The following is a 70,247-nucleotide window of genomic DNA, read 5'->3' on the forward strand; positions in this document are numbered from 1 at the left end:
CCAGTGAGTCTAAAAAATAAGGATGTTCCAAATTTGATAGGACTGCATGTTCCAAATTTGATAGGACTAACTTATTGAATTGCAGAATAGGAAGGGGAAAAAAACAGAATGATTTTGGCGGCTGTGATGTGACACCAAAAAACAAAAAAAAAGAGACCAGAGCTTCAAAAAAATCAGAACAACATTTGTCTCCAGAGATAACCGAACTCCAATGTTGAAAATTGTTCAGGAATCAGAGAGTAAAATATGAAGTGATGCCTTGGCGTAATAAGGTACAATATTTTCCATTAGAACCCTCCAGGCAAGAAAGAGCCCGTTTGGATTGGCTTGTTTTAGGGTGCGCTTTTAAGCACTTTTGTAGTGTTTGGATAAGATTAAAAAAAAAGTGCTTTTCAGCACTTGTTATTAAGCCAAAGTAACAAAAATAAGCCAAAAGCCATAAGTTATAAGCTCATCCAAGCAGGCTCAAATTCATTAAAAAATCTTCTGGCAAGAAAGGCCTTTTTGTGTTTGGATATTTGTGTATGTGTAGTAAGGAAATTCAAAAAGCTTCAGAAAAGCAGCCCAACCAGCAAGCAATTAAAAGTAAATCATAGTTGAACCATCACAAGCCCTTGCATAACTTAGGTTTCTCTCAAAAAAGTGTCAAGCCAAAGGAAAACATTATTGTAGGTTATCATATAATTGTTGAGTCAGGCAAAGTATAAGCACATACTTTACCACCAGAGGTTCCAAGTGGTTGATGGATCATCACTCTGGCGTTTGGCATGCAGTATCTCTTTCCCTTGCTGCCAGAGGCTAGGAGAAATGCACCCATGGATGCAGCCAATCCCATGCAGATAGTAGAAACATCAGCCTTGCACATTTTCATAGCATCATAGATTCCCATCCCTAACAAAAATAATAAATCAGTTTGTGTTTCAGTTTCTATTAGCCCAGTGGGCAAGAAGTGTTAGAGAGTAGAAATCTCCTGCTAATCGCTATCTAAAATTCAGAAGCCAAAAAAGTATCTAACAAGCAATTACTTAGCCCTTTCTGCATAACTAAGAAACAAAAAGGAGCAGAAATTCACTGTTCAAGTTAACAATACATTATATCAGTTTTATGTCACCTTAACAAATACCAAAGTTTTAAGTGAGCAAAGAAAAGGATAACATCATGTGCAACCAAGGTAAACGAACCATTTAGACATACCAGCAGTTACTGAACCACCAGGTGAATTAATGATCAATCTGATGTCCTTTTTATCATCTTCTGCATCAAGAAATAATAGCTGGCTTATAATAAAATCTGCAGTAACATCGTCTACCTGTTCATCAACAAATAATTTCCCAAGTGTTAGAAACAACTCCATAGTTCTATGATTGAAATATAAGATTGTTTTATCTTTGCCAAGTTCTAAACACAAAGCAATCAATCATATATAACATATCATCCACTGGCCATTCAATAAGAAATCAAGTGAAAGTATGTTCGTGCAGAACCAAAAGCTATCTGTTTGGCCAATAGAATAGCGTGGACTGGTAACAAACATGAAAAACCTACCTAAGAAAATATCCTTGCAGTGACATACTCTCCAAGCAATACTAATTAAAACAAGGAAGCTGCAGTGAAATTAACAAATTAAACAGGACAGGGAAAGAAAACGAATCCCCATATGACCAATTAAAGAAACCACTTGCAAAGTTAAAATCTTGATTACACAGAAAGAATTAGAAAACCCAAAAAGAACAGAAAATCAAATCTTTACTAGAATAGTGGCAATCTAATGGTAAATTAACAGATTACAACGGAACCAATGAGAAAAATAATCACCATATGGTCAATTAAGACACCACATACAAAGTCTAAATGTTTACTACAAAGGGTGAATTAGCAAAACCGAAAAATAAACTCTTTATTAAATTAGTGACTACCCGGGAAAAATAAAAAACTAATTCATACATGACTAATCAAAGAAACCACGTACAAAGTTCAAATCTTGATTACACATAATGAATTAGAAAACCCCAAAAGAAAAAAGAAAAAACCTTTACTAGAATATTGACAACCTGAAACTAATTAAGCTAAGCAGAATGGAGTCACATTAACAGATTAATACGGAACCAATGAGAAAAATAATCATCATACAGTCAATTAATACAAAGTTCAAATTTTGAACACCAAATCTTTATTAAATCAGTGACTAACCTGAGAACCCAAGAAGATAATCCTTTGACGAAGAAGCATATTGGTGGTATCAAGTTCTTCAAATCTGGGCAACCAAGAAGGCGTTTTTGTGTAACTGGAAACATCCCAATTCCCGGATAGTGTAGAAAAGTTGTGGCTGGATGCTTTTATTGATAATCCTCTTCTTCTTCTTCTTGTGATAGTATTTGGTAGGGAATTAGCTTGAAATTGTTTGGGAAAAGTAGAATTGTAATGAAGACATGTTGAAGGTCTTGTTGGTGCTGAGGCTGTGGTGAATGTAAGACAACCTCCTTCCATCTATCTCCTACACTTTGTGCTTTTGTTCTGCTTTGCTTGTGTCTATGTCTCTGCTTTTAGGGGTTTTTGGCTGGGAGACTTGAATACTGATTTTTCACTTCTTTTAACAGATAAATTACACCAGGGAAAAAAATGTTTACTTCGACAATATATTTTCTGCTTTTTAAACTTATGTGTTTTTTTTTTTGGGGGGAGGGGGGTCGGTCTAGAAAGAATAACACCTCTTTGTTTTTATTTTAAAGGGCCTAAATGCCCCTTGAATTATTATTTTTGGTAGAATAATACCATGCATCCACTTTTCGAGCTAAAAATGTCCCCGCCGTCAACCTTTTGGCTCTAAAATACCCTTATTTTTAATGATCCTATCTAAAATTAAAATAATTAAAATTATTTATTGCGTGGCGTGATTCTGTTAGCTAATTTTGAAATGACTCAAATTAATTAAAATTTCAACTCAAAATCCAGATCCATCTAAGAGCCATACTCGTCCTGCCTAAAAGCCCTATTTAACTAAGAAAAAAAAAATCTCGATTCCGATTTTGTTAATTATTCTAAATTGGATTTGGTCTTTAGAATGTTGATATCTTCTTCCTTGAACTCAGCTTCAAAATCAATCCAAGCCACCTTAATTAATCCAGCTTTAGAGCACTCCAAAATTAATGTAACTTCACAATAATGCTAAGAACAATAATATGAATCACCCACTTCAAAATAAGAAATAAATTATGGATCAAAAATTTGAAATCTCCATAAGAAGTTCATCTGAGCTTCAATGGTGTTCAACGGATTTTAAAATAGGTTTTTTTCTTCTTATCAATATTCAGTTGATTTATAATGAGTTCTAAGTTTCAAATACAACACCAATCAGATTTAAGCTCAAAATTGCTCATTTACTAAAATTAAATTTATCTACTGATCTGGGAGTTCAAGGATTTCGAATCTGTTTAGGGTTCTGTTTAAAGTTGTAATTTGCTGAATCTTTGAGTATAGCAATCTTTGAGGTCGTTTTGGTTTGACCGAATTTGATTTAGTTGTTGATTTGATGAATAAGATGGAAGAAAAGTTGAAGGAAGCCACTGAAACTCCATTTTTGAAGCTGAAGGATTTCAGATCTCAATTCAAAATCTGAGAACTAAAGTTTGTAGGTTACCTACTGTTAAAACCATTTGGAAAATCATTTGTTGTACTTAGGTTTAGATTTACTTACTAATTTAGGGGATGTGTTTAAAGGAAAATTATAATCATCATTAGAGGGTTTGAAAAATCTTGAAGAACACCCAAATGGGTTTGTTGTGAATCCACGAGAAATGGGGCTTTTAGGCGGGGCGGGTATGGCTCTTAGATGGATTGGGATTAGTGTTGGAATTTTAGTTAATTAGGATCATTATAATATTAGCCAATAGAATAGTTTCGCGTATTAAATGAATCCATTAATTTCAATTTTAGAGAGAGGCGTTAAAAATAAGGGTATTTTAGAGCCAAGAGGTTGACGGCGAGGACATTTTTGGCCCGAAAGGTGAATGGAGGGTATTGTTGTACCAAAAACGATAGTTTAGGGGCATTTTCGGCCCTTTTCCATTTTTTATGAGATGTTGTAAGCACACGAATATTGTACATTAATTTATCACAAGTTTCAAAAGAATTACTTTTATTTTTTTAAACTTCATAATTTTTTTGAAACTTCGTGCTCAATCAAATACTATACATAGATGGGTAAAAGTGCAAATATACCTCTTAACTTTGCGATTTAGAGCAGATGTACCCCTCGTTATATATACCCCTGCCGTTACAAAATGATGCAAATATACCCTTTTTGCTAACAGAATTTTAAAAAAAATTATTTAGGTTATTTTTTAATTAAAAAAATGTCACATGACTTTAAAAAAAAGTCTAACATTTTTCTTAGTAGACATACTTTCTAAAGCCACGTGGTAATTTCTTTTTTCTTGGTTGGTCGGGTCTGGTTCGTTTAAAAAAATGCATAGACTTATTTTTTTAAAGTCACAGAGATATTTTTTTAAATGAATCAGACCCGACCCACCAGAAAAAAATTATTATCTGGCTTTAGAAAAGTATGTCAAATAAAAAAAATGGATAGACTTTTTTTTAAAGTCACGTGACATTTTTTTTACATAAAAAATTAAGCTAAATGATTTTTTTTTTAAATCTCGTAAGCAAAAAAAAGTATATTTGCACCATTTTGTAACGACAGGAGTATATTTGCACTATTTTGTAATGGTAGGGGTATATATATACCATTTTTTAACGAAGGGTGTATCTGCTCTAAATTGCAAAGTCGAGAGGGGTATATTTGCACCTTTTTCCCTACATAGCTTGAAATAAAAATAGTGTTATATACTATATTTAAAAAAATATATGTTTTTAATTTTTTTTTTATTAGCCACGGGTGTCCGAGTCTCTTTGAGCCCCGACTAATCCCGTGGGTGCACAGGCCCTTGGCAAGGAGTTTCCCGCAAGTGCACCACGGTTAATTCAGGGTTTCCCCAGTCCAATCATGGGCGGAGCCACCTTAGGCGAAGGGTGGTCCAGTGCACACCCTTCGCTGGAAAATTATGCGGTGTATATAGGTTAAATGTTAGCTATTATGAGTGAATATTTAATTTTGCACACCCTTAACACAAGTAAGAAGAAAATTTGCACACTCTTTACTAAATTCCTAACTCCGCCACTTAGTACGATGGCCCTCATGTTTGAGTTCTTCACATTTTACACTTTTTATATACAATATATAATATATTTCAAATCATAATGCTTTTTAAAATTTTCATTTCTTTTCATTTTACATCATAATGTATCAAGTTTTTTTTATGTCCATTCTATTTTTCTAGATTATTTATGATATATCCCGTAATTTATCAATTAATTTTGCAAAATTACGACATTGTCTAAATTGTAAGGGCAAAATAGGAATAATAAATAAAGGAAAATCAAAGGTCGAAAGAAAGAGGGAACGACTGAGGCAAACACCTACATTGGGAAAAAGAGGAGAAACCATAGTATTTTTTTTTTTTGCCAATTATTAGGGCTTAAGAGAAATCAGCATGATATTAGAGTGGTGTACACTATTTTCATTCAAGAATTTACACTACTCTCAAACAACTCCATCATCTTGAATTGAAATACTTCATATTTATTCTTTAATACAGATAGTAATATGATTGCATAGGCAACAAATATTTGGAAAACATAAAGTACACCTATAAGTCCAAACAGTCCTCAAACATAAAACATCCTCATCCTTATTCCTCAGTAGTCTTTCAGAGGGATTTAGGATGTTGTCGTCTTCAATGATGATTCGACGCTTTAGCTGTTTCAGTGTCACTGCTTCTTCTACCACTATCACTTCCAAGAAGAAGCGTCTTGTCTTTCTTGGTTCTCCTCAGGTTCGGTTCGTTTCGTCACCACATTGCTCCCATTCTTGATTTAAGCAAAAGCATAAACTTTTATTACAATGTTTGTTGTTAATTGCAGGTATCTGCTTCAGTACTTGATGCTTTATTCAATGCTTCTGCTGCCCCTGATTCCCTTTTTGAGGTATGGTTACACACATTGCTTGCTCCAGTAGTGCGTTTATTAAGATCAATTATTGAGCATTGGAATGAAATGTAGTGGAAATGGAGATAGAGGATTTGTATAGTTGACCTCAACTAGTTTAGGATTGAGGCAAAGTGGTGGTTGTGTTATAATTCCAACTGAGGTGTTTTCTTTTTCGTCTAGGCATATATATACCTAATGTTGTTAGATGTTTGTGTACGAGACATTTGCGGTTCCTGTGAGCAAGAATTTCTGGAAAGACTTGATTTTTAACTTTATTGTCTACTTGAGTTGAAAGCAGGATTTAACCACTCCCCCAAATTAATTTTGTTACATTTTATTCTATGTGAACATAGGCAATTTTCACTCAGTCCTCTTTTTTCTTCCCCTTTTTCCTCTAAATAATTTTCTCTGTACTAATGCAACACCAAATGGAATCCTAACCACCACAGTCATCACAAAGCATTCAATCACAATTACATAAAGTTGTTCTTTTAAGTTTATTGATCGTTCTGTTTCTTTTTGGCTTATTTAAAGTTTTTCAAGGTTATTTTTCTTCTCTGAGTGAACCGAGTAATCTTATTTCCTTGGGAAGTGTTACAAGTTAAAATTTTTGGCCTGCATCTAAATTTTGCATTTTGCAATCAGAAGTTTTTCTTGTCCGATTTGGGTTGTTGATCTGCATTGGATATTTATGGCCAGCAGTTTATATGTCTAAACAAAGATAATATAGGTATCTTTTCAGATTGATATTGTACTTAAACATTGTGGATGGGGCGGGAAACTAAGATACTTTAACTTTGGTTAGGTCGCAGCCATTGTTACACAACCACCTTCTGGAAGGGATAGGGGAAGAAAAGTAATGCCTTCACCAGTTGCACAACATGCTCTTGACAGAGGTTTCCCTTCTGATTTAATTTTCACACCGGTGAAGGCTGGTGAGGTAACTATAGTTATTTACTCTTTATGTACTTACATTTATTCTCTGATATGCCACTGCTGCTCGGATGTCTTTCCTATGACAAATTGCTATGGTGCCTTTTTACTGAAATCATTTTGTTTGTAGAAACTTAAGTTTCGGTTATAATTCTTTAGGACATGAAATCAGATACATTCTCTGGGGTAGCTAGAGAAAGGTAAAACTTAGAAGGCTGTGTTTCTTTAATGATCACTGATTTTTCCCAATAAGTTAAGAAATGATGCTTTAGTTATGATATTGTGAAAAACCAAATAGCTTAACTGATGCATTTTTATGCTGCTCTAGTTTCTTTTTGGTGTACTTACGAGGTCCCTATTTTTATAGAGGATTGGATCTCTTTTGTTGAGAACCATATTTGTTGTAGGTTCTCTTTTTTTGGTATATGGCTTGTATACGGGGATTCTCCAATTGCTAATAAAATTATTTACCTTATAAAAAAATGATTTTTATGCCGCTGTGCCCGCTAGAAAAAGTCCAATACCTGAACATCTTCTGCTGATCAATCTTTATAAGTTAAGATTGTACATCTGATTAACTGTGTTGTCGTAATGCAGGAAGCATTTCTTTTTAACTTCAAATCTTTGGAGCCAGAGCTTTGTGTTACTGCTGCATATGGGAATATTTTACCCACAAAGTTTCTGAATATTCCGTCAAAAGGTTAGGCAATAGACTGCTAATTATTATGCAATTGTCAACTCTTTGTTAGTGTTGCATTTTCATATTCTTCAAGAGTTGGAGTTTGGAAGTTGTCAGAGTTAGAACCATTAGCTCTTAGTTTCTTACTTTAGTTTCATGGTATAATTTAGGCCACATTAGTCTCGTATTTTTACTCTCATCATGCTACTGTTTACAAAGATTTTTTTTTTCCTGCTTATGCCCAGTTATCTGAATGAGCTTTAGTCTTTTTGATCCAATCAAGCAGGAACGGTTAACATACACCCAAGTTTACTCCCTCTATACCGTGGTGCAGCCCCTGTTCAAAGAGCATTGCAGGTTTCATTCTCCTGAAAACTCATGGAAATTATATGAGTTACTTGTTCGACGGATTTATGATTTCTGGAACTGTATATATAATTTCAGGATGGTGTTAAAGAAACAGGGGTATCATTAGCTTACACAGTTCGTAAATTGGATGCTGGACCAGTTATTGCACGTGAAAGAGTAACAATTGATGATCAAATAAAGGTCTTTATGATTTTCTTTCCAGAAATGTTGTTTCTTATTTGTTTTTTTTATCATGGGTAGATGCTTGGTTAAGTTCTGCAAGTCCATTGTGTTGGATGCAGCAAATAACTGGTTCGGACTGCTCGCTATTGTTAGAAAAAGATTCTTGTGATCAATCCCTTTTTCCATTTTTTAAATTTTCCTTGCTAGGTAAGGTCAACGGGTTACGGTGGTGTATAATGATGCAGATACATGAAAAATGTATCAGTATATTCATTAGTTTTTGCAACATAGTTGCTCCTCGACTTATTTGTATCCTGGGAGCTATGTGTGTGTGGACGGCCCACTTCTGGGCAACACCTTTGTCTTTTAATGAAATTTCTGACTGATATTATAATATCTTCTTGCAGGCTCCAGATTTACTTGACTTACTATTTGATCTAGGTTTGTTACTCTTATCTTCTACTCCCTGCTCTTCACTAACTGAATCTTCTACTCTCTGCTCTTCACTAACTGAAAATTTCAGTGTTATAATGCTTGTCTTCCTGGATGAAATGTGTATTTTTAGTTTAAAAGGCAACCTTTTTTTTTTTTTCCCTGTCTGTGATATTGAATGCATTATTTGGCCTGTAGAATTGAACAGAATGTATTTAGCTTTTATTTTTGGCCACTGCAAAGATATTTGTATAATAGTTAGAATTTTGGTTCAGATTCCATTTCTCAATAGCTCATGGGCTTTATTCTTCAGGTTCCAAACTTCTAATTCGTGAACTTCCGCTCATATTTGATGGATCTGCAAGTGCTAGAGCTGAAGAGCAGGATGACTCTAAAGCTACCCTGGCTCCCAAGGTAAAATTGTCCCCCTACACTATTATGACCGTTTGGTGGATTTCTTCCCAGTTTCAATTGTAATGTTCATCCAAAAGGAGAGGTGGGTGCATAGAACACCAATGCATAAATAACACAAATTTCCTGTATCAGCAACATCATGAGGTCCTGAAAAGGTTAAGATATCAGCCATCTTGTCTGGATATATGCCCCAGTATTATATCCTGAGTTTAAGGGAAGGCTTAAGCTCAGGCCTGCATAACAAACATTTCAAGCTTTGTAGTCAGGCATTTTAATAGCCAGGACGGATATGTCTGTTATCTATCTTGAAACCTCTCATAATTACTATATAAAGTGTATCACTTGTAGGTGTTGGCTTCCATGGGCCCGTCCTAGGTGATACGGAGAGAAAGAAACTCAAGATGTTTTGAAGAGAAACACAAATCAGTCCAGTCGATTAAGTTAGAGAGTATTATGTTATTTCAGTTGTGGTGTAAAAAGGAATATGTAACCCGCAAGGGTGGCTCAGTTGGTTGAGCATGGGGCTTTCATAATGGAGGTCTCAGATTCGAAACCCCCTGCCAACGACAGCAGGGGATTTGCCTTCTGGGTCGAGCTCGTAGCACGGGGCTTGCCTAGTGCGGGTTACCTCTCCTGTGTGGTTTGCGAGCTATTGCATAGGAGCTGGGTTTACCCTGTGCGCACCCAAAGGGTAGCGGCTGCGGGTTCCCATGTCATCTCAAAAAAAAAAAAAAAGGAATATGTAAATAAGGCAGAAGTTTTGCTAGGCGCCCAAGAGTGTGGCCTAGATAATTTCTTCCCATTTGTCCAAGCCTTGGTGGACAGAGTTACCCAGTATTTGTGCTAGTGGGAGGTAGCAGGTGCCCCGTGGAATTAATCGAGGTGAACACAAGCTGGCCCAGACACTACAGTTATTTGAAAAAAAAAAAAAAAGGCAGAAGTTTTGCTAGAAGTCTAGAACTCATAAAGGCTCTCTAGGATTAGAAGAGGGCCATACTTATGGTGTTTTTTGTCACTGTACATAAACTCAGTCCTAACTTTGAGCTGTTTATAAATACAATATATTACCTTTTCACAAAAAACGAGAGTAAGATAAGGCCCTGCTTATGGATGGAATTTGACTCTGGAACAGTCTTGTGGTATATTGTGCAAATACACCTGATATTGATTGAAGTTACCTTGAAGGATCAGCGCTTGGGGTTCAGGGTGGAGTCTAGTTGAAGGATTCCAAAGTATCTGGGAGATAATCAGAGATGATGTGCCCTAACAGAATACTATGATGGTCAAGTTAGTTCTCCAACTTTGAAGTAATGAATTCCATGTTTCAATTCGGAACCTAGATGTCGAAATATAAATGAAGGGAAGCATTTATATACCCGTGGATCCTTTAGCAAATACAGAGGTCAAGATCAGCATCCAATTATTAGTGCCCTAAGGTAAACTCCTGGAGCACCAATTGGTGGCCACTTATCCTCTATAATTTATTCATATTTCATTTACCATAAGCCGGATACTGCTGAAATAGCCGCTACGTCCATTTTCGCTGGAGGAGTGAGCTCGAAATTGAAAAGTCTTGCATATCCTGGCGATATAGGATTCACTTCCACTCCATATGGCTAGCTGTATTTGTGTCAGCATATTTTCACATGACAAATCCTTGCTGTTTTTGTTTTTATTGGAGAATAGTCGAAAGAAGGTTATGCATATATTATCACATGCAGACAGTGGATCCTTTTTCACAAAACATGTTTCCTCCATTGCTTGAATTCTTAGTGCTCCTGACAGTAAGCCCATCCCAGTTTGAAGCTTTGTGCCATGCTTCACTATCAATGGGTAGGTAGACTTACATGAGAACTAAAACCATCTTAAAAATGAGATACTGTATCGTTGGATGGTTGGAGTGACACCGATAGTGGGTCTCAAACTGTTGCACAAGATAATTCTTTTTGCATAATCTCTAAATATTAATTTGTTTCAAACACCATTCAATGCAATTATGCAGATTTTGGATTTCGTCTTGGCTAATCAAAATTCAGATAAATGTTTCCCATCAAATTCTAGCAATAAGACTCTGATTTTTGCTTCCTGCAGATAAATCCTGAGGAGTCATGGCTATCCTTTGATGAAGATGCCCAAGTGCTTCATAACAAGGTATTCTTCTCTATTTTCTTTCAATCTGGGCTGAGTGATCATGACACAGTAGCTTTTAGGTTCGGGCATTTGCAGGATGGCCAGGAACTCGAGCTAAACTTAAGGTTATTGACCCTAGCAGTGGCGACAGCAGTATTATAGAACTCAAAGTTATCACTACTCAGATTTATGGTGGTATCAGAAGTCAAGATACTGCGGCCAATGATGTGCTTTACAGCAAAGGTTCCCTGATAATTCCTTGTGGTGGGAGCACAGCATTGGAGGTGAGAAGATTGTGCACCTTAAAATTCAAGAGTATTTTGATTCTAGCTGCAAGGTCTATCAGCAATTATAGTCCTAGATGTTATGGGTTTCTCTATTTTCGTATCGTCCTAAATTTGGAAGATCACACGAGATCCACAATTGATGTCGGCTTTCTATTTATGTACATGACCTTTAATATTCTATGCCGACTCAAAATTGTACATGTTCTATACGTAGAACCTCTATACACTTTAATTTGCTGTTTCTTGGGCATCCGGAAAATGGAGGGTTGGGTATGATTTTGTTAATCTAAGTTAACAGCTCTACTTATGAATGCATTGGTTGTGTGCATTCACATTTATCTGTCCATTTCAAGTTTCCTTCATGTATTTGTCTTGAATCTTTTGTGGAGAGAGATAGATATAGATAGGGGAGAGGGGAATTAGTTGTCTGCATAGTATGGACACTTCATTTTCTGTAGATAGATCATAGATCCGCTAATATGGGCAGTTCTATTATTAGAGGTTGATCATGATGTTGTCTGCATCTTCTTTTTCTTGTTTGTTACAGTGATTTTGAAATATTTTAATGCTAGTTTTCGGTATTTCAGGTTTTGGAAGTTCAACTTCCGGGTAAGAGAGCTGTTAATGCAGCTGCATTTTGGAATGGTTTAAGAGGCCAAATGCTGAAAAAGTTGTGATCACTAGGCCAGTCAACCGCACCAAAATGTAAGACTGAATATTCTGGAAGTCCTTAATTACTTTCTTATAATACAAGGTCTAGAGCTATTCAGGAGTTCCTCATCATTGACTTCTGCAAAGACCTATATGCGAAGAAAAACAAGCCAGCTTCCTTTATGCGACAACTAGGAATTTTGTTTAGAGTAATGTTCTAAGGTAGCAGATTAGCATGCGGTAAAGGGGAAACATATTAGGAAAATGGAATTGTTTATATTATTTTTGTGGTATCATGCGCTAGTTAAATTCAGTTGATGTATCTTGGCATATGTGTAAAACCACACACAATGTGAGGATGAATTGATTTGAAGTACTGACAAATGCTGCTTGAGATACCTAACTGGTCATATATGGAATATATGCTCCTCATACTTTTCACATGGTCTAAATCAAAGGACTTGGCAATCAAAAAGCATGTTAAAGCATTATCCATGGAGCATAACAGAAAAGTTGATGCTTTTGTTTTGAGTGCAGAAGCCAGTCGACAGGTTGTAACAATATCATTGTTCTGGAGAGTTCATTACATTATCTGATCATAAGATGCAGAGCTAAATGAAATACATGACTGGATGCTTCTGATTCCTATCCGGATCTTTTCTGCTTTCCAAGTAGTTCTGTAACTCTCTAGGAAGTCCTAAAGAAGGCATTTGTTTCACAAGATACTCCAGCTTCCGGAAAATAACTGAATTTGCTTACATGAATTTGAACTGATCTGTAATGCTTGATTTAGGTAAAAGTAAACTTTCCTTTTTTTTTTTTTTTTTTTTTGTATGGCTAAAATGCCCTTTTCTATTCATGTTTCAGCTTTTTAGCTTAGCTACTCAGGAGCTAAAATAGACAGTGTTTATTTGAAGTTTGTGTTGAGATTTAAGTGAAAATTGTGAAACAATGGAGCTGTTTCTTCCAATGGCTTGAATTATCGTGGAAATAGCGTCCACTAGTCACTTTTCAGTGTTATTTTTGAAAAATAACTATTGTCATGGAGCAAAAAAGTTCCAAAGTTGGATTCGCAAGGCGGACGTCTTATTCTTGCAGATAAGTTGGAACTTGGAAGATATTTCGAATATGTATTCTCTCCACTTGTTTTCCACTTTGGACTGGCTAATAAGGTTTCTGTGTCCTACAGTTGACCCCCAAACTAAAAAGAGGACTACATAAATATCCAATTATTGGACCACTTTGGGCCTGATCATTTTATACATTTTTTTTTGCACGGATTGCCCTTCTTTTGGGGTAGTCTTTAAATTTTGCCCCTCATATTTATGGTCTTTAAATTATGCTCATCATATTGGTGGTCTTTAATTTTTGCCCTTCGCATTGCAGCTTTGAGCGTTCACGCAGAAATCATGAGGTTCTGAGTTCAAACCTCCGCTCAAGCACAAATTAAAAAAAAAAAATTGCAAGGCAAGGTTTGGGTCGCGTGTATGCCGGACCCGGCATACTCATGCCTTATGGGTAGACTTGACATAAGTATGCCGGGTCCGGCATAACTTTGGTAATTCCTTACCAAGTTTATGCCGGTGGGGGCATACTTATGGGCAAACTTTTATGCCGGACCCGGCATAAACCTGTGAAGGAATTATCAAAGTTATGCCGGACCTGGCATACTTATGCCAAGTCTGCCCATAAGGCATAAGTATGCCGAGTCTGGTATAACTTTGGTAATTCCTTCACAAGTGTATGTCGGTGGGGGCATAGCGAAATTTAAACTCTGCCTTGTGATTTTTTTTAAAAAAATTTTGACTGTGTGGGGGTTCGAACCTGTAACTCATGAATTTTAGCTGAAGGGCAAAATTTAAAGATTTCAAATATGAGGGGCAAAATTTAAAAACCACCCCAAAAGAAGGGCAATTCTGCGAATATACTAAAAAACAGAATGACAGTGTCATTATTCCGACAGATAATCCTTTTAGTACACGATTTTTTCAAACACCTACGGACATCTTTTTAACTATCATAACTGTAATTTATACAACGTTTTATATCTAGCCTCAATTATTTTTAAAATACTAGAAAGTTGGTATCTGAACTGGCCTTCCACCCTCAAACTTTGCCTTTTTCTGGAGTGAATGAGGGTATTTCATCTTTTTCAATTGTTCTTCTTTCTGTTTTGAGACGTTTTTAAATATTTGAAATCGTTTTATTTTTACAAGTTTGACAACTTTTAAAGAATTCACATGCATTAAGCTATTCATACTTTAACTTCGAAATGATGAATGCTCTTTTTTCAACCGCTAATTTGTATTTTCTTCCATTATCTCTAATCTATATAACCAAGTCAAATTATTATCTTAAACTCTGTCAAATCATACTTATAGTCACATAAAATGAGAAGAGTGAGTAAAGAGAAAAAGGACGCAAAAACGTACGGCAAAAAAAGAGGTGTTTTGGTCCTAATATTAAGTGAATAATAATAGGGTGTGAATGCTGGAGATTTCCACACCCTAATGATTTATGTTATGCCTTGAGACCTGGGATTCTTCTTTCTTCTTTTTGATAAATAAATTTAGTCCTATTATAACAAGTTTCATCTCTTTACTTGTGGGGATAAAAAATATTATATTAACCTACTTTTCTTTCTTCTTTTCTTTTACAACCTTTTCCAACTCTAAGGTTTGATCGCCCTACATAGAAGAAAGGTCTCAAAGGACGTTTGTCGACCAAGGAGCAAAATTCAAGAAACTATTCGAACTCTCTATCCCAACAATTGAAATTATGTGGTAACTCTGTCTCGGCGCTTTTAAGGTATTCTAGTATTTCGCTAATAATGTTATTCTTTATAACTTTTACAATTTTTAATAATTCAAACTGGATTAACTAATCTGTGAAAAAAAAATGGATTAACTAATCAGATTAAACATTAATATGTTATTTTCTTTGTACTCTTATGTTTTCTTCTACGACAATTTCTACAATACTAAGTTATAAGATATGTGCCTAATTAGTTAGTACTGACTTACGAAATAAGACGGAAGTAATTAATATACTCCTAAGTCCAACTATATATTGCGGTTTAGAACACAATATAATTTGGAATTGGAGGAATGATTTTTTATTATTGTATCGAAACTGAAATACTCCAACATGAAATCCAGATCTTTTGTGCACGAATTTAGGATCAGGCGACATTGGAAGGCAATAATTAGGGGCATTATCTAACATTAATTGCATGATAAATAAATGAAAAGGCAAAGCCACACCCACTGAACGAAAGTGAAAACAAACATAAAAGTACGTTACAACAATTTTCCAATTAACACATCGCAATAAATAAATATGGAGTTACATAGGTCATCATTTCGGGGCACACTTGCATCTTTTGTGGACAATATCTTTAGCAAAAGGAAAATGCAAGAATGTACCACCTTTAATTCTTTCTATAGGAGTTTAAGTTCTCTCATTGATAGCGTGTAGATTTTTTACACCATCATGTTAACTAGACCTATAATAATAGGTAACTATACATGACGAATTTGATATGGTAACTTATAAATATTGTAGTAGTCCATTGTAATTAATTAAATTACATTAATAATACAGTATAAAGAATTTTACATTATCAATATATTTAATTTAAGCGCTCGCCTTCCTTTATTAAGTCCCACAAACACTTCATGATGTACATCACTCTTTAGCCTCGGTTGTCATTGTCCCATCCCCCTAATCAACTTAACTTTGTATATTCCCCCTCCCCTCTCTATAAAACCCACAGCACAAGCCTCTCTTTATATATTTGTTCACTACTTGCATTGCTTTCCCCCAAAGATAAGTGAAATTCGATACGAAATATGGGTGTTCTTGATTATTTGTCAAACTTTTGCACCGTTACCAGCATAAGACGACGTACCAGAAGGAAACCATTGCAGGTACTTTCTACTTTTTAATTTATCTTACATCTCCTACAAAGCTGTCCAATTTCATGTTAAATGTATATGTTCTTTGTCTACCCTGTAATTTTTAACCTTTTTGGTTTAAGTTTGTGGCGTTGACGTTTTTTTTTCTTTTTTTTGTCAATTTGTTAGACAGTGGAGATAAAAGTGAAGATGGACTGTGATGGATGCGAAAGAAGAGTCAAGAATGTAGTTAAACGCATGAAAGGTTACTATTTTCATGAATTTTCGGTTAAGGACCGTTGAAAGTTGATATGATATATATAAACTCCATGCATACATTTATCAAAAAAATCAAAATTCTTTTTACTTTGAAGTGAAGCTGCTGATAATTCTTTGGGGAACATGTTTTAGAGTAAAATAATAGTAGTCGAAAATTGGAATAAGAGGTCTAGAAGGAAGATGAAAGGTGACTAAGTTTTCGTAATTAAAAGCAAGCTAAGCATAGCAATGGAAATGCTACTATTTTTTATTATTAAGTGAATAGCATTACATATTTATCGCTTTATATTTTTTTAACTTTTACTCATTCTCTCTCTCCGGATATACCTTTCTTAGGCTAAGCTCCTCTAAAGTTTGCTACTTTAATTTTAAAGTGTAGAAATTACTTTCACCTATGCCAAAAAACTTTCACCATGTTCGTTGAAAATCGCTCCCTAAATATTACTGACTTTGAGGCTTAAACTCACGGTTTTAATGAAAGGAGGGCATAAGTAAGTTGAATGGTTGTAATTAAACCCATACATGTACACAGGGCGGAAATACATAACCTGAAGGGGGTTCAATTTTAATTCCCTTCTTCCAAAAATAATAATTGTGCAAATAGATTCAAAACAAATTTTTTGTATAGTACATATATAAATTTATTAAATTCACTTGATTTAAGCAAAGCTTCTAGTGTAGCAGCAAAGTTAAACGGCTCAAAAGTTGCTTCTTTCATAGTTTGAGTTTGTGATATTCTCGGATTTTTATTTTTATTTTCAAATCCTCGTGTTAGTATTTCTAGCTTGATCATTAGTCGTAGGATTATTTCTAACCGTGAACTAATTATTGGCATTTGATTATTATTTTCAGGTGTGAAAACAGTGGAAGTGATTAGAAAACAACACAGGGTAATAGTGAGTGGCTATGTAGATCCACAGAGAGTGCTGAATAGAATAAAGAGCACTGGAAAAAGAGCAGAGATGTGGCCATATGTTCCATATAATTTGGTGTCCTATCCATACGTAGCTCAGGCATATGACAAAAAGGCACCTGCTGGTTTTGTCAAAAATGTGCCACAGGCACTTATTACCCCTAATGCTACTGAAGAAAGGATTACTTACCTTTTTAGTGATGATAATCCGAATGCTTGTTCTATCATGTGAATTAGTTTTAACTTTTTATTCCTAATTCCAGGATCATCTTTTTTTACCCTTGCTTGGTCTTTAGGAATTTAGCGGAAGAATATTATATTATATGTACTTGTCTCATTGTAATTAAATCGGGTTAATAGAACCAAAAGCTTGAACAATGGTAGATTACTTTTATGAAACGAGCAGAACGTTTTGTTGTGTGCCTTAATTGAATTTGAAGAAGCAAATATCTACCAGAAAAAGTCCTTGGTGCTAGCTACTTGTATTATTACTCCAATACCTTATAAAAAAAAATTAAATGCTTTTTAATTATAGCCTTTTACTGCGGCATTTTACTTAATTAATATTGTACGTAGTAGGGTGTACATGGACTGAATTGGTTTGGATTTTTTAACACTAAACCAAATTAATTGCGACGGTTTTTTTAATTTATACACCAAACCAAAACAATAAAATTCAGGTTTTTAACCTCGGGTTATTCGGGTTTTTTTTCGGAATAGCCTTGATACAAAACATATAACTTTTACTTCAAATATTTCTTTAGTCCTAGTAAGATACAACTATGTACTTAAGGTGTTTCATAAGAAAATAACGCAAAATGTGAGAAGAGTGATGACATTGTATTAAAATATTCAATAAAAGATAATAAAATCGGTTAAAATAAATATTGCTAATTAATAAGCCATAAAGAAAATGACCATAATCTAAAAATACTAAGTCATGCTAAAATAAGTACGGCTAATAAGTATTAATTACATGACAAGAAAAAAAACTTAAGTTATGTATTTTCACTCTCTAAACCAATTATGCAAAATTAAAGAACAAATATCCAACATTATTATCATCCTAGGGTTGAGTTGGTTTTGGTTTGGACTTTATATGAGTTACTAATCCATAGGATATAAAACTTATTCACTTTCAAATTCTAAGTTCAAGCTTGAATAATATGATAATAGATAAAAAAAACTACGAAAAAATTTAATAAATATTTATAAATTACATTACAAATAAATATTTTTATGTATAAAATATTTTAAAAATTGAATACATGTAATATTGGGTTGGTTTGGTTCGATTTGACTTTTTTTAGCTAAAACCAAACCAATTATGATCGGATTTTTTTTTTCAACATCAAACCAAGTCAAACCAAACCACTAGTTAAATTTTTTTCTCGATTTGACTCGGTTTATCTGTTTGGTGTGATTTTTCGATTTATTTTGTACACCCTGTTACGTAGTATTTGTGTGATTTCTTCATGTTTAGTAAGGCGGAGAGAGAGGAAGAGTGTACTGATATATCCCTAAAATTAAGGAACTTCCAATTTGGTCTCCTGGAATTTAGCCAGCCAAAAGTTCTGACCTACGCATGTGTTGAACACAAGGCTCTCAGACAAATAATTTTACATAATAAAAGGAGCATCATATTTTGAGCACAAGGGTCTTTTTTTTGAACTTTTAAGACTAAAGTTACCCCAATAAATAGTTAGAAGGAAAGATATAAAGAAATGGTCAGAACATCATGTACGACATGCAAAAGAAGAAAGATGATAGTCAAAATTGTATTGAGGTTGTCATATCAAGAAAACAACAAGAGCACATTTTCAAAGAAAGCAAATCTAAGCAGAGCGAACATTATAATGCTTCAACTCTGAAAACAAGAAGGACCTGAGCGACTAGTAATAAATATATAAACAAAGAAATTCTATGAGAATTGTAAAGTTATGCACTTAGTTGTTTATTTGTAAATACAAAATTTGCAACATCCTTAGAAGTTTAAATTTTGAAGCAGAATTTTAACTTGCATCGAGAACATTTGGTGAAGGTTCTTGTAAGTTATACTCTCAATGCCAACGCTAACTAATTATATTCCCGCAATGACAATTATTAGTGGTTCGAATCTTGCTTAAGGATCCTGAAAATTTTAAAAACACTTTTTCTTTGTTTGAAAGAAGAGGCCAGAGAATGGAGGCATGTTAAATCAGCAAAATAAATTTAGGCCAAGGAATTAGGTAGGTGTTTGGACATGCGGTTTGAAATCATGAGATGAAATCAGTGTTTGGACATGCATTTCATCTCATATTTGAAACCATGGTTTGAAATCCCAAATCATCCAAAAAGACATAATTTGGGGTTTGAAACCATGATTTCAAGAATTTTAAATATAAAACTTGACCTATAAGTTTATATTTTATAAAAAAAAAAGAGTCATAAGTTGGTAAATATTTTTAACAATTACTCCCACCAACCATTTACCGACCTCATTAACTTCCCATCAAGGCATCAACCTTTATTTATGTCTACCATGTGGGAGGATTATATTAAAGAGTAGTTACATTATTATTCATGTTAAATTTTCATTTTTATTGAACTAAAGTTTAATCAATTGATGTTGTATTTTTTAGAAAGACCTTCTAGTAGCGTATTAATTTTCTTATGAACTATGACTTGCTCATTTGGTAAGATTATATAAGAATTGAGAATGTTTTGATAGTTTTCACAACTTGTGAGTTTTTATATCTATAAGAGAAAATACAACTTAAGATATCCAAATTACATGTCCAAACATGATTTCAAACCATGATTCCAAACCATGTGCAAACGGCTCTTAGGAATAGGAGAGATTCAAAATTGAAGACATGAACACATCACTTTACAAAATTGTACCATTTTTGTGACATATAGAATCTTATTCTTTCCACGAATGATGGAATTTAAGTTGTTTTGAAGTGCTTAAAGATTACAAAAAGGAGTCTTTGATAAATGGGCAACTTGCACAAATGACTACATTTTGGGATTTTTTTTAGGCATAGCTACACTTTTGCTAATTACATTCCGTAACTACAGTAACGTGTATTCAGGTTCGGCTGTATTCCAATTCGGTTGTACTTCGCTGTATTCAATTCGGATGTATTCATTCGTAACTACTTTTACACTGCATTTAAATTTGATTGTATTCAAACAACATAAATGAAAAAAATACGGCGATTCAACTGTATTCAAAATTCACTGTATTCATTTGTATACAAAAAAAAATTCCTTCGAAATACATGCGAAAAATAGATAAAGAAACACTTTATTTTACACTCTTACACAAATGACTACACTTTGGATTTTCTTTTTTGGGCATAGCTACACTTTTTCTAATTACATTTCGTAACTACAGTAACGTGTATTCAGGTTCGGCTGTATTCCAATTCGGTTGTACTTTGTTGTATTCAATTCGGCTGTATTCATTCGTAATTATTTTTACATTGTATTCAACTTATTATATTCAAATTTGGTTGTATTCAAACAGCATAAATGCAAAAAATACGAGGATTCAGCTGTATTCAAAATTCATTGTATTCATTTGTATACAAAAAAAATTCCTTCGAAATACATAAAGAAACACTTTATTTTACACTAAAAAAAAATAACGAATACACTCAAATCTTAGATACAAGAAATAAAATATAGTCAGATCTGAAATACAAGAAATAAAATACGCTTAGATCTGAGAAAATACACTCAGATCTGAGAATACACTGAGATAGTAGCCATCTAGAAAATTTCCACTAGTATCAGCTTAACTGGTTTAATCCACATTAATTAAGTACCTTATTCTTCTCTGCACGACTTCTCTTTTTTTGGGGGAGGGAGGGGGGGTGTGGCGGTCGATTGGAGATGGCTTGGTGGTTTGAGAAGCAGTGGAGGGACAGTGGGGTTGGTGGTTTCGTGGTGGCTGGAGATAGAGAGAGACGGGAGGGAGAAAGAGGGAGAAGATAGTGGTGGAGATGGTAAAAGAGGAGAGAAGAAAGATGGATTTTGAATTAGTTACCTTATGTAATTGAAATACAACATTTAGCTACTAGATGTAATTAAAATAAAGTGTAGTTACTAAATACAAATATCTCTTATATGTTCTCTACACTACGTAAAATTCACTTGATAAAGGGCAACTTACACAAATGACTACACTTTGGGGTTTTTTGTTTATGCGTAGCTACACTTTTTCTAATTACATTTCGTAGCTACAGTAACGTGTATTCAGGTTCGGCTGTATTCCAATTCGGTTGTACTTTGCAGTAATCATTCGTAACTATTTTTACACTGTATTCAACTTTTTGTATTTAAATTTGGTTGTATTCGAACAACATAAATGCAAAAAAATATAGGGATAAAGCTATATTCAAAATTCACTGTATTCATTTGTATACCAAAAAAAATCCTTCGAAATACATGCAAAAAATACATAAAGAAGCACTCTATTTTACACTTAAAAAATAATGAATACACTCAAATATGAGATACAAGAAATAAAATACAGTTAGATCTGAGATACAATAAATAAAATACGCTTAGATCTCAGAAAATACACTCAGATATGAGAATACACTCAAATCTGAGGATACACCGAGATAGTAGCAATCTGGGAAATTTTCCCTTATTATCTGCTTAACTGGTTTGATCCACATTAATTAGGTACCTTATTCTTCTCTGCACGACTTCTCTTTTTTTGGCGGGGTGGGATCGGAGATGGGTTGGTGGTTTGAGGAGCAGTGGAGGGACGGTGAGGTTAGTGGTTTCGTAGTGGCTGGAGATGGAGGGCGTGATGGAGATGGGGAGAGACGAGAGGGAGATGGAGGAAGAAGGACAGTGGTGGAGATGGTAAAAGATGAGAGAAGAAAGATGGGTTTTGAATTATTCACCTTGTGTGTTAAAATACAACATGTAGCTACTAGATATAATTAAAATAAATTGTAGTTACTGAATATAAATATCTCTTATATGTTTTCTACACTACGTAAAATTCTCAGGGCAACTTACACTAATAACTACACTTTAGTTTTTTTTTTTTTTTTTTTGTAGGCATAGCTACACTTTTGCTAATTACATTTCGTAACTACAGTAACGTGTATTCAGGTTCGGCTGTATTCCAATTCGGTTGTACTTCACTGTATTCGATTCTGATGTATTTAATTCAGTTGTATTCATTCGTAACTACTTTTACACTGTATTCAACTTATTGTATTTAAATTTGGTTGTATTCAAACAACACAAATGCAAAAAAATACGGGGATTCAGCTGTATTCAAAATTCATTGTATCCATTTATATACAAAAAAAATTCCTTCGAAATACATGCAAAAAATACATAAAGAAACACTTCATTTTACTCTGAAAAAAATGACAAATACACTCTGATCTGAGATACAAGAAATAAAATATAGTCGGATATACAGTCAGATCTAACATACAAGAAATAAAATATGCTTAGATCTGAGAAAATACACTCAGATTTGAGGATACGTCGAGATAGTAGCCACCTGGGAAATTTTCCACTGGTATCAGCTTAACTGGTTTGATCCACATTAATTAGGTACCTTATTCTTCTCTGTACGACTTCTTTTTTTTGGCAGTATGTGGGGGTGGCATTTTGGGGTGGGTGGGTGGGGGGGGGGGGGGGAATCGGAGATGGGTTGGTAGTTTTAGGAGCAGTGGAGGGACGGTGGGGTTGGTGGGTTCGTGGTGGCTGGAGACTAGATGCGCCCTTAAATTCGACATTGGCTTTTCACTCTGCTTATTATTAGTAAATTATTGCTTAAATTCACTTATTGTCCAACCCTTTTTTCCTACTTATCAACATAAAAAGTAAGGGTGTGATCTAAGATATGCTCCCTTAAATTTATCATTTTATTTTTTTACTGTATTATATGACAATTATAATAAGAGTTTAAGTTTTTATACACCCGTGTAAAAAATATATATTTAAACAATCATGTCATTTAAAAGGAAATTGCAGGTAACTTTATTTAATGGTGTTGATTGGTAACTTGGAACAAATGGTAAATAACATGTTATAAGAGGTCATATTTTTATTATAATAGAATTCAAATGTTATGCGTTAACGTTGTATAGTGTTAATTTATACCAGTTGGTTTAGTGTAAATTAATATGATTAATATATCCTATCTAATGCCAAAAGAAAAAAAGATTAAGTAAAACTGTTAAATTCCTAAGAGCCTCTTGTAATAACCTTATCAAGATGGTAACACTCCTTTTGAACTGTCCCCAATATCTGGCTTTTAACATGAACAAAGTGATGCAATCCCACTTATTAAGAATTTTGCTGTGGATGTAAAGAGTGAAGTACTGATTAAGATATGATATATCTTATCCTAATAAATCTTGGTTTGTAGATTGTACCTGTTGCCACTATGTTGGAATATAATAAACTAATACCAATATAATTATCTCATATACTTTTCCTCTTTCATCTTGTACTAATAATTTTCAAATTGTAGTAGGAAAGTACACAGTTAAACTTTAAAGTCCTTAAAAAGTCCCCTCACCAATTTTTCTTTTTAAAAAGTTGAGCAGTGACAACAAAGATGGGGCAATAATCTTAACGAAAAGAAAGAAAAGAAAATTTTAAAATTAGGTACGCCATCATTACATGGTCAAGTTTTCAAAAAAGCAAGTCTATAACACCGACCAATTTTATTTAAAAAAGATAGAATTTTTATCCACTATTATTTATTTATTTAAATCCGGACAACAAAGAGAAAATGACAATGGTGACTGGGTAAAACAAAATTCGTGAACATCTTTATGTTAACTCCGCCGCATATCAGTTAATGACAATTATCTTAACCATGATTTCTGTGTCTTGGGGGAAAGTTTGCCCCACGTTAGCCGCACAAATATTGAAAAATAAAGGCATTATTGAAACAAAAATATAGAGAAGACCTTTATTAATCATTGATCCACAAAACTCAATCCTACTTTCTTCTTTCTCACAAAAGTGAATGGTTTCCGATCATTTCATTGACAAGATTTTCAATGAAAGTTGAGATGGAGCTAGTATAAAATGACTTAATCGTTATAATCAATTGCAATTTTATTGACTAAATAAATTGATGCATATACCTTTCTAATCTCTTAATGCTAGTTGTAGGTTGTACCTGTGGAAGGTGGGACCTCTATACGTATTAACAAAAGAATACGATTTACTTCAAGTGTCTAATAATTAAGAGATTACAATTCAAACTGTAATTTTGGTCTTCTAACTATTGCATGTTCAGTTAATTCCTTTTTCTTACTTCCAGATTAATTATGTAAAGGAAAAGTACTTAAATTTGAAAATAGCTGTTATGCTTGTTTGACAGACAAAGTGAGTGGACGCTTCTTCGGGAGAAATGATGATATTTGAAAGACTATTCTAATAATCAACCACTCTATGCTCTAATCAACTAACTGTAAAGTTTTTTCTTTTCTTTTCTTTTTTCCAATATCAATCATCACGAAACCTATGAGCAGTGATACACAATTATTTCCTATTACATACTTTCGAAACATTTCTTTTATGAAGTATCAAATTAAAGTGTTAGGGGTCTACAATTGAGAGGGGCCTAAAAGATTTTTATTTTACGACTCTTGAAGGGAACATGTCCCTGCTTTGGCTATACATTAGTACTGTCATTGTGGTTGCCTTTGCTAACATTTTTCTTAAGATGCAGCTCTTAAAAATCAAGAAAGGCCACAAGAAAATCGACATAGACCATCTTCTTTGCATACACAGCTTTTCAGAAAAGAAATCATTCACATCCGTTAATTATATCAATCCGAACATAACATGTCATTTCCATAATTTCTAACAGAAATTATGGAAGAAGACGATGAGGGGAGGGTCTGGTAGGAGATTTTTTTTTTTTCCGGCCAAAAGATTCTTTTATGTTTTGACTAAACGCCACGTGGTTTTATCCCAATTGCTAATGTTTCGAGCGAGAAACTCACGCGTTACATTTGTTTTGCTAGATAGCACTGAAGGGTGCAATGGGTGCATTTTAGACGTACACTAGGTGTTCAATAGGAAACAATGTTAATTAAGGTGTCTAAATGGAAAATTATGACAACTTTAAGGGGCTGTATATGTGTTTAGCCTAACATATAATTCTCATATCAGATTATCAGTAATCTATTACTACTATAATTTGATGTAAGTGAAAAATGCTTGGCCTCCCAAATATGGTCCATCATGTTGGCCATTTCCAACTGGAGCTTGAGGCCCAAACTTAATAATCTTAAATGGAACTATACCTGCATTTTTTTTTATTTTCCTGTAGATGGCTCATGGTTATCTGAACCAAAATTGTAACAGTCAGCAAACCAACTGTGGGCCTGATGAAAAATTGTTGGGCCTGAATGAATGATTGAGCTATTCACAATCTGGTTGGTTCAGAAGATAGAACAAAGCTAAGGATGTCAGGCCCTTGATGGGCCTGAATGAGTGATTGAGCTATTACAATATCTTTCCACGAATGCACAAGATGGCAAAAGAAAACTGAAACTCCAAAATGATAGAAAATTTAACTTGATTCGCAGCTCTCAAAATATTGTCCTGATTTCTTTGGGTCATTGGCACTTATGTCCTATTCTGTGCTTGTCTTTACTTTTTGGCAATCATAACAAATGTTATTTTTACGGGCATAAGTTTATATTTTCGCATCATAATATCCAAAAGTTGTGTCCCGCATAACTTTTTCCCTTAAAGAACTAATGTGCCGCCCGGAATAAGTTCAATTGCTAAAAGGAAAATATTACAGACCAGCATATTTGAAGAACGGAGCCAATTTCTTAGATTTCTTTAGCTTGTATTAAAAACAATTGTTGTGCAAATTATCATGAGTTTTAAGTATATAACGTAAAAGAAATTATATTTCCAGTGCAATTTATTACTATTACTTCTATATTTGAGGTTATAATATGATATATTTGAATAAAGTTTCTGCTTGCGATCAAATCATGTAAACGTACTACTCCCACACACATTGTCATGCTACTAACAAAAGAATCTGACAGTAATAGTGCCTCTATATGGAAAAAAGAAAATCTCTGCCTGGCTGCCTTATCTGAACTGTCAATCCTCATTTCCCTGAACTACTCAACTGGTCAATTCACACTTTTCTTACACCCCCCCCCCCCCCCCCCCCCCAGAGAACACAAAAACACTACACACACTGACACTTGTGGGGGTCTGTTGTGTTTTGTACTGAGATGAAAGGACTAGCTGGCTAGTGCACCATGTTCTTGTTTCTGAGTCATGCATTTGGTGCCGGCATTTTACTGCCGCTCTACTAGTTCTAGTGTGGCCAAGTTTTAGCCATTTGTAGGGTGATCCTTTTAAGGCAAAGTTAGGAACACTTAAAATAGCAACAACTAGTTCCATCTTCATTTGACAAAAGAGAACAAACTAAACACTGAAAAATGTCTGCTACTGCCCACGACTTTGAGCTTGTAAGAATTCAGGTCATTCACTTAGCTCTCATCAGTTCCTCTCATTTTTCCCAAGTATTTTCTCTTTAGCATTGTCTTCTGCCTTCTTTAACTACTTGTTTGGATTCATTTTCTTTTGATTTTACAGATTTACGTTCTTAAAGTTCAGATCAACTGTCATGGATGCATGAGGAAGGTGAAGAAACTGCTTAAAAGAATTGAAGGTACTCACTTTTCACTTAGGCCCGTTTGGACATGGTTTCAAACCATGTTTGAACATACAATTTAGATATTTTAAGTTCTATTTTCTCTTATAGACATAAAAACCTCACAAATTGTGAAAACTATCAAAACATTCTCAATTTTTATACAATCTTACCAAATGGGCAAGTCATAATTCATAACAAAATTAGTATACTACTAGAAGACCTTTTTAAAAATACAACATCAATTAATCAAACTTTAGTTCAATACAAACGAAAATTTAACATGAATAGTAATATAACTACTCTTTAATATAATCCTCCCACATAAATTAAAGGTTGTTAGACATAAATAAAGATTGCTGAAAGTTAATGAGATTGATAAATGATTGATGGGGTAATTGTTAAAAATATCTATCAATTTATGGGTCTTTTTTTTACAAAATATAAACTTATGGGTTAAATTTTATATTTAAAAAAGTTGAAACCATGATTTGAAAACACATGTCCAAACGCTGGTTTGGGGTCATGGTTTGAAAACGCATGGCCAAACGCCTACTTAGGCCCTGTTTGGACATGCAATTTAAATATTTTAAGTTGTATTTTCTCTAATAGACATAAAAATCCCACAAATTGTGAAAACTATCAAAACATTCTCAATTCTTATACAATCTTACCAAATGAGCAAGTCATAGTTCATAACAAAATTAGTACACTACTAGAAGACCTTTCTAATACATACAACATCAATTAATCAAACTTTAGTTCAATAAAAATGAAAATTTAACATGAATAGTAATATAACCACTCTTTAATATAATCCTCCCACATAAATTAAAGGTTGGTAGAAATAAATAAAGGTTGGTGGAAGTTAATGAGATTGATAAATGATTGATGGGGGTAATTATTAAAAATATCTACCAACTTATGAGTTTTTTTTTTTTTTTTTTACAAAATATAAACTTATGGATTAAATTTTATATTTAAAAAAGTTGAAACCATGAGTGAAAACGCATGTCCAAACGCTGGTTTGAAACCATGATTTGAAAACACATGGCCAAACGCCTACTTAGTATAGTAAGTTACACTAACATCTACCACCTTTCTCCAACATGTACACCGGAAAAAAAAAAAAAGAGCAAGAAATATTTTAAATTAATATTTGTTCCAAGGAGTGTCTGCATCAAACCATTTTATGTGCTTTCAACAAAAGAACCGAGGAGGTGCATACTTTAGAATGAAGGTTATTTACATTATGGCCAAAACATTTGGTTTCAGGGGTTTATGAAGTGAAAATGGATGTTGATGAACAAGTGGTCATAGTATCGGGGAATGTGGACTCTGCAACACTGGTCAAGAAGCTAAACAAATCAGGGAAACATGCAGAGCTTTTATCAGAGAGCCCATTGGAAAACCAAGAAACAGAACTACTTTATAACTGGTTCAATGATGACTTTCACCAAAACAAGGGAGATCTGAACTGGCGTAATGACGAGAAGACTCAAAATGCAGAACTCGTTAACTGGCTCAATAGTAACAAGCATCAAAACCAAATGCACAGTTCATACAATTCTCTTGGAACCTCCAAGAGACAGCCTATGTTTGCCCCTATTGAACGAGGCTTCGATCAGTGGGGCAACGAACAGGTCCTGGACCAAAGTGTCGGAATTGACTCTCTCACAGGTGAGGCAAATCAGAACCTTTTTGCACTAGGAAACATGGATTATCCATATAATGCTCTGGAAGAAAGCATCATCAACAATGCAGGTTTTGCAAGAACTTACCCATTTGGAGATCTGCAAAATATACGAGGTAGAAGAAATTCAATGGTTGATTTTCAAGGTCTCCGAAACACTAATCCTAGTTTTGCTCCAATCCAAGGTCTCAGAAGTATTAATTCCCGTTTTGCTGATTTGGGAGACGAAGAACTAGGAATACAGAAGTTACATACTGCTCAGGGGGCCTATGGATATCAACAAAGGCCAGTCACCGAGATGAATGATATGCAGGCTTACCATTACAATTATCCAGCTTCAACAATGAACTCATTTTTTGATTACCCTTCAACAATGATGAACTCTTACCGGCAGAACGGACAGGGTAATGGCATTGACAACTTCACCAGTGATATTTACACATATCAACCAGGGAGAATTCTCAATCAGACACCCTATGGTGTCTTCCCACCCAACATCAACCATTTTGGGAACATGAATAGCTATAATATTTGAGACATTACAATCCTTACCTATACAGTCTGTAGTTTAGATTTCAATTTCACACAATACTTTTCGTTTCTCTTTTTTTTTTTTTTTTGGTCACAGGTAATTTCACTTGAATATGCTAACGGTTTAATTTTTCTTTTTATTTTATACATTATCCTAGTACTTTAACATGTTATAATGGGTAACTTACTTTATTTCCCAATTTTCTAACACCACCTCTTATGGATTCAAACGATTGTAGTGATACTCTTTGCAATGTAGAGGAGTCAAAATTGCAATATACAAGCATTAATGTGAAACTCCAGGTACCGGCTGAAATAGAGAGGTAGGTATAAAGCAATCAACTTATCTCAAAGTGCTAGTTATGAAATCTGAGTTCCCATTCAGTAGCGAGAATGATTAATCTAAGTAAATGGCTTGCATAGAGCAATCATAAAGAATTTACAGAAAGCAGTCATTAAACAAATCCACCAACCGCAGACATCTTCTGGACGTGAATTATCTCTGATCTAATAGCTATAGAGATTTGGAATCAGCGATTAAGACACAAATCTATCAGTACAATGTTTAGATGCTAAAAAGAAAGGCGCTATGAAGCTATCGTTTCCGTGCTTTCCTGCGCCTAGATTCTGTTTTCTGCCATTTCTTTCTACGTACCAATTTGCTCTTTGGTTTCAATTTCATTTCAGGAGAGAACTCAAAGTTTGGATCTCTCATACGAGCTTGTATGTCTTTGAAAAACTGCATATTCAATTTTTTAGGTCCTCCCTGTCTCAATTCAGCATATTCTGGTCCTGAAATGATGTTCTCAAAAGCACCAATCAGAATGTCCAAATCGCTCATAACCTCCCAAACATTGATGTAACGTCCATCGGGTCCCTTTTTCAGTTTCTTAAGTGCATTTTCCACTGCAAGTTTTCTAGCTTGCTTTCCAGGAGATAATTCTTCAGGTTCCTGCTCAGATTTCAAGGCTTCAGAAAGTGTTCTATATTTAGGTTTTTCCTCAAACTCAAACAGTTTATCAATGTACTTATCACTCTTTTTGTTAGGGTATGGCTCAGTCGGAATATCATCATCATCATCTCCTTCACTGCCGGTCCATAATGTCTTCTCATCATCACTATCAGACCACAGACTTCTCAGTTCGTCACTATCATCTGCATCAATAGGACCATCTTGCTCTTTTGCTCGCTGTTTGGCTTTCCTAATCTCTTTTTTGAGACGGCTATGACTATCACCTTGATCAGAGTCACTTTCATCTTCACTTGCTGTCCAAAGACGGCTCTCTTCGTCATCCATTTGTTTTGCCCACGCTTTCTTAAACTCATCTGGTTTAGGTATACCACCACCAAATAGATCATAGTTGGAACGTCTGTTACGTGCATATGATCTCAACGCTGCATCAAAAAAGCACCTCTTGAATTTTGTTTGCAGGTTACTATACTCGCAAGAGGAAAAAAGCCAAAATGCTGTGTGCAGAAAGTACTCCATATTCTTAAAACTAGATGCTTTGACTTCTGGCCTATATCAAGAAGTTATATCCAAATCAAGTCCAGGGACTAAATTTTAAAAATACTGTGGCCATTTCGAGGAGAGGTTGATTTTAAATATTGGATGTGATTTCAGGGAAAACAGAGGTCAAATTGTGGTGGCACAAGCATTAGTATATACTATCGATGTATAACAAACCTAGAAAACAGAACTTTAAGAAAAATCTTCCAAATTTATATGGTTTATCTTCATTCAAAGAACAGAAGAAACAACTCCAAGAAACAATCAAACTGTGAACTGAAAAGTTCTGCTAAAAGGAGAAGTGCTCAAAGTACTGGGCAGACACGTATAAGTAAATTTTAAGGCGAGCTGCAATTTTATCAAGAGGTGAAGTATGGATTACCTAAAAAATGACAATAAAGGAAACACAACCCTAAGATTCTTAGAGTAACTATATAAATGTTAAAATTTAAGGGTCCTTTTCAACTGAAAATGTGATTATGATCAGCAAATATCAATTGATAGAGTATCTGCAAAACCCCCGTCACAAGAAAGGCATGTGAATTAGCTTCAACAAAATTATCTTGAAAGCAGAGGTGGGAATAGTCATGAAGAAGTTTATCACAAGTGACAATCACATAAACATACATGTAGAATAATCGTGGAAAGAGAAAGCAGTTAAGAAGAAGTCCGACATGCAAACACAAATTCTTGTCCAGGGTCATGGTTCAACTTCAACAACAGAGGCACAAGTAGTAGCCACCTCAAGAGGCAAAATATCGAAGTAGAAGCATAGACGTGCTGCAAAATTATACACTAAGAGACTCGATGCTAGGTTGAAATTGATTCACTTGATTGAGATTATACACACTGCATAAGGTAGAAACTTTAGAAGTCAATAAGTCAGTCCATCCAAAACTCAAAAAGTCCTTAGGCTTAAAACTGTTATTCCTACAACTGAGCAACCCATGTTCTGAATCTGATGCACAACTAAAATTCTGATAATTTATTCTGTCCTTGGACTGTCTTAGAGCAGTCAAGGACTTGTAATATTTCAATGGGAACTTTCTCACAAACAGATTGGCTAGCCTTATCTCCATCACTTATAATACATCACAAGGCAGGAAAGGAGGGCAGAGAACTAACCTTGAAATTGGAGTATAGGATAACAATTGCCATGGGGTACAGTGTGTGGGTGAGAATGGGGTGGGATTGGTGGTTGCAATTTGGCTCCATTCAGTGACCTGCAAATCCAGGCAAGTTCACCAAGACAAGAAAACCTTCGAGCCATTTTCCGGTCTGTGCCAGAGAAAAAACCATACAACTCGAACTCCGCACCAGCTTCTTTAAAGGAGAAACCACTACAGTTGGAAATCAAAATATGTACTAGTGTGAGGCAAAACAAAGAGGAAATTCAGTAGAAATTTTGCCATTACATAATAACTGTCCTCAAACTTCTATGCTAATAATACCATTATTCCAATACTGGACTTAGGACTTAAAATCAGAACATAAAAACCTTTGGTTTCTAGATAAAATTTTAACAAATACATGAGCACAATCTTAGTCACTGAGAACACATCCTCTGTACTGATTGTCTGCTCTTACGCTCCTTGAAGATATCATTTCAACTGCAAATAGCAAGTTTTTAACAAATAAGCGAACTGAATGAAATAAAATAAAATAAAAAGAGAAACTGGTAATTTCTTTTTTCTTTTTAATTTTCTACAACCGAATGAATTTTTGCTCAAGTTAAACAATCAGTTAATTGATGGGGAAAAAAAAATACTATCAGTTAATTCATTCACTTCAATAAACTAATATCCGCAACGAAGCACTTAAGTTTCAATTTGGATTTCATCATATAATCAGTAAAAGCAACAGACCCGTCTAAAATGAGCAGACAAACTACGAAACCCTGGACGAACCTCCCAATTAATTATTCCGGAAAAGAAACAATCAACTAAACAAATAAAAAATACTTAGTAAAATTTTTACAGCAACTGTTGAGATGGCCGAGTTGGTCTAAGGCGCCAGATTAAGGTTCTGGTCCGAAAGGGCGTGGGTTCAAATCCCACTCTCAACAAATTATATTTTTGATTTATTTTGTGCTTCACACAGCATAATAGGGAGCTCAACTTTTATACTTTTGGATCCCACAAATCCTAAATCTAGCCACAAAATAAAAAGTTCATTTTAAAGTGTTAAGATACATCACTTGATAGATTTGTTCATGAAAAATGTGTAGCTTGTATTCATTTATTTGATGGATTGTGAATATATTTTTATGTGATACCTTATTTTCTTTACTCAAGTATCATTTCTCTTGGCACTTCATGATATGATATTCCGATGAAGTATAAAGTTTACATTAATAGTAAAGGAAAAATATTAAATTAATAATTAGAAAAAGTTTGATAGAAAGATATTGGCATTCAAGTGCAAAATTTGAACGAATATGAATTCTTAGAAATTAAAAATTATATATAATTAAAATGATGTCAGAATATTTTAGAACAATTCACAATGAAATAGGAATTTTTTACAAGATAAATGGCACTTTTGCCTGCGGGGAAATTCAACAAAATTCCTTCGCTACAACGTTGTCACGCCCCTAAATCACGCACTGTCAACATTCACACGGCTTCACGAAAAGCTAAATGTGAAGATTTTAATTCCTGAATCAATTTCGCAGCTAAGGTTCTGACTTGCGTAAATGACAATATAGAATACTTATCTCAAGGCTCTGCTTGAATATGCCGGGTTTCTGTTTGAGAAAATACTGGCCAGGTACTTTCGACTATTATTCAGTGCCTAAAGAATGTTATACAAGTAATCTCAGCGCATACATTAACAAAGAGCTTAGAAAATGCAAGACATGAGAGATTTGAGTTCTGGAATTTAGCAGCTTAGGCAAATTCCAAGAATATAAGAACTCTGTATAAAAGGCTTCACCCATCAAAATAGTCAGATCTAAGTACATGTGAAAACGAGTAGCTCCCCTTTCCAGTGATTGTAGTTGCATACAGATTAACAGTTACCATCTAACTAATTCTTTAATGATAAGTTTACACCAGGCAAAAGTAATGTCGTGCAATTAGCTCAATAATTTGATAGGATTTGGCATAGGACTTCTGTAAAGCAGCAAAACACCACTTTCTGATTCCATGTTGAACTTCATATTTCTGACTGGACGCATGCACCATTCATGTTAATCGAGCTGTCACATATGTGGAGGGTGTTGGCCTACTGGATCAGAGTCCTTCAGCAGCAGCTCTCCGAAAATATGATACATCGACATTGGCAAACAGCTAATTACATTTGGATATCGCCTCATGTTCATGCTACTTGTGCTTCAGTGATCTGGATCATCTAGAATCTCCACCACTGGAGCAAACTGCACAAGTCGAAAGACCTTAATGAGATGGAAGAAACCCAAAACAAAGGGAAAAAAGAGAACCAGCATCTGATTTTTCCAGACCTCATCATCTTCTTCAAGGTACATTTCATCAATGGCACTGTTCTGCTGGAAGTCCCATCCAAGAGTCTGCTCAAGCAGCTCCCTCAATTTTCTAGTCTATCATTCAAACAAGGAAAAAAAACCACCATTTTTAATGTGTTCAAGATAGGCAGTTGAAAAGAAAAGCTCGTTTACTTGCGTTTCAAGCAGTTGTTCAGTTTTGGAATTGCATGTCTAAGGTGGATTATACTTGCCATGAATAGTAACTCAAGTAGATTATCAAGACTGCAGTGTCAAACAGTGACTTGAATGCTTAAGCATCGAAGGATTTACGAAATTTCTATAGAATACTAAAATAAATACACATGGACTGAGCACGTATTTTCATTCTATATAGGAATAAACACAACAATTTAAAGGGAAAATGACAAAAAGAAATGTTGATTATCCTTCTTAGTGATGAAATTGAGCTACGAAGTTGACATCCCGTTTGTCTATTCGACAGAAAAATTGTAAGGTTCACAATTTTCAGTTTAGATCCACTTAAGAAAATAAACTAAATTCACTAGTTGATTTCACTGGAGACATGGTCAAAACAGGACAGATATAGACTATCATGTGAATTGGAGAGTAATCTTTTGCGTAAACCCACACTTTTGCAGAAAGACTATAGTCTATAGCAGGAAACTACAGTGCAACAGTCCATTATAAAGAATGCTTCTGACTCTGTTCACTGACGTTGGATCACGAAAATAAATCCTAAATTTATTTCAAAGAATCAAAAGGGATCAAACAGTCCGGAGCCATACCCAAGTCAGGAGGTCTCCATCAACCATGGGGGCATCAAGCACCAATGAGAAGAAATCCTGAAACCAATGGATTAAAGATGGCTCAATAATCAAGATATATACTATCACAGGTAAAACCATCAACAGCCATATTTATTGGTAGTGTGAGTGCTTGACAAGTCATAATGAAACGCTTACGAGCTGCTTACAAGCTACCAAGGGTATGGCAGTGGTCAATAAAGTTAAATGAAAACCCTGAGAAACTAGGGTTCAAATCCCAGCAGAGGCCAAAAAATGATAGGTGATTTCTTCTCATGTGCCCAAAACTTGGTGGGCAGCCTGTGATGGTTAGAGGTAGCACGTACCTCTTGGAATAGTCGAGATACGCAAGCAGGCACGAACATTCCCAGTTATAAACAACGTTCATAAGATGTGTCAAAGAGTTTTTACATCTAGGGAGGATGTCACTTTCAAAACAAACCAGGGATTTATGTTAAGATTGTTTACCTACATTCCAGTACCATACACTGGTATGTGAACTGGATTTTACCTTACAAAGGTGGCGCAGGAAGTTATCAGCAGACAACAAAGACTCGTCTAACAATGTCCTTGCACCCTTCTCGGCCCTGCCAGTATCCTTACTATCCTTTTGAAATCCAAATTTCAACTGATAATATATTGCTTTGGTGAACTGATGATAAATACAGATTGCAAGAGTCAGTACGTATGAATCCAAAAGGATGAAAAACTCAAAATAAATTCAAGGAATCTTTTTCATTGTTAAATGTATGCAATATGGAGCTGCATGGAAAAGTAATAGTTTATACCACCAAAGGCATAACGGATTCAGAGAGATAATTATACACTATGACTATTCTTCACCCTATGTACTAGATAAAGAAGGGTACCATAATTTACCCATTAAATACATCATGACATTGTTATTGATGCTAAATACAAGGTCTAACACGATGGAATCACAGGTCCACTATGATCTTTTACCCAACTTCACATCAAGAAACACTGTACCATACCATTTTCACATTTATTCTCGTTGTTCATTAACCAGGGTAAAAAGATCATATAAGCCCGGCATTTCTTAGAGTGCCTCTACAATAGGATCACTCTTATGATAAAGCAAATCCTTAAAAAGAGAAATAAAGTAAATCCTTATAGACATACTGGGTTTCTCGTTTTCACCATCCATATTAACTGATAGGATTCTCATTTTCATCTTATGTTGGATGGAGTTGTGGAAATGCAAGGATAAAATCATTGAATTATTCCATAGGCCCAGGCTTCCAGCCACAGAGCTGGAAAGTACATACATTTCTATAAGACAGCATGCACAGAAAGGATATACTTTTTGAAACTTAAAAGTTACCTTGGTGAATAGCTGAGTCCTTGTGTGGAGAGGCTGCCAAGAAATTAATGGTTAGACTAGACATAAACTTGAATATAGAAGTAGATCTGGGATTATGATGTAGGTTGTTTAAGAAATCCACATAAACTGGGCATCGAAGTTATAGTCAAAAGCAACTTAGACTTTTATGATTTATCTGAAACCATAATAATTATCATCATTGATCACAAGAAATGAGAGAGAGAGGGTGGATTGTATTATTTAGGTCCCAACTGTATCGGGTAATGTCAGTAGAGAGGCAGATTTTCCTAGCCACATATAAGCAGAGAGATTAATGCATACATACAGCTTCTGTACAGCCAAGTAATAGGCTGACTAAAAGCTTCCACTGCAGAAAAGCTTCAAGTGACTGCCCCATCTGTAAAATGTTCACATATTAAACTTCAAGAACTGTCTTCTCAATTAAGTTGGTTCATCACATTAAGAACTTAAGAGCAAAGAAAAGCTGAAACTGCTGGCAGATACCAGAAATGCTACAAAGGCGAATTGTAACTCTCCGAGAAGTGAATCTTCTGAACCACCATATTGCTTCGTCAGGATGGTCTCCAATATTTGTGTCTGCATAGAAGGTAAAAACTAACGTTATTCTTAAAAGCAAAAGAGAAAAAAAAAATCTCAAAAGCAAAAGAGGAAAAAAAAAAAAAAAACTTAGTCATTTTACTGAAACAATGCAGGTTTTAGCCAGATACCTTGTCAAGATTCATGTTAGTAAGATCTTGTCCTGAAGCTCCCTTTTGCTTGATAACACGAGGAATTGAGGTGTAATAACAACCTTTACTGGGCGACTTCTTCTCAGGCTTCGAGAACTTGCTGCACTTCAACTGCTCAGCCAAGACTCTCTCCATGGCCGTCTTAGGAACACTCTCAACCATTTCAGATTCAGAAATAACTGTGATTTCTCCTCCAATAGGTTCTGCCAAATGATGAAACCGGTAAGCATATATCAAAAGGAAAACAAGATAGAGCAATGATCACACACAAAAAAACAGTCAGAGAGAGAGGTGAGAAATATTGCTTTCAGCCAAGATAGAAATTGCTAGAGTAACTCATGTTTTGATTTACTCAGGCAGAGAGACACATTATCTATGACATGAAACACTAGCCGACAAATTCCATTAGGCTGCCAAGCCGCACTAAGGCTGTTTATTTTAATATGAATCCAAGTATCATTATCTCACGTTAGGAAGGATTGGGAAATCATACCCCACAATTAATGGATTAATAATGGCATCACGTTACTGATGGTATCACTAGACGCACATGTAACGGGATTAAGTGTCATCATAAATCAGGCACCGTCTTGTTGCAGAAGAACACAGGGGCTGAGAGACATTGCTCTCACACATTCTCAAACTTGCAACCTCTCTATGTAGCATTCTAGCTTACTCTGCAAGAGTCTTATTTATCCAGTGCAAATTTTTATTTTCATTTTTTTCTTGTTGATAAATGATAGCATTATTTATCCAGTACCTGTAGGGCTTACTCATGCTATGAGTAGCACAGTCAACTAAGTACCAACTCTCCTTTAACTCATATTTCCATACATCAACTCTGCTCTATATTCCTGATCTGGAACAACCCCTCATTCTAAGAATTGATGCTTAGAACAACCCTCAAAGTTCTCTTTCTGTTTTTTCCTACAATCAAATTTCTTTTTCATTCTTTAACTTGAAAAAATCACAGATTAGAAACATAGTTCTGCAGCTTCCTATGATCAATCACGATGTCATTAGAGATGTGAATAGGAGAATGAAGATTACAAGTTCAAGAACTTGTTAAAACCGCCATACAATTATTCAAAAAAGGGAAAAATAAGCAAAATACTCTGAACACATTTAGATCAACCAAATTTCTAGAACTCAAAGAAGCTGTAAAGCTGATCAGAGTACAAACAGAAGTTTTGAAGCTCAATTTCAGCTTATTCGGTCTATATTACACGCTAATATGCTGATAACTCTTTTATAATCAACTCAACCAAGGATTCACATCTTTGGCTCAGATGCTGCCCCCTCAGTTCTCATTGTCAAAACACTAAGAGAAAATGTGAAAGCAATCTACTCACCAATATTTTCAATGGTAGTCCTCGTAATAAAGTTAGATAAGCGCTTCCAATCTCCGTACTGATCCAATGCATAAGGGCCAAGTTGTCTATCAAACTCCAATTTTTTCACCGCTTGAGCATATCTCTCTTCCTTCAAACAAACCAGAAATAACCATTTTTTTTAATTAAAAAAAAAAAAAAGTCTTCTGAAGCAATAAAAATGCACACCATAGATATGTATAAAAATAATGTTGCACTAGATAAAAACCAGTTCCAACATAGGATCACAGTCACAGAGAATTCACAAGTAACCAATAAACAGAAAATTATAGTTCAGCAGTATAGTAGACAAGATGAAGCACAGCAGGTTAAGAGATCATACGTAGAAAAGTCCAAAATGAGTTATCATCTGACTTATCGAAGGACATATAACTAATGGAAGAGCTCACTTTGCACTATAACACCAACAGTTTGCAGTTATCCAGTCAAACAAGTCAGTAACTAGTCCCTTATTGATGAATTGTTCTCTTATCGTCAATAAAACATGTCAGAAAAGAATGGGTCTATGGAAGATATAAATTACGAGTAATAAACTATATATGCGTCTAAGTTCATCTAATTGAGTAGGATGAACTAATGGACAACATGCTTGCTAAGACTAACAGAGGTAAGAAAAAACCAGCTAACAGATTCCATCCTTTCAAGTCGTCTCCAAGTTTTTGCACGAGGTAGGAATGGAAAAGTATTATTTCTTAATTCTGAAGGTCAATTCTTTAATGTAGATAGTAATGGTCTCTTCATCAATTTATTTGCTTTCATAATCATGGAAACAATTACATTATACCTTTATCTATCAAAGAAAGTAACCATGGAAACAATTACAATAACATGCAAAATAGACAAGAAAAGATGAAAGTATTATACTGGCCTAGCTTATTAGCTAACATGTTATGGGCTAGCTTTTAACATGCTGGATCAGAGCAGATTTCTCTGCAACATAACACATCACCAACAAGGGGAAAAAGAAGAAAAGAGAGAAAACGAGTAACAAAAATTCTTCAAAGAACTCACCTCTTCTTCGGATAATTTGACAAATCGCTCCTCCTTTGGATCCCATTTCCTAACAATTACCTGCACAATTATCATTGGAAGACAGAGATCAAGTTTCCAAACTACTTCGACATAAAACAAAAGAAGAAACATTTAGTAAATCAATGGCAAATGAACAACTGTTCAAACATGGAAAGAAAGCAATCAGCAAAAGAAGCAACAGATTAGCATATAAGGAATCTATGATGATATAAGTGTATCTATGTCTATGGTCTGGCAACATAAAACTGTACAAACTCTATCAAGCTATCAACATTAGAAGAGCTCACAACAATTATGGGATTTTCTGCTAACCTCTGAAGGGCTCACGTCAACAAAATAACCAACTATTGGTGAGAACTCATTCCCTTCTCTGCACCCAGAAGAAGAAAAAGCAATATTAGTTGTTGAATAATCATATTGTTTCCTAAGGAGACAAAGGAACCAAAAAAGCAACAAACAAAGGCAGCAAAGAACAATATGGCACAAAACTTAAAAATGAATGCTAAGCTGTTAGGAGAAAGGTCAGAGCTGCTCGTTCACTTGAAACACGGTGAATGAATTTGAGCTTTCTAGATCTAAATTCTATAGTTATGACATCGAAACGAGTAGTCTGTGCCAGTAAAAAGGTTTTAGCGACAAAAATGGATTCTTATGGAACAAGCAGGAACCTAAATTGTTTGGAGAGAAGTCAGAGCTGCATTCAAACCGGAATCTCGAATCTGACGTTTCTAAGATAGAATCTACAGTAATGAAATTGAAAATGAGTTGCATAAATGGACAGGTTAGTCATATTTCCAGCTCTTAACTTGAAATTCTACCTTTCAGGTGAATTAGGGATTTAAAATCAAAATTTCAAACAGAAGTTGAAGTCCAAATTGCATAGAGAAACGGGCCCTAAGTAGTTCAGAACCACTGTTTCCTTCACAACTCTAGAAGCTGAAGTTTCTAAAGAAGACAAGAAATAATGGAATTCAAGCTAAAAAAAAAAAAGGCAGACCTGTTGGAAGAACTGTAATAGATGAAATGGACGCCAGGTGGGATCATCTTCACACCTTTGAAATTAGGCCCAGTTGAAAACATCTGTAAATAAGCAAAACTCTTTCAAAAGTTGGACGAAATAATCCAACAGCAGAATATATATAATAGTACAGACCTGGGTATCAATACCGATGAGGGTGTGTTGAGGAACATCAAGAAGTAGCAAAGTAGCCCCCTCCTTCACTAACTCTAACGCTGTTTCAGCTTCCATTTTGGCAAAAAAACGTCCCTTATTTCTTTCTCTTACTGAAACGGCCTTCCCGCGGGCTCAGGTTCCAGAGACATCTTATAAACGTGAACATTGCAAGTTCTGTCCCTCAATCTTGCCCAAATCGTTTATTGGCCATCATGAAAAAGATAATTACAGCGACGCCCCTTTCATTTACCGCCAAATTCTAATTAGCCCCGTCACGAGGCGAAAAAAGAATTCCGAAAAACTAGTACTACCCCCGCCCCAATTTATATGGCACTTTTCTGATTTCGAGATTCAAATAAGTTTTTATTTGACCGTAATTTATTTATATATCTTTTAAATATTTTGAATTTTCAATTATTGCGCTTTATAATTTTTTTACGTAGTTTTTAAATATGTAAATTTTATTTCAAAAAACTTAGAAAACTTCATGCCCGAGTTCACGGTTAAAATTAAACTGTTTGACTCTCGAAATCCAAACTGTGTCACATAAATTGGGATAGTGGGAGTACGTATAACTTTTCCAAAAGTTGCTTCTGTAGAACGTTTTAAAAAATGTAGTTATCCAAAATGTAAAACAATCAAGTGCACATACCAATGTCCAGATTAAGGTCTAGTATAGTTGAACAGAACAGAATTAGATACATTTAGATGGGTTCGACCACATGTTAATCTCATTATGTTTTGTCGAGGCTCGAGAGTAAATACTACACCTTCGAAGAATACTGTTAGCCATTTTCTTTTAGTTGCAGTGTCTTCACCAAATGAATACCCGTGCCTCTGTTCGTTGATCCAAGGAGGTCATGGTAATTGCTCCCTCTCAAATTGTGCTTCCCGTGCCATGTACAGACTTGCCAAATATTTTAGCCGAACAAAACTTGGTAACAATCAATGGTATTATAAAAACAGAAAAGCAAAACCTTTTTTTATTTTCTTTTGACTTTTCGGTGATATTATGAATAAATGTTTTATCCCCCTCAAAATTTTACGAAGAGCTGAATAACCAAAAAGATGAAGCACAAACGAATGAAGGCAAGAGAAAGGGAATAGCAAAATAATTGAGTCAAATATTTCTAGAGGTGTGCTACATTTAACTCCCAGTGGTCAAGAGAGAAGCTCGTCCAGCGGGACTAAATTGAATGTATAAAGATTGCCCACACTGCCTTGATGCCCTTACAGACGTCCACACACACTTTCCCGAATGTGCTTTTCTCACTGCCATCTGTTGCCATCTGCTAGGAAGTTAGAACCCACGGATTTTCTGTTCTCCTCGAAACTCCTTCCTTCAATGGATGGGAATATGATAAATATCTCAGCAACAAGAGCAAAATGGGCCCACTTTATATATATTGTGTACAAATGAAACTGTTTCGTTCTAGAGACAATTGTAAGCAATAAATAGACCAGACGACAACAACAGAATCTCAGATGTATCTTTTAGCTCTATATTTAACTTCTGGGTTGCGAATGTCATCTTGGCTCTGAATCAACCGAATTTCCAAACTGCTTGATTGGCAGTCATATCCAGCCTTTTGATAATCTGTCAGTGTCCTCAATAAAAGTGCCTGCATCAAGCAACAACATTGGTTGATTTAAGCGAAAGAGCAAGCAACTAATGTTCATCATAGCACGAAAATTTGGATAATTGAATGTGCATTATGTACACTGCACCCAAATTTTGATTAAACATATTACTAGGTTGCATCATAAATTCATAAAAAGGTTTTACATTATATTTGTTCTTCTTGGCACAAGTCAAGACAAGCAGCTTTTTTAACCTCCAAGTATACAGCATGTGTCTATATTTTTGTTCAGTGTATCCGACAGAAAGCTCATAGCTGTTTTACAACTCCCGGATATTAATGAAGTGAAAAGCTCCTGGATATTAGCACTGATTACGAAACAAATTCCCAAATCATGACAATGCAATCAAACTATTTTGGATGCCATCATAATAACTTATTTAACAGTGATTCAGTCTCCACGTTCAAGATATTACATGAGTGGATCTTCACAAACAACAGGGGAAGCACACCGGTACCTGTACGCTTGAGACAGCAAGCTCTGCCGCTTTGTCGAGGTCATTGGGATATTTCTGTATGAGAGAGAAAAATTAAGATCAGAAACAGATTATTGTGGGAAATAAAGCTCAAACCTTGTCTTAAGCTGGTCAAAACATTACATTGCTCCATCCAAGCAACAAAGCTGTCATTAAATCCCCTGTTCCCTGCAAGCACGCGATGTAACATTGATATCAGGGGTGGATCCACACCATTGGGTGTGGGTTCGCCGGAACCCACAACTTTTATCCGAACCTTGTATTTATAATGTGAAACCCTTCAAATATATAAGAAATTGAGCTGAGAACCCAGTAACAACAGACACTGCTAGCTGGGAACCCACAAGCTTCAAATCCTGGATCCGCCTCTGATTGATATATAAGTGCTCATATAAATAAACTGTTGCAAGTGAATGAGCACTAACAAAACAAACCAAAAAGAACTTCTGGCATTTCTATACTGCTGTAAAAAGTGCACACGCCAGCCTAACTGGACGCATAGCTGCTGATGCCAGCTCTCTCCCTCCTCCCTCTTAGATGGAGCTCCCATCACCCAAAAACTAGAAAAAGAAGCATTGAATCTCCTAAACAATGAAACGAGGTTTGGAGAAACTAAAGTTTTCAAAAGTTTCCACCATATCTAGGTAGTAGGGCAGCCCGGTGCACTAAGCTCCCGCTATGCGCGGGGTCCGGGGAAGGGCCATATCTAGGATTTCCGACAATTTAAGAAGTTGGAAGTGTTGAGTTACTAATGGATTGTGTAAGGGCTTCCAAGCAATTTATAAAGATTTTGCGCGTTCAACCCACTTCGGCAAGTCCCTTCTGCACCTGTAAGTACGCCTTAATGTTGACCTGTGAAGTCTAAGATCAGGTTACACGTGCAAGAGGGGATTGAGTAACAAATCGTCCAGCATAAAATGTCTAAACACTTCCAAAGGAGTTTATAAGAGTCTTGGACCACTCTAACGATTGACTCAAATTTTTGAATTGGATGTTACGATTTTTGCACAGTGACAAATGTCGTTTCAATTGTTTCTCTATGGAACTCACTCTAACAACAGAAAGCGAGAAGCTTGTTGATGACATTACTTGTAATATATGTGGGAATGTTCCTCTTTGAGCACCAGAAAGAAGAGGAAAATCTTTATAACCTCTATCAAATTTCCCTCAAAAGTCAAACTTTTTAAATTATTTAGTTGCAAGACACATACCGTGAAATATGCAGGAATTTTCGGTATCACAATCTTGAATTGCTCAGGAGATTGACCCTGTCACAGTAGATATCCATATCATGTAAAGTAGTAGCCAAAATAACAATGAGCAGCTGAGTCATCACAAAATAAAAATAAAAACAAAAATAGAACAGTGATGCTGAAAGCTCAATTGATTAACTAGTTTCATGGAAGCAATAGTAGGGACGAATCAGCTGCATCACAATCTTAAGTAGGCGTTTGGACATGCGATTTCATCTCATGAGATGAAATGAGCCCAGACCCCACCTGGTGGGATTATACTGGGTATGTTGTTGTAGTTGTTGTTGTTGAGATGAAATCAGTGTTTGGACATGCGATTTCATCTCATGAGATGAAATCCCAAATCATCCAAAAAGGCATGACTATTTTTGTGACTTACCATAAGGACTTTATATTTGGAAAGTACAGGATATCAAAGATCATATCTCACAACGTAAGATTTGGTAGACCAAATCCGCTGAATACCAACAATCATGTCATTTACCTTTTCTTTTTGGTGACTGCCAATAAGGAGAAGAGTGCCATCAATGTTTATGCTAGTAATAACAACCTGACATAGAGCACAAAGGCCTGAATGATACAAATTACAGGCAAAACAAAAAACACAAAGGCCTGAATGATGTAGATTATAGAAAAATGTAAAACTACACCCATGTCATTACATTTATTTATCTTTTAAAGAAAAAATGGGAATAACGATCCACTATTTTCTCCCTTGATATGAATTCCATTTTCTTGATATAAAAAACCTTTTAAACATGAAACCAACAGAGGCAAGCTAAAAAGAAATAGTGACGATGGAATTGTGTAGGAGACATTTTGGGGAGGAAAAGTTATTTCAATGATCAAAATTTTAACATGCTTCAGGAAATAAGAGTTTCAAACATCACATCTAAGTTGATGAGGAGCATAGGGAGATTGACCCAAAGAACCCTCTAGATTTTCAGCCAGGATATATATGGACCGAAAATCTCAATTGAAATTAAAGTTATTTTCCACTTTGCACTATCTAGGACCATACAGCAATCCTCTAGACCATACATTCAGCATTGACAGAGTTTGAATTTAGGAGCAAACCCTTTGGAAATAGGAAGTCAATATCAGATAAATGTTCATCTTTCACTAATACAAGGTTCCCTACAAGAAGATTCCCATGAAGTGCTCCAATATTCACTAATCCAAGGCAAAAATAATAATCTACTTGGTTAGATGACTCTCACTGGCAACATGCATTAAGGTTAAGGAGCACCTTAGTGTGTGGCATATTGGTTAATTTAGTGGGTGAAAAACTAGGGTTCAAATCCTAGCGGAGATTAAAAAGCACCAGGTGATTCTCCCATCTGCCAAAGCCTTGGTTGCCAGAGTTACCTAGTACATATGCTTGGTGGGAGGTAGCAAATACCTAGTGGAATAGTAGACGGGCCCGCAAGCTGCCCAAACACCACCGTTGTTAAAAAAGGGCATTAAGGTTAAGGAGACACGCTAAGGAAAAAAGTAATTGCAAACGTAAGATAAGCAACAGAAAACTTATAAATATGACCGCATTAGAAAGCCTTCTAAGAGTATTAGATCTCCGAGTATGTCAAGTACCTTTGACGGCCCAGCAGCATGCAGAATGTTGCAAGCTTCTTGCCCATCTTTTTCAGAAGTGATACTATCAAAAAACAAACCTTCCTAAGAAGACAGCAGTATTGCAATAAAAGAAATGAAGAGCACAAGATTATGTCATTCTTCTCTATTTTGCAAAGTGAAGTTTCACTCTTCTCTATCAACTTCCAATAACATTTCGAATTTTATAGAACTAACAATAGCCAATTGAAACTAGCAAGAGTCATGATAAAATTTATATAAATCAGTAGAATGTTTCTGATTAGTATATGATAAGATTAAGAAGAAAGACATGTTAGCATGTGCATTCACAAGAAAAAAAATACATCATGTAAGCAAGCTTCAAGTTAAAGCTTCCATGGAAATTGAAGCCAACAAAACTTTAGAATACCCTAGGCATCACATGAAAGAGAGGTGGTCTAATACGTAGATTAACCAGCAAACCTAGACAAGATAGCTATTTCAAATAAAAGAGGAACTTTCACATTTTACAAACCTATAACTCTATAACCAAAACTTTTTGGCATACTTCCCCCACCCAAATAAATGTCATAACACTTGAGAGTCAAGTCTACCATCATAAGACTACATGTCTTCATACAGGTAAATCACCAGGAAATACTTTTTTCCTCTACGGATAAGTTACAAACCCTAGAAATGTTACCTGGACCCGGTCAATTGCTCTGCTTCAAACTGGTTAGGCGTCAACATTGAAGCAACAGGGACAACCTAGTTAAAGAAACACACCAACTTAAACAACAGCACTAAATACTCCAATGCAGCCGGCAGACAACGTTCAGTCACCAATTCATTATTTGGAGCCACATCACATTCCGATCCTTAATGCATGTATGTAATTGGATTTAAGTCGGAATGTCTATTAAAAGAATTAAAAAGAAGAAAAAGAAGAAACTTTTTCACATCCATAACAAGTCTTATCATCACCATTCACCAACCCAATGCAAGAAAGAGAAAAAACAAATGTCAAAAGATCCATAAACAAAAAATAGTGCTATAACACATTAAATAAAGGAAGCTCACCTATGCATGTAAGACAGTCATATGATGTTATGGGCAATGTATTGTCATACAAAAACACAAATCAGTGCAAACAAAAATATTAGTAATAAAACAAGCTCAGTGCCTTGGTATGCTGAAATTATCACAACAAAGCAGTTAGGAACGCACTGATCAGTAAAATGTTTGAGTCCTCATCCATTTCTGAGCCTGGTCAATCAAGATAACATTGATGGATGGATCCTTCTAAATGCAAGTTATGCTTTATCCATTGATGTTCTTTTATGGAAAATACAAAGAAGTACCTTCTCACGGTATACTGCCACCAGTTCTGGAGGGACATATAGCTTACCTTCATCACCCATCACAGGATCACAAACTGACAAATACAACATAATTACACAGAGAATTGAGAGGAACAAACATAAGAGATTTGTATGCATTTACATTCATCTCGAAAGAGATGCAATTTGGTGGAACAACCTAGTATTAGCTATGTAAGACTGCATTGCAAATAGTGTTAGATAGTAACATCAAATTCATCTTCTCCAAATCCGTAAGATAGTAACATTAAAATAAGGAAACACTGAACTGTAAAGGAAAAAAAAAGAAGGAAACACTTGACTACATGAGGAAAACTGTAAAATGCAATTTTGAGAGAATTTATTTTCCTAAATGCAGCATAAAAATTTGCTCCTAGGGATATACTCACCATATGTAAGCTTGGGGTTGACAGACCGAAGCTTATCAACGACTTTCAGTACTGTGTTCAAGAAGGAGACCGAACCAATATAACCTACAAGTGTCAGTCAATATAAGCATCAGAGCGCAACAAAGCATTCCAGACAGAGAAAGAAGGAAAAATTAAAGGGAAAGCAATGAGAAAAAGAAAATTTCTGTCAATAGAAGAAGGATAAAATTGAAAAGCAGTCTGAATTCTTGTAATGGCAAATAAATGCAGCCCAAAACACAAGACAGATAATTGGATTGACACAAAATATAGCAGGTAACTAGTCTTATGCAAGGTAACCAAAACTCTTTTGTAATTTCATTTACACGCACTGGAAGCTATAGATGAAGGAGCAGAAGACATGTTTTTAACTGCTAATTTTGGAAGTTTGTTGACATTGTAAGTTCTGGTATCAGATCCTTCAAGCACATGAATGTGTGTCAAGAAAAACATTATGGAACAGGATATTTACTCATTCAAAATACCTGTCAGCAGATGAGTATAATATAATAGATCATTGGCTTCAAGACCTTCTACTAAATCCCACAATTGTTCTCCATTTAAAACCTGGCCCTTAAAAGTTGGGTATCCTGCAGAGTTCTCAAGCTAATTAACCACAACATAATCCAGTTAACATGATTTTAATGGTTAACAGATGACCTCGCACCGTATTTCAGGCCTCAGATTCTTTGAATGAAGTGATATAAGCAGCTTGCCTGTGTGATTTGAGAACTGTACAGAATTGATTGGGTCCACATCGTAGCCCAGCAGTTGGAGCGGGAATACTGCCGACTTATTGCCCACATATCCCTAAGTAAAAGCAAAATTTGGAAAATAACCTCCTGATCAAATTCTCACAAGAAATTGTGAGGAACACCAAAAGAGTATCAACAATCTAACATCATAGTCACTAGTTAACAGATCAAGTTTTCTATCCTTCTATTTTTTATTTTTTTTTAATAAGGTAAAGTTCTATTGATAAATAGTATCAAGCTGGTTCTACAGGAATTACGAAAGAGATCAAGGTTTCAATTCTTGTGTAAGCAGTAAGCGCCATTTCAATTTTATAAAATCAATCACCATGCAGGCTATTAACAATCTTGCAAGATACGGAATTAAATGTCTGTCAAGATCAGGTTCCTACAATGACCAAAAGATTAAACGATTGTAGGTATATTTTGTTTCAAATTAAGGTCTGTTTTAATTGTATATATCAACTAATAGTTATTATCTCAGAAAGTCTTTTTTTTTTTCTTGATTCCAATTTCCTTGAACAAAGAAAGTGACTTTCTGAGATAATATCTATTAGTTGAGTGACCATTTGTGAAATCAACTCCTATTTCACCTTTATATAAAGAGCTGATAACTGGAATTGGTGTAATTTATGTTCAAAGTCTCGTAGCTAGTCAACTCACAGCAACTAAATTTTGAACTGAGGTAATGATGACCAAATCGGAGTACCTGAACAGTATGAGACTGAATGCTGAGAACACGACCGGTGTCCGATGGCAGTGCTAGCGCGAGTATCGGTGGTTGAGCCATGTGTAATTGCTTTGAGCACCTAGGTCTGCAAAAATACTTCAATTACTCTAGTAGTAAATAAAGAGATTATCCAGTTTCTCAAGCAAGAGAACTTCACCTGAAATTCGATAAGCTTCGGATTGAATTGAATCCAATTCGAGTTATGAGTGGAGAAACAAACATAGATAAAAGACTAAACTTTAGAATTCAATATTGGTCGCGTTAAAGTAATATATTACAGTCTCCACCACCTATAATTAATCAAAAGTTTTTGGATTAAATTATTGTGACTTGGAGATTTGACTGTCTTGGTTAGGTGAATGTGAATCTGATTTTTTGCTACCAGTATGTTATGTCGGTAATGAATAACGAATCAAAATTTTGACCGGTAATTTTATTTTAGGGTTCCGCCACCACTTAGAGTTTCGTCAAATGTAGAAAGGTGGAAATGAAGGAGTAGCGGTCCGGTCTACTAATTAAATGCTGCCACGATGGGTGAAAGTCAGTGTTTAAAACGGATGGAGCGATCTTCAAAAAATTTAATTTTTAATGTTATAAATATTATTATTATTATATTTATATTTTTTTTCTACCATATAGAAGCATGGGTAAATAAAAAATGGTAGAAAAATTGTAAAAATAAATAAATTAAGGTGAGGTTCAATCTTCTATAATAGTAGGAATGAACAAAAGAACAAATTTAAGGTAGAGCCCACTCTTCTATAATAGTATAGATTAAAAAAATTAAGGTGGATCCGCGTGGAAAATTAGGAGATAGTTGAAAAAAAAATTAAGATGGAGTCCACGCGAATAAGTAGGAGATAATTGCTGGAAAAAATTAAGGTGGGCCCATGTGAAAAAGTAGGAGACAATTGCAACAGAAAAAAATAGGATATTTAAATAATGATAATAAGTTTAGAAAAATGGTAAAGGTACGCTTAGAGAAAATGTAAAGAAGAGAAGTTCGGAAAAAAGAAATAACGATTTAAATTGAACACAAAAACTGCTAAAGAAGTCATAAAACCACAAGATTTAAAACTTATATCATACGTTTAACACCAATAATGAGGAATAACATCAAGCAGGCAAAATATAAACGGTCTTCTATAATAGTAAATTAAAAAAAATAAGGTGGGGTCCACTCTTCTATAATAGCAGAAATTTTTTTAAAAAAAAAAACTAAATTGGGGCCCACTTTTCTATAATAGTATAAAAAAAATAAGGTGGGGCCACTCTTCCATAATAGTAGAGATAAAAAAAATTAAGGTGGGATCCACGTGAAGAATTAGGAGATAATTGCAAAAAAAAAAAGGTGGGATCCACATGAAGAAGAAAAAAAAAAGGACATTTAAATAATGATAATAAGTTCAGAAAATGGTAAAGGTACGCTTAGAGAAAATTTAAAGAAGAGAAATTCAGGAAAAAAGAAATAACGATTTAAATTGAACACAAAAACCGCTAAAAAAGTCATAGAGCCAAACGATTTAAAACTTATACCCAATACGTCTCACACAAATAATGAGGAATAACATCTAGAAGACGAAATATAAACGGTCAAGAAACGTATACACATATTTTCTTAAAACGATGAAGTTGGTCTATACTTAAAAATTTAAGACTACAGCAGATACTGACACATGAAAGCGCTTTTCAGTGTTGTTGATTAGAAAGAGATGATGGCATGAAACTCGGTAGGAGAAAGTGTATTGTCTATTTGGAAAAAATATTTACCTGAAATGGCTCATATTTTTAATATTACCCAAAATAACCCTTTTATACATTATTATACACTTTTATATAAGATCAACACATTATTTACAGTAAGTGCATAATATTGTATATCGTGTGTATAAACACTATTGTAAAAAAAGTTGGCTATACAAATGTAAATTAAAAATATAACTATGTGGATATAATATTTTATGCTAGATTGTATATTATTTAAATTCTTCCTAAAATTAATTGCTAAGGACAAAAATTAAACACCAACCCATTTGAAGGACAATTCGTGCAATTTCTTCCATTTTTTTGTTTTTAATTTGTAATAGACAAATTATCTTTTTTAAAACTAAACTATATAAAGCCATGAGTTGAAGAAGCGGATCGTCGACCAAGGGTAATTTGGTCAAAGCACTTGCCATTGAATAATTCCATTAATTAAAAATGGAATCTTACTGTAGCTTAGTATTAAATATATTCGTACTTTTCCTATTTTTCCCCTGCTCATAAAAATTGCATCAGAATAGATGATGTTATTTCAAGTGGTAGGTATTAATTATGTTTTTGGCCACGTGTCACTTTTACACTCCTTTTACTTTTCACTGTTTTATCATAGTCACATAATTCCACTTAATAAACAAATAACATTTGTGTATATGTATTAATGTTCATCTATATATATGCATCGACACTGTAAACTTAGGTATGTTTATTAGCAATATAAAATATATATACTATCACTATCCGATACATAAATCTTTACAATTGTACACAACTACATACACATAGATACACTATATAATCCAAAGTGTTGGCGCACGGGCATACGCCGTCTAATTTCTACTATATAGAACCATGAGTTTATATATAGTAGGATCGTCGTCAGTCACTCTAACAAAAAACAAAAAAAAACGTGGATCCCATTTTTTTAAAAACCAAGCAATATAAAAAAAAAAATGTGGACCCCATATTAAAAAATCAAGCAGTAGTAATTCTCAAAGTATCCCCCATTAGGTCAATAATGGTGATTAATTTTTCAAAAGTAGTTCTGAATATATTATTATCAAGCTTCGTTTTTTAAAAGTTATTATTACAACTGATTACATTTTGTAGTTCCATGAGTGATATCTTACCTCACCACCTGTAATTCTATAATCAAATTAATTGAATATTGTTATAACTAATAAAATAAATTACTCGAATGTTTATTGCAGTACTGTTTAATATCCTAAAAAAAAACTAAGATGGGTATTACATTCTCAAAAGGCATTTTCCAATGTCTTAAGTTTCTAATTATATATGAAGCACCATAATAGCCAAAATAATTTATTAGTACATACTTATGATAGGTTAAGTAAAAAAAATAAAAAAAGGATAGAAAGCTTATACCGCATCTATGCCCATGCTATATGACACAATATACATAATCACCGTATGTATAAAAAGTTTCACGTTTTAGCCTAGGCGAATGGTAGTTCAAATGACGTTTCCGTATTTAGAAGTAGTTAAAAATTTAATAAGTTTTGAAATTCTGGTTCAAATTTGATTAACGCGCAGTTTAAAAAGTGTTTATTAGCCTTTTTCTTAAATAAAGTCATATAAAACGAAACAAAGCAATAACATCATGGCACAAATTATTGAACCCGTGCTTCCAAAATTTCTATCTTTACATACGTGACTTTCAACAAATATTGTAGAGTATATCAATTCTTTTTATAATTGCATAAAAATAAAATTATAAATATATGTTGAATAAAATTATAAATATATGTTGGGCCCGTGCTGGGACGGACTCTATCGTCGTCCACCTCCAACTCATGTTAAAAAAAAAATGGATCCCACATTAAAAAATCAAACAATATAAAAAAAATGGACCCTATATTTAATAACTTAATTTTTTAGGTGGAGTTTGGAGGTGGTATCGTTGTCCATCTCCAACTCATGTTAAAAAAAAAAAAATGTGGACCCCACATTAAAAAGGCAAGCAACATAAAAAATAAAAAAAAGTGAACCCCATATTAAAAAATCAAACAATATTCATGTAATTCTCAAAGTATCTCCATTAAGTCAATAATAGTGGATTCATTGTCACATGCGTATCAACCCATTAGTAGGAGCAAATGAAATCATTGTACAACAAAAAACATTGACTCCATGTTATTGCTTTTCTTCAAAAGGTTAAGTCGCAAAACCATACAATTTCCTTTCTTTTCTTATATTAACCTGAGATCTAGTCTAGATATTTAACTGTTGTATTTACTATTCCGCCATGTCATTTATTTGTTATATTTATGTCACGCCCCGAATCATGGTCTGGGCGTAACACGACACTCGGTGCCTGACTGCATGTGACCGAGCGAACCACATGGCTTGCTGAACCATCATGAGGCATACATGAGCGGAAATATAACGTGACGTACATGATGAGCTTTTATAAAATATAGTAAGTCATAATATTAAACCTAAATACTTGATTAAGTCATGAATGCGAACAATATCATAAATGAGCCAAACCGGCTACCATATGTGGAAGTCTAACATGACACTTGTGTTGTCTATGAAACCTCTAACATGAGTCTGAAAAACACGTAACATACTTGCTAGGACAAGGCCCCCAGCATACCTTTAGATGCAAAACTAGATAAAGAAAGATAACGCCTAAACCCCGAATGAGACGGGGCTCACCAAAAAGCTGGTACGTGCAAATCCTAATGAGCAGAAGCGTCGTCCTGTAAATCCGTACCTGCATCGTGAAATGCAGGCCCCCGGGCAATAAAAGGGGACGTCAGCACATTGAATGTACTGGTATGTAAAGCAACTGAAAGAAACAACATGGGACATGGAATAACATGATAAGAACTGAAACTGAAAACCTGGACATGAACATGAGCATGAGTATATATATATATATATATATATATATATATATATATATATATATATATATATATATATATATATATATATATATATATATATATATATATATATATATATCATAAGTAAAACATGATAAGTAGGGAGAACATTTCATAAACCGACACATGATATCACCACGCGGATACGGGGAGTCTGGTACCTCGCCGGACCAGCAGACCCCCTATACCTTGCCAGGGTATAAGGTGGTAACGTGCCTGATGGATCCATTCAGTGTAAAATTAAGGTATCGTCCTAACTGGGCGGAGCGATCCTTGTCCTACGGTGGCTACGTAGTTTCAGGCTATCTGAACCTTCTCGGTAATTCGTGCAACTCCCAAAAACATGAACATAATATAATTGGCTAAGAAGCCCATGGTTTTCGTGAATTAACTTGTATTTGTCTTGTAATCATGATTTCACGAAATAACTTGTAAACATGGTTTCATGAAATAACTTGTAAACATGGTTTCATGAAATAACGTGTAAGCATGGTTTCATGAAATAACTTGTAAATATGGTTTCATGAAATAACTTGTATTTAGTATGTATGTATCTTGTATCATAGTATGAAAGTAATTATATAATACAGTTGCATGAAAACTTGTAGACATGTAGGATATTCATGAAACAATTATTCTTAGTCAAAAACATGCATGCAAGAACCCATGGAATACAAGAAATGAGTTTTCATAGATTACGGACGGATTCTCAATAATCATAAGAAATATTAAGAACTCAATGATGGAATTATAACAATTCATACATAATATAATCATGGACATGGACCTAGGGTTATCATGAGCATGGTATTGAAACCCTAGTTTTAGTAGAGAATCATAATTTTATGGATTATGAGGCGTGGGGAAGAACAATGATGTTCCCACACGTAGATAGTAACTCTACATACCTTAGTCGCTCAAAAACTTGAATTAAAGACTTGAGCTTTGAAGAAGATTTTCAAAATCTTGAATTCTTGAACCTTGAGATGGGTTTTCTTGAAAACCCTAGTTTTGGAATGATAACTTCTTGTTTAGATTACAAGGATAGGTATTAGAATTGAGTTGGAATAATTATAGTAGGCTTACCTTGGTGTTCTTGATGATGGAAGAGGGTAGAAAGTCGTTCTAGGGCTTGAAGGAATGAAAAATAATGATTTGAACTGATATGGACGAATATATACTGTTCTGGAAAAATTAAATTTTCGGCCCAGTTAAATACTGGCCGTATTTCAAAATGCGGGCCGTATTTTGAAATACGGACTACATTGCGTCTCTTCAGTAAAATGGTCATAACTCTTTGTACAGATGTCCGTTTGACCCCATAATATACCGTTGAAAAGGTATTTCAAAGCTCTACAACTTTCATGAGGAAGTTTTCCCAAATTCCAAATATGTTTTGAAATACGGGCCGTATTTTGAAATACGGTCTGTATTTAACCATTTGACATCCAATTGCCAAATTCCAGAATGCTCAGAAATCCTTGGTTTCAGTTTACGACTTGAATTACGGACCATAAACTAAAATACGATCACTTTCATGGGCGTAAACTCCCATCCTACAACGGAACAGGGAAATTCCAATTCCCACATTCTTTATCTGATTTTTAAGTCTAGGATCATGGTCAAAGCTTACGTTAAAGGTACGAGGTGTTACAGTTTACTAAAATAAATATACTTAAAATATTTATATTTTAAAATAAGATAGAATTTAATTACTCTTTCATTTTTATTCTTACTCTAATAAATGTGAAAATAAATTAATGTCGTAAAAGAAAAATAATATTAAATGGAGATCAAATAATAAATAAGGTAAATTAGTCAAATTATAATTCTAGTTGACGTTTCCTTAAAAAAATGCGCAAAAGACAACATGACAAGTAAAATGAGCTAAACCAAAAATATTCACCAAAAATTAAAAAATAGTAGTTCTTCGTTTAAATAGAAAATCAAATTTCTACTTTGTTTCGTTTTAAACATATAAAATTAATTTAATAATTTGAACTAATTTAAATTTGATTTAATTTTAGAATTATCCAAATCAAAATTTGATTAAAAAAAAAGTATCATTTAGGTCCAATCTACATACATTAATAATAGAATACTTTACACCTTTAAATTAATCGAATTAAAATTCAAGTTATCAACTGATGCTTAAATATTGCTATTGTTTGCTCAAAGAGAGGAAAATAGTTTCCTTTTAAACAAGTCTTCTCTTTTAAAAAGATTAATATATTTTTGCAAACTTTGTATTCGTAGCAAATACTAATATAATAAAATTTTGGATACGGAGCACAAAGTACAATTTTATATTAATCATGTTTTGAACATACAACTTAGTAATATAAGTAAAAAGATTCAAGCGAATTTTTATTTTAAAAAACTGAAAAAATAATGAATAAAATAATTGCAATTTCAGAAATTATATAACCAATTAACATTAATAAGAACAAATTTTGAAATAAAAGAAAAATATATGGGTCAAAAAATTAATTTGATGTGTAACTATATAACATAAACTTTAGTAGAATTTAAATTAAATTTTAAAGAAAATACATTTATGATGTGAGACTACACGATAATATTTTCACTAAATTGATATAAATGATAAAAGTACTTATTAACAATATATCATTGTAATTATGAAAGAAGAACAGAAGAAAATATTGTATCATGCTAACAACTTTTCTACTATCTGTCGAGATAAATTACGCATTTGAATTATGCGCTGAACTTTCTAATTTTTATTTTTGAATGGTAAATAAGAAACGATTGATCTTCAGGAGAATAATGTATAATGACTCATGGTTGTTGTATAAAATACAATTCAATCTAAGAAGCAAATATATATCTTTGCAAACCTAATAAATTTATGGCATTAAGCGATAGTAAAAAGCATATATAATGTTAGATTCTTAGTGCTTTACAACTTAAGAAATGAATGTTCTCATAATTAAAAAATAGTAAGTTATGTTACTTTATTAAATTATACTACTAAAGTTTTGGTTAGGACCAGTAGAATGTAAAGATTTCAACAGAATAAAAACTTTGAGATAAAATGAAACCAAATAATTTCCTGTACATACTTCTTCGAATGAAAATGCTATCATACTAATATTATGTTTATCGTTAGCTCATATTAGGCTCGTGCAAAGCACGGGCATCAACATCTAGTAGTATAAATAACCCAAAAATTATAAAAAGTATATTAATTGTTTAAAAAATAATTAAAGAAACTCATAGAAAACAAAACTTCTAACATGATTTTATAAATAATATAAAAGTCATTATGAGATACAAATCAACTCTAACAATTTAACTTTCAAAAATAAAAGAATCACAATTACCTTTCTTAAAATATATTACTATCATACAATGCAGTATGTAATTTACCTCCGAAAAGAAAATAATCAATAAATTTTATCAGTATTATAACTAAAACATCGCTCCTTCATAAATAAACATAAAATTACTTTCAAATTGCAAAAAGTAAAATATGATAATTTTGAAACGTAGGACAAAACATGAACACTGAAAGTGCACCATTAAATGTGTTGCTTCAAATATTTAGCTGAATCTATATATAATACAAAGCTAGGAATAAACAATCCTATGTGGCACCTCTCTATGGCCAAGGATTCTATTTATCTTTTTTCTCCTTTTTTTTGACTTTTTATATCATTTTTAATTATTTTATTTTAATTTAAAAATTCATCTTCATAACTCACACTCCTTCATCTTCATAACTTCTTCTCTTAATTAGTGTTAATAATTAATTTCATAACTCCTAATAATATACAAGTTATGACACCTAATTAAAATCACACCAACATGGTATTCTCATTTTCTTGACAATTTTTTTTTTCATTTCTCTACAAAATTTACTAATCTATATATAATATAAAGCTAGACATAAACAAGGTGATGTGGCACTTCTCTATGGTCAGCATTGCTATTTATCTTTTTTGTGTTTTTTTTTTTCATTTTTTCTCCATTTCCTACTAACTAATGAATTAAAAAAATGCCTTCTAGGTAAATATAGCAATAAAGTCATGTTGCAGCAGTAAATGATAAATCTTTGCAGCAATGCCCAAAGTAACGGTTTTGGCTGAATCAGTCCAAACACTTTTATCATTACCATCATATTCCAAATCTTTTCAGTTGCAAAAATCTTTACCTTTTCTTTTCTCCTATAAAATAAATGAGGGGGAAACCGTGAACTTCCACATCCCGTACACAGTCAAATCTCCTAAAATTAATTTTATTAATTCTCCTCTATTAAGATAAGAAACATATTAATCTTTTCTTCTCTTTCCTTTTCACTTATGGATATTGCAGTTTCACTTTCATAACTCATACCTCTTTATCTTCCTAATCTGAATTTTTAATAGTCTCCATAACTCCTATTCCTTTTATGTCCATAACCTCCTAACTTAAATGTGTGAGTTTATGATAATTTATTGTGTTTCTCCTTGATTATCTATATAAATGTAATTGTAAGGGAAGTTTGTCTGAACCAAATGGTGGTGGTACTGTAGTTCACATTTATTGTATGCATATTGGCCTATTCTTGGCCTTTTTAGTTACTCATGTTGAGGATACTCCTGATCAAAGAAAATTAGGCTCTACCTTATAGAGTATCATTTTGTTGCACCGGTAAAAGCTATTGCATGGACTACTATCAAATTTGCTTTCTTACCTTATGGATTATACTTTATCTTTCACATTTTCTATAATGAAAAAAAGAATTACTTTTTGTCTCACTTTGCTTATATGACTAATTTGCCTCATGTTGACTTTTCTTTTGTGCTATAATTTATGAAGGCCATTATGTTGGATTCGTCGTATTGAAGTGCATAATGCTACGAACAGGTTAGTAATTTTTTTTCCTTGAAGATGTATGCTTGGTTAGTAATAAGCTTACATGGGGTATCATGAATTGAGATGGAGATTGTTTTTTTAAAAGACAGCCGCCGCATATAGATGGAATTAAAGAATACAAAATAAAAGAAAATCAACGAAATGAAATTTTGAAAGAATTTGATTAAAGAAAATGCAAAACCGATATCATAAGTCCGCAACTTGTACTGTAATTTATTCCTTAAAATGAATAAAAAAAAATTATGAAAGAAAATATTTTATTTGCCAAACAAAAGAAAAAATTGAAAAAGAAAGTGTAATTTAATGAACCAATATCACAGCTTGTGTTGCTGTTTTTTTTTTTTTTTTGTTGCTTTTCCCGTCCCGCTTTTAGTTATTATTTTTCACGTTTTCCTTTTATTTATATAAATAGAAAGAAGTCATTATAGAGGAACAAAATTTAATGAATGAAATAATTAAATACCCTTTATACAAATTTATAGATATTACATAAAGAAAATCATGTATAAAAGTTACTACCCAAATAAACACACGAATTTGAAGGTGAAAATTTTCCTTTTAAATTCCGTTTCTTTCATTTCAATTAAAATTTGATAATGAAAAATGCAGTTCATTTAAGTATTAATTATAATAAAAATCATATATCTTTATAATATTACATTACATTCAATTAATTTTTGTATGTATATATATGAATAATTTTTTAATGTTTTCTATTTCAACTAAATTGTTTTTTTAATAACCGCGCGAAGCACGAACTAATTCACTAATATATCTAATAAAGCTAGGTATCTACAAGCTGATGTGACACCTCTCTATGACCTAGAATACTATTTAATTTTTTTCTCCTTTTTTTGAATTTTTCCTCATTTTAAATTAATAATATGTTGTATATTAAATAAATCAAAGTCATTCTCTTAATTACACCTTTTCCCCTCCTATTTAATAACCGTTCTTAAAATTGCTGTTAGTGATGACTATGAATATAAAGAAGACTTGGGTCAGTAAATAATGCTGAAAATTTGAGGGGCATGTTCCACATTTAATAGCAAAGTAATGATCCTACAGGAGATTAAAGGTCAGCCAATATTGTTGTTTTATAATTGAGATTAGAGGTGTTCATGGTCCGATTTGACTTGGTTTTTGGCTAAAATCAAACCAAACCAATCAAGACGTTTTTTTTTAATATTCAAACCAAACCAAATCATTATAGTATAAATTCTATCGGTTTCGGTTTTATCGGTTTGGTTCGGTTTTTCCGGGTTGTAATAATATATTGTATAATGCAAAAAAATTGACAAACTTATTTACAAACTTGCACTTTTGAGTAGTTGTAGTTTCCATTTGAAAAAAATATCCAAAAATCTAAATAAATAGAGAAATCCAAATTCATTAGATAAAAACTAAATCAACAGAAAAAATCTAAATCAGTGGAGAAAATCTAAAATAACAAAGAAATAAAATAAAAAACACATACAAGATGAAAGACTAGAGAAGCAATTCATTCAAGTAAAACTTCAAAGACACAAAAATAATTACACAAACAAAGAGTAGGGAACATACAAAAAGTAACCAAAAAATAAAAGGGAAGAAAAAGTTACAGACTTACAGGGATTAAAGCTTCTTGTACTATCGCGGTGCACACGGAATAATTGTGGTTTATGATGTAACCGACCAAGAGAGCTTCAACAATGTCAAGCAATGGTTGAGTGAAATAGACCGATATGCAAGTGATAATGTGAACAAACTTCTTGTTGGAAATAAGTGTGATCTCACAGCACAAAAGGTAGTTTCCACAGAGACAGCTCAGGCTTTTGCTGATGAAATTGGCATACCTTTCATGGAAACAAGTGCAAAAAGTGCCACTAATGTAGAACAGGCTTTCATGGCTATGGTTGCTTCAATCAAGAACAGAATGGCAAGCCAACCGGCAAGAGCGGTTGCTGTTCATCTTGAAAGGACGAAGCTCTGTTGCCTTGATGATGATTCTGATGTGGAGCTGTGGTGAAGCTGGCACGCAACAACACAAAGTACCACTTAACAAGCTTAGCCACAACAGACAAGAATGGACATCATGAAAAAGAGAAAAAAGGAACAAAAGATAATGCATGGTGCACTCACAAAACATAACTTCTTTTTAGAATATTTAGCATGTGTTTGTATTAAAAAAAAATTACCAAAAAGTAGAATAAGAAAATTCAGCAGAGAAACATCTTAACAGACAAATGTAATCATGGAGAGTTTATTTATGTTAACTATTGAGTAAGAGATTTTTATCCTCTTAACAGACAAATGTAATCATGGAGAGTTTATTTATGTTAACTATTGAGTAAGAGATTTTTATCCTCTTAACAGACAAATGTAATCATGGAGAGTTTATTTATGTTAACTATTCAGTAAGAGATTTTTATTTTACTTTAAACGTAAATGGCCTTGGGAAATATGGGCTAAACTTTTCTCTTGGAATGGTCCTAAATTATGAAGAAGTTAAAAAATAGATAAAGTTTAATTAACATATATAAATATATATAATATTTTAAATATGTACATATTTATCGGTTCAGTTCGGTTTTTTTTATGGATAACACTAAACCAAACCAAATGTTATCGGTTTTTAAAAATCTAAAACTAAGCCAAATCAAACCGAGCCGATTTTCGATTTATTAAATCGGTTTGACTTGGTTTATCAGTTCGGATCGATTTTTCGATCTCGTTTGAACACTACACTGAGGTAAATCATCATTGTTGAATAGCGCCGGAGAAAGTGCAAAGCAACGACATAAAGAGATTACAATTCAGTTCCACTATTGCTCCTCTAATAAATTTGGAAGAGGTACACTTTTTATTTATTTATTTATTTATGCGTTTCATGGAATATATATATATACTTCGGCAAAAGACACTCTTTTTACCTATTTTCCGTTTTGGTAATTTGTATCAGAATCAAACATACACACACATATATATCCGGTCTATTAGAGATTTTTTTTTGTTAATTAGAATTGTTTATGGGGTGAATAATTTAGTTGTAGTTCCATAGTTCAAGTAGATAATATTGTTATATTTACTGTAGTATTAAATTCACAATTTAGTTTGAATTGAAAAAGAAAGCTTTTGAATGGTGATTGGCTTGGGATTAGGTATGACAATAGCTCGGAAATTTATTCACTGAATTCCTATTTTCAAGTAGTCCAAGAAGCAGATGAAGTAGCAAAGGAATAGAGTGTTAAGAAGACAATAAGGCAGGAGATTCCAATAAGAAAAATGATATGTTTGTAACAGTTTTTTTAAGCCAAATGCAGAAAATGTTTTATGTATTACTAATATTTCTCTCGACATTTATGCAGAATCTTTCCAATTTTGGTTAAGTGACTCAAATTATTTTTGCATGTTAAAAAAAAAAAGATTTATAGATATGTTTAATGCTTCTACACATTTTAATATTTTCTTTTTTTAATTGTCCTCCATTTTTTAGTTTTTTTTCACAATGAAAAAAAGAAATTATATATATGGAAATAATTTGGAGACGTGGTCCTAGGAATTTGGGTGTAACTAATCAGAACCATGATGTGTCGTTTTCTCTCTAACTTCTCTTAAAAGTATTCTTAAATCTTAAGACAATCTAATGAGTTTGGAGCGCGGATTGAACCACCTTTCCCATTTCTTTCATCTTTCTCACCTCGAGCGATTCCTTCCCCACTATTCCACGTGATTTGCTTGAACTTCTTATTTTATGAAAGTGTTGACAAGATAAAAGTTCATTCTAAAATTACGTAATATAATATTTAGGGGAGGAGTTACAGAAGGGGGAGTGATTACTCAATTATTAAATCATTGACAATTTCTATCCTAAGTGAAATATGAAAAGTGGAGAAGATAAGTAATTAGTTTTATTTAAGTGAGCTAATTCTTTGATTAATATATAATTTCATACTATAAGGCTTTTGACTTTCACGATACTTATTCAACTTTTTAAGTTTTTTTCTTAACTTGGCAATCACTGGGAAGGGATATATTATTACCACCCATGTCTTTATAAGAATAAAACTTTTCATGGCTTTAACACTTTCCAATAAGATGTAGAATAGATCTTAATCAGTGACAAGAATTGTGATGGAGTGATAAGTATTTTTTTATTTTTAATCAGATGTTCAGGTTCGAGCTTTGGGCATGAAACCACATTTGTTAGGGAACTCTTACCCCTTAATGTGGAACATTCCGCTACGAATTCAAATTTAATCGGACATTAATATAAATACCGGACATCAGATGAAAAATTAAAAAAAATGAATAGAAGATGATCATTTCCTTGCAATAATTTCAACGAAATTAGTTAGATTTCTTCTTATTTGATATTTATTTTGTTACATGATGTTTTCCAATTTTACAGTTTTGTTTTGGAGATTAGTCAAGTGCATGATGAATTAGTTGACAATATTGATCCCTACGCTTTTTACTTTAAACAAAATAAATTTTTAAATGGATGATATAAATTTTTTTGGAGTTAATTGGGTTACATCTCTCTCTCTCTCACTATACATATATATATATATATATATATATATATATATATATCTTGATTTTTTTTTTATGACCACGCGAACCGCGGATAAATTGACTAGTTATGAATATTTGTGACAATTTTTTCTTTAGTCAAAAACTCCACCGGCCCCTCAAACTTGTTAGTGTATTTGTTTAAATAATCAAATTAAGATCTGTTTTAATTGAACACCTGAGCAAATGAAGAAATATTCAGATTAGATATTTTACTCGAATTTTGAAAGAATTTATGTGCGTGTTCTCAAGCGCCTATTACGTAAAAATACATTACAAATATGTCACCTTTTAAAATTATACATGTCTAACTCAATAAGGGTGATACTTCGTCTGTTCCATAATAAGTGTCACTTTAGCAAAAAAAAAATTATCCCATAATAAGTGTCACTTTAGAAAATCAAGACATAAATTGACTAGTTTTTTCCAATTCTACCCTTAGACAAAAATGACAAGTTAAAGTAACATCTAAATGATGATCGGAAAAGCCACATAGTAACTCGGTATTGTTGAATTCCTAAAGTCAAAAGGATTAATATTTGTGCATGCTCTAATCAAGAGGAAAAAGTAAATTATTTTTATTATACAGGGGTAATTTAATAAACTTCGCAATGCATTATTGATTTCTTAATATGCTTGTTTTTGACTAAAATAACATTTATTATGGGACGGGAGGAATGCATATACTCTAATTAAATGAGCTAACATAATTCAAAGGATTGTTTCTTTGTTGATTAGAGTCATGCAGATACCAGTGTGAGTGTTAATTATGCAGAAATTAAATTTATAGAATTTAATTATTTACGTATTAATTATATAAAACAGTGTTTTAAAAGGCGTTTTCGGGGCGAGCCCCGGGGCGGGGCGTACCAAAAATGCCCCGGGGCGAAAGTCTCCAAAGGCGTACGCCCAACAATTCGGGGCGTACGCCCGGGTGTTTGGGGCGAGTTTTTTTTGTTGGGGCGTAAGCCCAGAAAACTTCTTCAAACTAAAACGAAATTTGTTAAATAAGTCCTTAATATAATGCCCAAATTCTCAAAAGTCAACATGTAATTAACTGAAACATTAAATTTAAAAGTCAAGACCTTTTTTTATTACTAGAATGGCTAATACATATTATTTTCCAATTATTTATCTTGTCTTCTACTATCTCAAAAAATTAACGAGCAGTCACTTGAACTTGTAAGTAGCGTATAATAGATTGTTCTAATTAGTTTTTTTGTGAGGGTGGAACATATATATATATATCACTTATTTATAGTTTTCTTCAAATTTTTACGCTATTTCACCTATTTAAAAATATTTATTATAATTATATCATTTTATAAAATACTAAAAATTAAAATTCCATGGGGCTTACGCCTCGTGCCACGGGGCTTACGCCTCGTGCCACGGGGCTTACGCCTCACTGAGGTAAATATAAAACGCCCCGCCTTACGCCCTTACCTTTTAAAACACTGATATAAAAATTAAATAATGCATTAGAAATGCAAATACAGCAAAATTTTACATACCAGAATACGAAACGACCCAAAAGTGAAAAGCGTACACTTTACCTTTCTCGAATCTAGGGACACACCTCCGCGATCTTCTCTCTCAAAGTGACCCGAATCTAAGCGTAACCCTAACTCCTAAATTCACACACAGTTGATCAATCAATAAGATGAAGCGCAAGAAATGGTCTGAACTTGAAGAGCTAACTCTCCTCACTAAATACTCAGACCTCCTCAACTCAGGCACTTTATCCAAGCTCAAAACCAGAGAGAAAAAATTCAAACCCATAGCTGACCATGTCAACACCGTACATCACTTACAAGACCCACTTCACTACCCCTTCAAATGGTCTTGGCGTGACGTGTCCATTAAAGTTCAAAACATGCGTCATCAGTATCTGGGTGTGAAACAGAAAATCAGAACTTCAAATAATGAGTTCAACTGGAAAGATGGGGAGAACCACTGGGAGAATTTCTTGAAGTATAAGCAAGTGTTTGGGGATGTTGAATTGGATGTTAAAGAGAGTTCCCCCAATAATGAAATGATCGAGCTTTATGGTGGTGATGATGGGGTTTTGGGTTTGGGATTTGGGATTGATACTGAGGAAGATGATAGTGGGGATGGAGAGGAAGTTGAGGATAGTGTTTTAATGAGGAAAGGGTATTGTGGTAAAAGGATTAGGATGGTTGGTGGACAAGTTTTGGAGTTGAGAGATGTTTTGATGAGAAGGGAAGAGAAGAGGAGGGAAAGAGAGTGGAGTAGAGAAAAGGGTATGTTGGATAGGGAAGAACGATCGAAAAAAATGGAAAGAAGAGGTGATGAGGAGATAGAGATGAAGGGATTGATGTTGGAAGAAAGACAAATGATGTGGGCAAAGAGGGAATGTGAGAAAAGGTTGAGGTTAGAAAGGGAATTTGATGAGGAGAGGAGGCAAAGAATGAAGATGGAGGAGAAATGGGAGGAGGAAGAAATGGAGTGGAGGGAGCGTTTAGTGAATATGCAGATCGAACATGAAAAGCAAATGATGCAAATGCATGCTGATGCTTGCCAGAACCAAGCTAATTTGCTTGGGATTATGGCTCGGTTGATCTGTCAATTTTTCGGCTCGGCGAATGATGGATTAGGGGGTGGTTTGGGGACGTTGTCAGCCCAGGTTTTGCAGAACTTGCAGCACCCCGGGGGCTTGAGTGATACTGGGAAGCCAGATGCTGCTTCACCTTCTGAGTTTTTGTAGACTGTAATTAGCTCCTTTCTATTCTAAAGTCTGAAATAGATGTTATACTCGGTAAACTTATGTATTTGGTGCCTTCTTGTCAAACACTGATGGAAATCTTTTCCTGAATAAATGAATGCTCTTCAAGCATTGTTGATTTTTCCTGAATAAATGAAATGCTCTTTATATGTGTTGCTTCCCTTTTATGCAATTTCTGCAGTTTGTCACAACTACAGCACTTTCAGTTATGTGATGACCGATAGGTAACAACACATGTCTTTGACTGTAGAATTGCAGATATGATGCTTAAAGATTGAAATGTAATAACAACTTAGATGAAAGCTGTAGTTGGCATGTTTTTCTTTCAGGAATTTAGGTTATGCTTAGCAGGCTTGCAAGTAATTTACAGTCATGAAGGTCCGCGCACGGGGTAAACCCTTTGGAGATGGGTTTCTATAGGAGTACATTGAAGTGCAGCACATGTGAGTTGATATTTCAATATTCTCTGCATGGTTAAGGAAGTGGTTTTGTGTCACAGTGCATTGCAAGTCTAACAAAAAATAAGGTCCTTTATTACCAATTGAGGACTGATGCTAAGGGTGTTAGTAGCTGCTTCTCGATGAACATATCCAAGCAACAATTCTTGGCATCACCTACATGCTACGGAACGAAGCTAAGCTTTATCTGGCAATTTTACAATGTAATAAGGTGGTCAACTAATCCTCGGTCTCACCCTTTCCTGTTCTTGTTTCAATAGACTCATTCCATGGGATATGTTTGTTGGAAACCAGTCCCTTTATCTTGTTGTTGGCTGTTCTTGCACAACTTCAATTTGGTATGCAAAATCCCGTGGCAACTTGCTGAGGCTGCTTCTTTTCTGGCGCCTCAGTTTTGTGATGCCAGAATACCTCCCTCCTATCTTGGCCTTAGTTAAAATGTTGTAAGATCAATTGTATTCCCTTCTCCGCTGTCCATTTCCGCAAAGACCCTCTTAATCCTACTAACCTATAGTTCACTTCTGCTGGAATTCAAATATTGGGGGATAGTGGTTTGGAATAGCAGTAACACACTGTTTATCAAGGCCAGCCTGCCTCCAGAGGATAGATACTGCCTTTTCCATGTGGCCTAGCCTTCCTTCAAAAAAATTCCACCACTTTATATTCGTTATAGTTGTGCTTTTATGTTTTGCTCCAAATAGCAGTCCTCGCTTTGATTTAGATGTTATGCCTGACTTACATTCTAGGATTCCTGCTGATGTAGAATAACAATAAGGGTAATAAAGAATAACATTAGACATGTCATAAAGGATTGTCCAGTAACAAAATGTCCAGGCAAAAGGATGGTTCACAGATGTAGTGCCTGACAGATAAGCAACAGAAAACATGGGTCCAGATCACCCGTCCCGTTAGGTGCTTAACATCCTCGTTAGTTTTCTTTCTTCAGCGCATTTTTAAGGTTTGCCAAGCATGCTGGCCTTGTTACTAGAAACAGATCAACAAATTAAAAGAGCCTTGGATCAAGTAATAAGACCAGAAGCTCCTTCATTGCATTCAGACACACGCAAAGGGTGCTAGCTTACCTCCCTATGACTACAGGGTGCTACTTCTGTTCATCCCTCGTCATCTGGTGCAACATTGTTATTTTTCTTGCTTCCTCATTCTTTTCTTTTCTTTTTCTGATAAGGATATTTCAGCTTCGCCTTATCTTCTGAGTGGGCAAGTTATGCTTTTCTCTACCAAATCAGGTTTAAATCATCATGGAAAACGTTGCCAATTAAGATGGACAAACTACTTAAAGTCCAGACATAAGTGCAGAAACTTAGCAGAGAGGAAGAAGTCCTTCTCATCAAGCTCCATGCCCTTACTGACAACCAGTCGCAACTGTATACATTTCTAAATTCCACAGCGTATAGATGCTTTTCTATCCATTCATGAACATATGTTTGAGAAATTAGCTTAGCTTTCCAATTTATTTCTGAATCTAGATATTGTGAGTATGCATGTTATTTTTTGGAATGTTGGGTTGTCAATGGCAACCGATCTAGCATATACCTCTAGATGTTCGAGCCCTTTCTCCTTACCAATGTCCTCATTCATGGGTGCTTGTTTGGTTAAAAGTTGTTGAAGGGTGAAAATGACACAACTGAAGTCATCCAGCAACTTGTCTTGATCTTACCATCGCTTTCCCTGTCCAGCTTTAGTTGAGATTGCAAGGGAAAGAATTACCTGTGGCAATCTTAATTTGCCGATTTGAAAACAGAAATAAACCACAACAGACGGTCATATCTAAATATCTGTTTTGAGTACTAGCAGAGTTAAAGGAAAGAAATGTAAGTATATCTGCATTTGGAGTGTGATGGTTTATCAAGTAATTAACTAAGTTGGGTAATGTACGTGTTAGATTAGGATTTCCTATAAGGTGGTTGGTTGAGTCTTCTGTGTTACAATTGCGGAGAGGGTCAATAATTCATAATTTTTTGTTGCAAATTGATGGTGACAAATGGAAAGCAGCGGATTATACGAATTGCTACAACCAAATCAGCACAAAGTGAGTGAGTGCATGTTGAGGTTATGAGGTAATTGCGGGTAAAAACGAGTTGAATTAGTAAATGGATTAAATTATAACTCAGCTTAGAATTTGTTTGGATTAATATAAGCGGGTTGATGAAGAAAAAAGAAAGCGAGAAAATCTGGCTAACTCATAATTTAATTACGTTAAACTCAATTATTTTTTGTTAACTCTCTTATAAGATTTGTTTGATTATCAAATTAGACTGACGAAACAAACTTTTTTGATTAATCAAGACATGAATAATATGTGGATATCGAATTTGCCTAGGATATTCTAAATTCATAATCACTTAATTTAAAACTGAAAAGCCAGTTTTCTGATATTTAGAAGGCATGTTTGAACTTAAGAATCCCAAGTCTGTTAGCATGTATAAACTCACTCGCTGTGACAGAATGCTCTCTGAGTCTTTAGTTAACATACCAAAATAGGAAGTGGTTCATAAAATTAATCGAGACGTGCGTAAGCTCATTTGAACACTAACATCATAGAAAAAGATAATAACATAAAATAAGAAGCATTAGCTAGGCTTCAGTGAAAAGGACTTAAATGTTTTCAATGAGCGTCACATTTTCCGGCCAAGCTCATTCTGATCTTGAATACTCTAAAGCATATAAGAATTTCCTAACATCACCACAAACGTCAGCATATATCTTTAGACTAAGATCGTATTAACTCTTTTTTCAAAGATTAATAAAGTGGAGTGGAACATGGCCATTGGCCTTATTTAAAGAGCTTATCATAGTCAAAGTTCCAAAACTAGGTATTGTTGAAAAGAAATTTGGTTCTTTTCTTTCGAGCTATAATTTACCGAGATTATAGCAATTTTTTTAATTTTTTTTTTGGCGTGTGGACATTTCTAAAGAGAAGGTAACCAATTGCAAAACCCTCATATTACGAAGAGCGGTCAGTTAAACACCATTTGCCAAAAATTTACTGTGAGTATATAGTTCAAAATTACTTTTAGAAACATTTTTAGCAGAATTTCTGATTCTTAAGCCACCACTTTTTTGTTATCCATCATAATCCAAGGTCAAAAAGCAGTTGGAAACTCGTCCACCTGAATGCAGTAATTGTGAGAGGTTTATTTGCCCTTTTCTCTTTTGGCCTCACCTTATAACTAACATCAAGTATAATACTTTCATTTAAATAGCAACTGCAAGTCTAACCGAAAGATCTTATCCTCCTTCGACCTTTTCTATGAAAACAGAACATACTAAAATTTTAATTCCTTAGTGACAGAAGCAAACATTTAATCAACACACAAAAAGGAGGATTATGACTTTGAATATGGAAACGCTTTGCTGTCAACATCCAGATAGCAATTTGGTTAGGACTTTGTGCCGTTTATATTTAAGTCATGTATACAAACAATTTAACATGTTAGCATAACATGTTGTTTACTTCTATTATGTTTTAAGTCAGAGGAGGATGGAGCATTATAACTTGGGGTTCAATTGAACCCCAAACTTTTGATACGGGGTATAAATTTATGTATAAAAATTTATTAAAATTACAATAAATAGTAGAGATGAATTCATAACATTAGAAATATAATGGTTCAATACTAAAATATTTAAAAGATTGAACCCCTAGAGATTAAATCCTACATCGACCTCTATTTTAAGTGATCAAATAACGTTTGCTAATATACAGTTGCCAATTTTACAAGTAACTAACTTAGACTTAAATTCCATATGTTTGATATTTTATCCTCCCATACGGACCCATGCCTTCTTATCCAGACCACGCCAAAAAAGCATAGTCCCACCAGCCTTAGATTACCACAAACCCAAGAAAGCCCAACTCCCCATTGCTACTCCAATGTTGAATATTTTAAAACAAAAGTCGGCTAATTTTCTTATTTCGTTTCTTGCTTTCTATTCAGATCCAGATAGAATTTTGTCGTAATCGAATTGAATAACCCCCTTTCTACTTCGTCTTCAAATTAATCTTGCCATAATAAGGTACAATCATCACACATATGGTACAATACTTGTGAAAGCACTTTTAGTATTATACAAAAGTCTTATCACTGTTTTAGTGGAAACATAAAATAATCCGCAGCGGGTCCAGATTTATATTTGATGAATTAATT

At 34.1% G+C, this 70,247-nt stretch overlaps 8 protein-coding genes and 1 non-coding gene across 11 annotated transcripts in view; 5 read left to right on the top strand and 4 right to left on the bottom strand.

Annotated features, from left to right (window-relative positions):
* LOC132622024 (ATP-dependent Clp protease proteolytic subunit 3, chloroplastic) overlaps positions 1-2,606 on the bottom strand; it is a 5,312-nt gene extending 2,706 nt beyond the window's left edge. Inside the window, exons 1-3 of the mRNA XM_060336531.1 lie at positions 2,191-2,606; positions 1,195-1,309; positions 716-891 (exon numbers count right to left, since the gene is read on the bottom strand). Coding sequence (XP_060192514.1) covers positions 716-891; positions 1,195-1,309; positions 2,191-2,487 — 588 coding nt within the window. The 5' untranslated portion in view covers positions 2,488-2,606. The remainder of the gene's footprint in view (positions 1-715; positions 892-1,194; positions 1,310-2,190) is intronic.
* Positions 2,607-5,471: 2,865 nt separating this feature from the next.
* Positions 5,472-13,072, top strand: LOC132622707 (uncharacterized). Its single transcript, XM_060337360.1, has 12 exons — positions 5,472-5,891; positions 5,980-6,042; positions 6,851-6,985; positions 7,576-7,678; positions 7,944-8,014; positions 8,102-8,206; positions 8,596-8,629; positions 8,934-9,034; positions 11,126-11,185; positions 11,245-11,448; positions 12,039-12,156; positions 12,640-13,072. The coding sequence occupies exons 1-11, from the start codon at positions 5,781-5,783 to the stop codon at positions 12,126-12,128; spliced, it is 1,077 nt and encodes a 358-aa protein (XP_060193343.1). The 5' UTR covers positions 5,472-5,780; the 3' UTR covers positions 12,129-12,156; positions 12,640-13,072.
* Positions 13,073-15,879: 2,807 nt separating this feature from the next.
* On the top strand, positions 15,880-17,568 carry LOC132622386 (heavy metal-associated isoprenylated plant protein 21-like). Its single transcript, XM_060336994.1, has 3 exons — positions 15,880-16,031; positions 16,188-16,263; positions 17,130-17,568. The coding sequence occupies exons 1-3, from the start codon at positions 15,954-15,956 to the stop codon at positions 17,420-17,422; spliced, it is 447 nt and encodes a 148-aa protein (XP_060192977.1). The 5' UTR covers positions 15,880-15,953; the 3' UTR covers positions 17,423-17,568.
* An 8,894-nt stretch (positions 17,569-26,462) lies between these two features.
* On the top strand, positions 26,463-29,309 carry LOC132622542 (uncharacterized). Its single transcript, XM_060337147.1, has 3 exons — positions 26,463-26,696; positions 26,812-26,887; positions 28,145-29,309. Exons 1-3 carry the CDS (start codon positions 26,655-26,657, stop codon positions 29,095-29,097), a joined length of 1,071 nt encoding a protein of 356 aa, XP_060193130.1. The 5' UTR covers positions 26,463-26,654; the 3' UTR covers positions 29,098-29,309.
* A 181-nt stretch (positions 29,310-29,490) lies between these two features.
* LOC132622543 (uncharacterized) lies at positions 29,491-32,517 on the bottom strand. Of its 3 annotated transcripts, none has more exons than XM_060337150.1 (3): positions 32,469-32,517; positions 31,729-31,943; positions 29,491-30,488 (listed from the first exon to the last, which is right to left on the bottom strand). In XM_060337150.1, the coding sequence occupies exons 2-3, from the start codon at positions 31,871-31,873 to the stop codon at positions 29,689-29,691; spliced, it is 945 nt and encodes a 314-aa protein (XP_060193133.1). In that variant the 5' UTR covers positions 31,874-31,943; positions 32,469-32,517; the 3' UTR covers positions 29,491-29,688. The 3 variants fall into 3 exon arrangements, with proteins under 3 accessions (XP_060193133.1, XP_060193131.1, XP_060193132.1); XM_060337148.1 differs by having other exon boundaries at positions 31,729-32,213; positions 32,469-32,488; XM_060337149.1 differs by lacking the exon at positions 32,469-32,517 and adding an exon at positions 32,134-32,446.
* Positions 32,518-32,587: 70 nt separating this feature from the next.
* TRNAL-AAG (transfer RNA leucine (anticodon AAG)) lies at positions 32,588-32,668 on the top strand. The gene has a single exon. It is a non-coding gene; the product is annotated as a tRNA-Leu (tRNA).
* An 832-nt stretch (positions 32,669-33,500) lies between these two features.
* Positions 33,501-40,704, bottom strand: LOC132621683 (uncharacterized). Its single transcript, XM_060336030.1, has 13 exons — positions 40,540-40,704; positions 40,384-40,466; positions 39,699-39,756; positions 39,366-39,425; positions 38,316-38,445; positions 36,943-37,166; positions 36,719-36,811; positions 36,540-36,611; positions 36,215-36,247; positions 35,381-35,521; positions 34,852-34,908; positions 34,064-34,159; positions 33,501-33,979 (listed from the first exon to the last, which is right to left on the bottom strand). Exons 1-13 carry the CDS (start codon positions 40,633-40,635, stop codon positions 33,938-33,940), a joined length of 1,185 nt encoding a protein of 394 aa, XP_060192013.1. The 5' UTR covers positions 40,636-40,704; the 3' UTR covers positions 33,501-33,937.
* Positions 40,705-41,644: 940 nt separating this feature from the next.
* LOC132621139 (pyridoxal kinase) lies at positions 41,645-49,286 on the bottom strand. Its single transcript, XM_060335281.1, has 13 exons — positions 48,924-49,286; positions 48,746-48,851; positions 48,001-48,094; positions 47,770-47,874; positions 47,267-47,350; positions 46,860-46,933; positions 46,202-46,266; positions 45,520-45,583; positions 44,414-44,479; positions 43,888-43,944; positions 42,800-42,844; positions 42,659-42,712; positions 41,645-42,182 (listed from the first exon to the last, which is right to left on the bottom strand). Exons 1-13 carry the CDS (start codon positions 48,986-48,988, stop codon positions 42,042-42,044), a joined length of 1,020 nt encoding a protein of 339 aa, XP_060191264.1. The 5' UTR covers positions 48,989-49,286; the 3' UTR covers positions 41,645-42,041.
* A 10,090-nt stretch (positions 49,287-59,376) lies between these two features.
* On the top strand, positions 59,377-60,328 carry LOC132624681 (GTP-binding protein YPTM2-like). Its single transcript, XM_060339423.1, has 2 exons — positions 59,377-59,398; positions 60,000-60,328. Exons 1-2 carry the CDS (start codon positions 59,377-59,379, stop codon positions 60,326-60,328), a joined length of 351 nt encoding a protein of 116 aa, XP_060195406.1.
* Positions 60,329-70,247: the final 9,919 nt, after the last annotated feature.

Source organism: Lycium barbarum, chromosome 12 (genome assembly GCF_019175385.1).
Source record: "Lycium barbarum isolate Lr01 chromosome 12, ASM1917538v2, whole genome shotgun sequence".
In the NCBI taxonomy this organism is placed as follows: domain Eukaryota; kingdom Viridiplantae; phylum Streptophyta; class Magnoliopsida; order Solanales; family Solanaceae; genus Lycium; species Lycium barbarum.

Excerpts from the sequence above, each read along its gene's own strand:
- LOC132622707 (XM_060337360.1), top strand. The coding sequence starts at position 5,781 with ATGTTGTCGTCTTCAATGATGATTCGACGCTTTAGCTGTTTCAGTGTC. Across the intron at positions 6,043-6,850 it reads CCCCTGATTCCCTTTTTGAG|GTCGCAGCCATTGTTACACA; the intron begins GTATGGTTACAC and ends AACTTTGGTTAG. Across the intron at positions 8,207-8,595 it reads CAATTGATGATCAAATAAAG|GCTCCAGATTTACTTGACTT; the intron begins GTCTTTATGATT and ends ATCTTCTTGCAG.
- LOC132622386 (XM_060336994.1), top strand. The coding sequence starts at position 15,954 with ATGGGTGTTCTTGATTATTTGTCAAACTTTTGCACCGTTACCAGCATA. Across the intron at positions 16,032-16,187 it reads CCAGAAGGAAACCATTGCAG|ACAGTGGAGATAAAAGTGAA; the intron begins GTACTTTCTACT and ends TCAATTTGTTAG. Across the intron at positions 16,264-17,129 it reads TGTAGTTAAACGCATGAAAG|GTGTGAAAACAGTGGAAGTG; the intron begins GTTACTATTTTC and ends TATTATTTTCAG.
- LOC132622542 (XM_060337147.1), top strand. The coding sequence starts at position 26,655 with ATGTCTGCTACTGCCCACGACTTTGAGCTTGTAAGAATTCAG. Across the intron at positions 26,697-26,811 it reads TTGAGCTTGTAAGAATTCAG|ATTTACGTTCTTAAAGTTCA; the intron begins GTCATTCACTTA and ends TTGATTTTACAG. Across the intron at positions 26,888-28,144 it reads ACTGCTTAAAAGAATTGAAG|GGGTTTATGAAGTGAAAATG; the intron begins GTACTCACTTTT and ends ATTTGGTTTCAG.
- LOC132622543 (XM_060337150.1), bottom strand. The coding sequence starts at position 31,873 with ATGGCTCGAAGGTTTTCTTGTCTTGGTGAACTTGCCTGGATTTGCAGG. Across the intron at positions 30,489-31,728 it reads TCCTATACTCCAATTTCAAG|CGTTGAGATCATATGCACGT; the intron begins GTTAGTTCTCTG and ends TTTTTGATGCAG.
- LOC132621683 (XM_060336030.1), bottom strand. The coding sequence starts at position 40,635 with ATGGAAGCTGAAACAGCGTTAGAGTTAGTGAAGGAGGGGGCTACTTTG. Across the intron at positions 37,167-38,315 it reads GACTACCATTGAAAATATTG|AACCTATTGGAGGAGAAATC; the intron begins GTGAGTAGATTG and ends ATCATTTGGCAG. Across the intron at positions 33,980-34,063 it reads ACCTTGAAGAAGATGATGAG|TTTGCTCCAGTGGTGGAGAT; the intron begins GTCTGGAAAAAT and ends CGACTTGTGCAG.
- LOC132621139 (XM_060335281.1), bottom strand. The coding sequence starts at position 48,988 with ATGTTTGTTTCTCCACTCATAACTCGAATTGGATTCAATTCAATCCGA. Across the intron at positions 46,267-46,859 it reads TGGCAGTATACCGTGAGAAG|GTTGTCCCTGTTGCTTCAAT; the intron begins GTACTTCTTTGT and ends TTCTTTAACTAG. Across the intron at positions 42,713-42,799 it reads TGTTGCTTGGATGGAGCAAT|AAATATCCCAATGACCTCGA; the intron begins GTAATGTTTTGA and ends TCTCTCATACAG.
- LOC132624681 (XM_060339423.1), top strand. The coding sequence starts at position 59,377 with ATGATCCTACAGGAGATTAAAG. Across the intron at positions 59,399-59,999 it reads GATCCTACAGGAGATTAAAG|AGAGCTTCAACAATGTCAAG; the intron begins GTCAGCCAATAT and ends TAACCGACCAAG.